This window comes from Pseudophryne corroboree, chromosome 6 (assembly GCF_028390025.1).
Source record: "Pseudophryne corroboree isolate aPseCor3 chromosome 6, aPseCor3.hap2, whole genome shotgun sequence".
In the NCBI taxonomy this organism is placed as follows: Eukaryota; Metazoa; Chordata; class Amphibia; order Anura; family Myobatrachidae; genus Pseudophryne; species Pseudophryne corroboree.
In genome coordinates this window covers 15,505,205-15,577,293 of record NC_086449.1, presented here as the reverse complement: position 1 = coordinate 15,577,293, position 72,089 = coordinate 15,505,205, and positions in this window count along the sequence as shown.

Genomic DNA, 72,089 nt, shown 5'->3' with positions numbered 1-72,089 from the left:
TGGAGACTCCCCAGGACAAAAATTACATATTCTCCCAATCTATTCTTGAGTTATGCTTCCTTAACCAAGGGAACCCTAATACAATCTTATGTGTAGCTTTGTGTAAATCTAAAAAATTAACCATCTCTTTATGGAGAGCTCCTATACATAATTGGACAGGGAAAGTCTGATGGGTGATTACACCACTGGATATCCGACTTCCATCCACAGCGGAGAGGGTTATCGGACGGTAAAGGTTGAACACAGGAATTTGCATTTTCTGAACTAGATCGGCTGTGATGAAGTTCTCAGCGGCCCCCGAATCGAAAAGATAAAAAAATGTTTTAACTCCTTGAGGCAAATCTACAGTAGGCTGACTTTTAGGAAAGGTTGAACTTGAAATGGAAACAAACTCAATACTCCTAACCTAGTGTCTCCACTGCTGGCTAGGAGATTTTGTTTCCCGGTCGTTGAGTTCAAGAAGCAACTAAATATCCTGAAGCCCCACAATATAGACACAAATTCTCCTTGCGTCTTCTCTGATGCTCATCTGAAATCAGATGGGCCCTGTTGATTTGGATTGGTTAATCATGAGATGCTTCTAAGGATACGCTCAGAGTTGGAGGGGGAGGATGGAACCTTGGTCACTCTGAACGATACCTCGCCGACTGGCATTATCTAAACCGCAGATCTACTTTATTACAAAGAAATATTAAGTCGTCCAATTTAGTTGGAAGATCACGGGTAGCTAGATCGTCCTTGATCCAGTCTGAGAGTCCATTTCAAAAAGTGGATACTAAAGCCTCCTAATTCCAACGAAGCTCAGAAGTGTAAGTCTGGAACTGCACTATGTACTGGCCTACTGTTCGATTCCCTTGGCTAAGACACATAATCTCAATAGATGGGCTCATCGAAGATTTTACGAAAAGTAGCCAGAAACTCAGGGTAATTATCCAATAGCGCATCAGCCATTTCCCAAAATGGTGAAACCCAGTCCAAGGCTGGACCAGCAAGTAGGAAAACTATGTAAGCGACCTTCGCCTTTTGAGTCGGGAAGTTAAAAGGTTGTAGAAAAAAGTGAACCTCGCACTGGTTCAGGAACCCTCGGCATAACTTTGAGTTTCCTTCAAATTTGGTGGGTGTGGGAAGACGTAAAGATGAAGGAGACGCCACCACAGGGACAGCTACAGGTTGTACTTGCTGAACCTTGGTACACTGACCCGCAGTAATGCTAGCGATGTTATCCTGCATCGAATCTTGACAGGATGACATCTCTTGAATAAATTGAGCCAGCTGATGCTGGAATGTCTCTAAACCCTCCAAACGGCTAGCTATATTCTGGAGAAGATCCATGCCGGAACCCTGGACACCCTCCGGATTCATTACGCCAGTGCAAACTGTCAGACTTGTTGAGAGTGATGAATCCAGAACAGTAACCTGGGAGTCATCATGTGCTGGTCTGGTAATGATTAGCTGGGCTGGTTGAATGAAAGTCTTGTTCATAAGTGTCTCAGGCAAATAGTCTTCAACAGAGAAATATATCAGCCGTCAGATAGGTAATGATGGTAGGAGGCTGATTATTGAGAGCCGGTTCCTCGACACCCCTTGGCGGATTGGAACAGCTGAATACAGGCGAAACCGGGCTTCTGAAGGAGACAGAAGGGGTTGGCATTGTTTGAGCAACGGGATCAGTCCGAAAATAGGCTGTGAGAAACTCGGTCCTGTGTGGAACTGAGAAGCTGGATGCTACGAAGACACAGATGAAAGGCACAGCATACTTTACACACAGCCACTGTACGTGTGTGTGCATGAGACGTTGCACTGGCGATCTATGCACCAGGAAAGCCTTACTTTATACCTGCAGGCTGGTTCCTAATTGGTTTCCTGCACCTGCTTTGCCATTGGTCAGAACAGTCACCTGACGAAGCAAGATGGTGGCGCCCATAATGGACCTCTGCAGCTGAAAACTGCCGACCTACCACCCTCCTCCAGAGCTGCCTACGATTAGCGCCCGCCTTTCAGGAGCCCCGACCTCTGCTGTAGGGACCCCGCCAGAGCATCCAGACAGGCAAGTACTGGCGCTCCTGGCGTTCGTGCTGCTGCACCGTGACAATGAGGAAAATTTATTTGTTTCAGCAGCACAGCTGTGAAAGGATCTTCAATGTGTGGTTGAGCTAGAGGCGGAGATCACTGATGTCACAGCAATCATGTAATGAGAATAACAATTAAAAGCTCTAACAAAAGGTCCTACAGCAGTATGACACAAAAATAACTATGGAAGGCAAATTCTGCCACATCCCTGTGTGGATAGCCATTGAAATGCACGTAGAATAAAATGTACAGTATATTAAAAAAACTGATGAAGTACTGTAACATAAACTTATCTAAATTTAAGGGCTAAGGCAGAAGAACTATCAGGACACTCCAGAGCCTAGGCAGGCAGCACTATAACTATAACTTTTGCTTCCCCCTGCCAAAGAAGTTTCTGATCCCCCACACACACACTAATGCCATTTTGGTAAAACAGACAGGACCTTTTTTACATAGTTACATAGTTACATAGTTGTTGAGGTTAAAAAAAGGCAGATGTCCATTGAGTTCAACCTGTATTATAAATGTTTTTTTTTTTATCTTAATTAAATGCTGTATCCTTGGATATTTTTTTCCACTAGGAATTTATCTAATCCATTTTTAAACTTATTGATTGAGTCCACCATTACTACCTTCTCTGGCAAGGAAATCCAAATCCTTACTGTTCTTACTGTGAAGAACTCTTTTCTCCATTGTGTATGGAGTTTTTTTTTTCTTCTAACCTCAGGGTGTGTCCTCGTGTCCTATGTAGTGTTTTTTTATAAACAAATTGTTTGATAAATCCTTGTATTATCCCTTAATGTATTTAAAAATATTAATAATGTCTCCTCTCAGTCGCCTCTTTTCCAGTGTAAACAAATCTAACCTTTTAAGTCTTTCATCATAATCCAGTGCCTCTAACCCCTTAATCAGTTTGGTGGCTCGCCTCTGAACTTTTTCGAGTTCCAAGATATTTTTTTTATAGTGAGTTGCCCAGAACTGTACACAATAGTCCAGGTGTGGCCGCACCAATGATTTATACAGTCGCAGGATTACACTCTCATCCCTTGTCTCCATTCCCTGTTTAATGCATGCTAACACCTTATTTGCTTTTGTTGCTGCATTTTGACATTGTGTACTGCTACCAAGTTTATTGTTGATGAGCACTCCCAAATCTTTTTCAACTACTGTTATCCCTACATTTAGACAATTTGGCTACCAGTGTGAACAGTTAAAAATGCGCCTCCATCTCATAGACATTTTAAATACAAAGAATTTGTGCACATTGTAGGAGTACTCCAAAAAAGGTGTGTTGCCTTGCTGCAAGGGCGTGTCCTCACTGCAAGGGGCATGGCATTGCAGGAAAAGACTACCATACACCCCAGTTTTGCAATTTGCATGCCCAGATATTGACCACCAAAGGAAAAAATAAATCCTGATTCATGCCGTTTACATTGTGTCTTAATTCCTCCTTATTGTAATGCCCCTTACACAATATGCCACACACCGTAATGCCAATTACACAATATTCCACACACTGTAATGTCCATTACACATTATACCACACCTTTTAATGCCCATTATGCAATATGCCACCTGATGTACTGCCCATTACACATTATACCATACACTGTAATGCCCATTCCACACTATTACACACACTGTAATGCCCATTACATATTAAACTACACCATAATCCCCATTACACAATATGCCACACTGTAATGCTCATCACACATTATGCCATACACTGTAATGCCCATTATACATTATGCCATATACAGTTATGCCCATGACACCATTTTATGCCTCACACACAATATTACCCCTTACGCATTATTCCCCACAGTAACGTTTCTAAATACTTTTAAATTACCTGCCCCTTTGTCAGTGGTTTCATACTTGTTGTCAAGGGTTTCATACTCTGGGTTCCATGCTCAGTGTCAGGGGTTTCATGCTCTGGGTTACATGCTCATTGCTGGAGGTTTCATGCTCATTGTCAGGGTTTCATAGGGGGAAATGCAGCTTCTGCCGGTGGTGCTAGTGTTCTGAGTACTTACAGGTAATGCTATACCACTGTGCAATCCTGACAGATGCTAGATGTTAAATACGACCTCTAGAATCCACTGTATCTCCTCCAAGGTGGTACCCATATTTGGAGGGACAATTTCAGCAAAATACATATGGATGGCTAGAAAACATGGAATCTGCAGAATTAGTAGTGGATGCATCAGTGATGGCACCCACAAGCCACCACGAGGTCTGCGGGGACTGATGCCACATCACTGGCAGGCAGCATGGGATCAGAATCAAAGGATAAGCCATACTCAAATACTAGGAAACAGTATGGGGCCCTACTAAAACCTAATGTGTTAAATGTGAAGGCATCTATTTAAAGCTGGCTAACCAATGGAGCAAAGTTTGCATTCCAGACTACTACCAGTGAGGGGGACATCCTTTATCTTTGGAAACATATAGAGCTGTCTGTCTGTTTTTAATACAAGACAAATAGCATCTAGCTGAATCTCTGATTTCAGCTCAATCTTGATTTATCCTCCCCCTCCTTTTTTGAAGGGTATAAGTGACCACAGTGACTTGGATTTTGACAATTATTTAATGCTTTTCTTGGTTTGTCAGCATGGACACTTGTCGCTGAATCTAATGACTTCTCTGTAGGGGGTGGGGATTTGCACCCCCCTTACTCTTTGTTTGTTTGACTTCTCTGTAGTGCCATCAACATGAATCCCTGTTATAAATCCGTGGACGGTCAGGAAATGGTATTATAAAGGGCCCATAGGAACTTGAAGTGGAATCTTGTGTTCAGGAAAGGTAGACTAGGCTTACACTGAAACCTTACTATCCTGACATACAGACTACCACCAAAACATCTGAGGATTAAGTCTAGGGTCCCACCTCCTCCTCTTTATCAGTGGCACAGAATGAGGGGAAATGATCATTGGATTTGACATTTGTGTTTCCTGGATAGTATGTGATGACTAGATTAAATCAGTGAAAAAACAATTACCATCTCTACTGGCGATAATTCAAACAGTGTGCTATTTGAAGGTACAACATTTTTATTGTCTGTCAAGACTATCGAAGGGAATTTTGCTCCCTCTAACAGGTTTGGCCACTCCTGGATGGCAAGATTAAATCTCTACATGTTCATGTTCCCGCAGCATAATTCTTCTTTTGAGCAGAAAACATGTTGGAAAAGAATGAGGGCGGTGCATTTTCCCAGTTGTATAACTTTGTGAGAGGATAGCACCAACTTCAACTGAAGAGCCATCCACTTACTGTATAGGAAGAGAGGCTGGCCAGGATCTGGTTGCCTCAGAATGGCTGCTAAAGTAAAGTAAAAGCTGTTTATAAACAAGAAAACGTCAGGAAGCCAAACCTTGGTATTTTGTGATTTCCTGGTGAGTGCTCTCATGGGCGTCACTACAGATAAATAATTCTTGATAAACTACCTGTAAACATTGCAAAATACCAGGAAGGTTAGAGGGAGAGCAGCAAGCTTCTCAGGGTCCAGAGATAATGTAACCCAAGAATACAATCTCCTCCTGCTCAAAATTGCATTTCTACATTAATATAGATGGTATGCCTAAAAAAAGTCCAGACTTCACTCACGTTAGTGGTAGATCTTTACATTTTTTTAAATGTTCATGAAGTTGTCCAGGAAGACCACAACATATTTATACAGATTATCTTAGAATATGCTGTTCCTTTATTTTTAGACAACAGATGGCACATTACTTAACACTATTCAACACAAGTGTTCTTCCATTCATCTCTGGATCTGATTCTTATAAAATTGTAGGTCCCACAAAGATCTAATTTAGAGAAAACTTTAGCCTTTTTAATTTGATCAAAGAGCCAGCAGATTCAGTAGTAGGGGAATTCAATCCTTAATTATGATTGCATTTAGCCCCCATTAGTCAATGCAGGGCCGCAGACTCACATATTTCTTCTTAACAAATAATAACCCAGCTCTTAAAGATGACTTTGATTCCCTGATGAACCTTTGTTCGAATTTATCCCATACATATTTAGTTACCAGACAAATCACAGGGAATGACTTGGGGAACAATAAGTGTGGCAATTCCATTCTCAGTCAATAGATAGGGTATCTATAGCATTTTTGCTGAATACGTCATTACATACAGTAGCATACGCATTCACACAGAAAAGCCACAAAGTCATATTCAATATTCTATTTATATAGTGCATAATTTACACAGTCTCCACACACTTTTCCAGCAAGTTACATATACTCAAAAGATAGAACAACAGAGTTATTCAGGGTTACAGGATGTGAGGGGATGGAGCAAGGTTAGAACTTAATGTTTGGTATCAAGATGTGCAGTATTTTGAGAGCCACATTCCGGTCACTATTTGCAGTTTATCGCATGTTTCTGCACATAGATATGTGCAGAATTGTAATGTTCATAAACTTCTGTAAATACTGTACTCTTGATATCCGGCGGAACCCAGTGGCAAACACCTGCAAGTACACCTGGACCAAGCATCGCCCATTCATTTAAACCAACCTTTGACCTCTCATGTACTGTAAATGACCTGCCCCTTGACATATGAAAGAAGAGCTTACATCTCCCATTGTACTGTATTTGGACACATTGTATAAAGAGAGTCCTCCTGACCAGGCTCAGTCTATTCTCTGAAGGTCATCTTGCTAAGACTGACTGAGTCCTGGATCCGGGAGTGCTCGCGAACAAACGTATGTCCTAATGGTTGTAGCTCTTCTCTGCAATATTGTTGTATCTTTATCTGTATCTTTTGAGTAAATACTGTTGATGCGTTGGACCACAACATTACATTTAACTACTGGTGTCGCATTCCATTCTTGTTTGGAGATAAGGTGTATTCAGCCACACGTGTCGCTGCATTGTGCGCATAGCGTGTCAGCGTGTATATGTAACGTGCATACATATCTTAGCGGTTATTTGCTTATGTTTAACGGCCACAGCAGCCTGAACCACATTGTGATACGGTATTGCTTTTCCTTGTAAATTGATTGAACTTTACAGTTGGGGACTCTGTCCAGTTCACCTCATACTCACGGACTTCCAGTGCCTAACAGACTTTGGTCTAACAACAAAGGGTGGAGGATATGTCTAAAGTAAAACAATTTCCGGTGTTGTGTTAAAACTACCTAATGTTGTTAAACCATGTCTGTCTTGTATAGTCTCAGAGGTGCTGGAGCGAACTGAGGGACAGCAAGGAAAAGCTATTTCTTTGTGTTACTTTTGGTGCGAAAACGCACACAAGCGTACAGATATTTTGTGTATACTCTCATATATTGTTGCCATAGGTTGTAGTAGTCATTATAGATCTGCATAAAATCGGATAAGTTATTTGTTATACATTTATTGTAGAGATGAGCGGGTTCGGTTCATTGAGATCCGAACCCCCCCCCCCCAACTTCACCTATTTTACATGGGTCCGAGGCAGCTTCGGATCTTCCAGCCTTGCTCGGTTAACCCGAACCCGACCGAACGTCATCATCCCGCTGTCGGATTCTCGTGAGATTTATATTCTATATAAAGAGTTGTGCGTCGCCGCCATTTTCCACTCATGCATTGGTGATTGAACGGAGAGGATGTGGCTGCGTTCTCTCCCTGAAAAGCTCCGTAATCTGTGCTCAGTGTGCTGCAAATATCTGCTCAGTGTGCTGCATTGTGGGGACTGGGGACCACCAGTATATAATTATAGTAGTACAGTACAGTAGGCCATTGCTGTATCTTGCAGCTCTGTGTCAAGCATACTATCTCTGTGCTGCATTATTGTGAGCAGTATATAGTAGGACAGTGCAGCATTTTGGTGACCAGCAGTATACATATATAGTACAGTACAGTAGGCCATTGCTGTATCTTGCAGCGCTGTGTCAAGTATACTATCTCTGTGCTGCATTATTGTGAGTAGTATATAGTAGTACAGTGCAGCATTTTGATGACCAGCGGTATACATATAGTACAGTACAGAAGGCCATTGCTGTATCTTGCTGCTCTGTGTCAAGTATACTATCTCTGCGCTGCATTATTGTGAGCAGTATATAGTAGGACCGTGCAGCATTTTGGTGACCAGCAGTACACATATATAGTACAGTACAGTAGGCCATTGCTGTATCTTGCAGCTCTGTGTCACTTCTAGTATCCTGATCAGTGCTCAATATCTGCTGCATTGTTGTTGTGACCAGTATGTATACTGTACTGTGCGACATGTGTTATACACCTGGTGATTTTATACAGCCTGTAATCTGTACTGTGCGATGTGTGAGATACACCTGGGGATTATACACCCTGTATACTGTACTGTGCAATGTTTGTGATACACCTGGTGATTATACACCCTGTATACTGTACTGAGCGATGTGTGAGATACACCTTGGGATTATACACCCTATATACTGAACTGTGCGATGTGTGTTATACACCTGGTGATTATACATCCTGTAATCTGTACTGAGCGATGTGTGAGATACACCTGGGGATTATACACCCTATATTATTATTATTATTATCCTTTATTTATATGGTGCCACAAGGGTTCCGCAGTGCCCAATTACAGAGTACATAAATAATCAAACAGGAAAACAGCAACTTACAGTTGATGACAGTATAGGACAAATACAGGGTAAATAAACATAGTTACATCAGCAGATGACACTGGAATAAGTATCAGGTGGCAGAAGACTGCTGGATGTGGTACAGTTGAAGATTATTAAAGTAAGACAAAGGATAAGCACATGAGGGAAGAGTTCTCTGCTCGTTGGAGCTTAAAATCTAAAGGGGAGGGGTAGACAGACATGGGTGACACAGATGGGGTACATAGAGAACGTGGAACAGAGGGTTAGGATGAGATTTGGTTGGGTTTGGTGAAGAAGTGGACCCCCAGAAGGCACAAATCAATACTTAACATTGCAACATTTTACTGTGGCTATGCAGGAGAATAGGGGAAATAAAAAAAAAAAGAATCGATAACTTCCATACCATTGATTAGAACGAATAATTCCAGTGATTTTGTCATTTTCTTCCAGTGATTTGGACCAATAATACCATTGATTAGAACGAATAATTCCAGTGATTTTGTCATTTTCTTCCAGTGATTTGGACCAATAATACCATTGATTAGAACGAATAATTCCAGTGATTTTGTCATTTTCTTCCAGTGATTTGGACCAATAATACCATTGATTAGTACGAATAATTCCAGTGATTTTGTCATTTTCTTCCAGTGATTTGGACCAATAATACCATTGATTAGAACAAATAATTCCTGTGAAATTGAGGTGTTTGTGTCGCTTAGCTTAGCCGTCCAGCGACCGCAGTGCACCTCTTTTTCTCTTTTCTTTGCATCATGTGCTGTTTGGGCCAATTTTTTTAAGTGCCATCCTGTCTGACACTGCAGTGCCATTCCTAGATGGGCAAGGTGTTTGTGCCGTCCTCTTGGGTCGCTTTGCTTAGTCATCCAGCGACCTCGGTGCAAATTTTAGGACTAAAAATAGTATTGTGAGGTGTGAGGTGTTCAGAATAGACTGGAAATGAGTGGCAATTGTGGTTATTGAGGTTAATAATACTATAGGATCAAAATTACCCCCAAATTCTATGATTTAAGCTGTTTTTGAGGGTTTTTTGAAAAAAACACCCGAATCCAAAACACACCCAAATATGACAAAAAAATTTCAGGGAGGTTTTGTCAAAGGAAAGACCTCCTTGCAAATAAAAAAGGGCGCTGTCTGCACCAATCAAATGGAGACCACACAATTATGTCAATGGTAAAATTTCATAAAATTTATTTTAAAAAAAAAAGGAAAACCTCAATTTTCACATACATGTGCTGCAGCACAAAAAATACATATATATATTCAATCAAACAACCATGATTAATTAAACATCAGACCAATTCATAGCTCATATATCCCCTCTAATCTACAGACCATAACTGCTATAGGCCAGCAAACAATCAATTGAGATTTAATTAGTAGATATTTCCAACTAATGTTCACTGAATCGTATATTATGTGGTATGGGCTGATCTTCAAACACTAGGGGGTATATTTACTAACATTCTTAACTTTCGGAAAAAGGTCAAAGTTCAATCACGAATGACATCGAAAGTGTAAAACTGCAACTTTTTGAATTTATTACGACTAATTTACTAAGCTGTCGTATTCGGATTTTTCATTTGTTCCGATGTCGATGTAATTCGTGTTTTTTTTAACCTTTTTTACGGCAGTGATTAGCAAAACACTGCCGACTTTTTCAAAATGAATCTCGGCCGGATCTGTGTGATCCGTGCTGGGGTTTTTTTTTTTTTTTTAAATAAACACTGTAAAACGGAGAAAAAAAATGCGTGGGGTCCCCCCTCCTAAGCATAACCAGCCTCGGGCTCTTTGAGCCGATCCTGCTTGCAGAAATATGGGGAAAAAATTGACAGGGGTTCCCCCATATTTAAGCAACCAGCATCGGGCTCTGCGCCTGGTCCTGGTTCCAAAAATACGGGGGACAAAAAGAGTAGGGGTCCCCCGTATTTTTAAAACCAGCACCGGGCTCCACTAGCTGGACAGATAATGCCACAGCCGGGGGTCACTTTTATATAGTGCCCTGCGGCCGGGGCATCAAATATCCAACTAGTCACCCCTGGCCGGGGTACCCTGGGGGAGTGGGGACCCCTTCAATCAAGGGGTCCCCCCCAGCCACCCAAGGGCCAGGGGTGAAGCCCGAGGCTGTCCCCCCCATCCAATTGGCTGCGGATGGGGGGCTGATAGCCTTTTGTGAAAATGAAAAGATATTGTTTTTAGTAGCAGTACTACAAGGCCCAGCAAGCCTCCCCCGCATGCTGGTACTAGGAGAACCACAAGTACCAGCATGCGGCGGAAAAACGGGCCCGCTGGTACCTGTAGTACTACTACTAAAAAAATACCCAAAAAAAGACAAGACACACACACCTTGAAAGTAAAGATTTATTACATACATCCACACAAACATACAAACATACTTACCTATGGCCCCACGCAGGTCGGTCCTCTTCTCCAGTAGAATCCAAGGGGTACCTGTTGAATAAATTATACTCACCAGCTCCAGGGTCCCAGGCTCCTCGTAGCATCCATTTGTAATCCACGTACTTGAATAAAATAAAAAAACGGACACCCGAGCCACGCACTGAAAGGGGACCCATGTTTGCACATGGGTCCCCTTTCCCCGACTGCCAGAAACCCACTCTGACTTCTGTCTAAGTGGGTTTCTTCAGCCAATCAGGGAGCGCCACGTTGTAGCACCCTCCTGATCGGCTGTGTGCTCCTGTACTGACTGACAGGCGGCACACGGCAGTGTTACAATGTAGCGCCTATGCGCTCCTTTGTAACCAATGGTGGGAACTTTCTGCTCAGCGGTGAGGTCACTTTCGGTCAACCGCAGGGCAGAAAGTTCCCACCATTGGTTACAATGGAGCGCATAGGCGCTACATTGTAACACTGCCGTGTGCCGCCTGTCAGTCAGTACAGGAGCACACAGCCGATCCGGAGGGTGCTACAACGTGGCGCTCCCTGATTGGCTGAAGAAACCCACTTAGACAGAAGTCAGAGTGGGTTTCTGGCAGTCGGGGAAAGGGGACCCATGTGCAAACATGGGTCCCCTTTCAGTGCGTGGCTCGGGTGTCCGTTTTTTTATTTTATTCAAGTACGTGGATTACAAATGGATGCTACGAGGAGCCTGGGACCCTGGAGCTGGTGAGTATAATTTATTCAACAGGTACCCCTTGGATTCTACTGGAGAAGAGGACCGACCTGCGTGGGGCCATAGGTAAGTATGTTTGTATGTTTGTGTGGATGTATGTAATAAATCTTTACTTTCAAGGTGTGTGTGTCTTGTCTTTTTTTGGGTATTTTTTTAGTAGTAGTACTACAGGTACCAGCGGGCCCGTTTTTCCACCGCATGCTGGTACTTGTGGTTCTCCAAGTACCAGCATGCGGGGGAGGCTTGCTGGGCCTTGTAGTACTGCTACTAAAAACAATATCTTTTCATTTTCACAAAAGGCTATCAGCCCCCCATCCGCAGCCAATTGGATGGGGGGGACAGCCTCGGGCTTCACCCCTGGCCCTTGGGTGGCTGGGGGGGACCCCTTGATTGAAGGGGTCCCCACTCCCCCAGGGTACCCCGGCCAGGGGTGACTAGTTGGATATTTGATGCCACGGCCGCAGGGCACTATATAAAAGTGACCCCCGGCTGTGGCATTATCTGTCCAGCTAGTGGAGCCCGGTGCTGGTTTTAAAAATACGGGGGACCCCTACTCTTTTTGTCCCCCGTATTTTTGGAACCAGGACCAGGCGCAGAGCCCGATGCTGGTTGCTTAAATATGGGGGAACCCCTGTCAATTTTTTCCCCATATTTCTGCAACCAGGATCGTCTCAAAGAGCCCGATGCTGGTTATGCTTAGGAGGGGGGACCCCACGCAATTTTTTTTTAGAAAATAACCACTTTCCCACCCCTTCCCACTGATATACATGCACGGATCTCATGGATCCCTGCATGCCTATACAATCACGGATTAAAAAAGCAGGTCTGTTTTTTTTTAGCACTTTTTTACGAGTTGTAATTTTTCACGGCAGTGTTTTATTTTTTTTTTGCTTTGCACTTCTTAGTAAATGACCGAGATTCATACTTAAACAGCCGCGTTTTGACCGATGGTGTATTCATTCGTAATTATTTTCATGGACTACCCAAATAATACGAATGCCCTCATCACTGCCGTGATTTGAGTTTAGTAAATTACCGAGATGACACTTTGAAGAAAAAACGGCATCTCGGTCAAAATCGGGACCTTAGTAAATATACCCCACGGTGTTCATGTGTCCTCAAAAATGACGTAGGATATTACTTAAGATTGTGTGCACACACTGATTGATATATTTGAATATTGCTATGTTCCTCAGGTACTGAGGAAGCCGCTGAGGTGCTAGAAGGCGGAGAAACGCGTTTTCGAGTTGACTGTGTCAGGTTGTATCACCTTCCTACATCATTTATTTGGAATCCAGCTTAAGATCCACGGCACAATCATCAGTGTACCTGCCATTACGGCTAACCACCAGCAGAGGGAGCCGGAGCACTGTGGATGCCTATGAAAAGATTTATACTCCAGATAGTCTGCAATTAAACGGAACAAGCACCAGCAGAGGGAGTAGAATCATGGATCAATATAAAGGTTGAAACCAGTTGGAGGTGATAAAACATACATAGCAATATTCAAATATATCAATCAGTGTGTGCACACAATCTTAAGTAATATCCTACGTCATTTTTGAGGACACATGAACACCTAGTGTTTGAAGATCAGCCCATACCACATAATATACGATTCAGTGGACATTAGTTGGAAATATCTACTAATTAAATCTCAATTGATTGTTCGCTGGCCTATAGCAGTTATGGTCTGTAGATTAGAGGGGATATATGAGCTATGAATTGGTCTGATGTTTAATTAATCATGGTTGTTTGATTGAATATATATATGTATTTTTTTGTGCTGCAGCACATGTATGTGAAAATTGAGGTTTTCCTTTTTTTTTTTTAATAAATTTTATGAAATTTTACCATTGACATAATTGTGTGGTCTCCATTTGATTGGTGCAGACAGCGCCCTTTTTTATTTGCAAGGAGGTCTCTCCTATGCAAATTATTAGGTTGTCTGTGTAATATAAGGAATACAATTATCCTTATAAATTGGGGCAGCAGCCTGCACCATCAATTAACTTCCATTTCTCGATCACTATCAGCGCTGGGGAGTGTGCACACTTGTTCACGCATTAGGTGTGGACAACGGTGCACACATTTGAGGTTTTGTCAAAACGTGTCCGAATCCAAAACACGGCTGCGGAACCGAATCCAAAACCAAAACACAAAACCCGAAAAATTTCCGGTGCACATCTCTAATTTATTGTATTTTGTTTAGTGGGTATTTGTAAAAGCACATACAAAACGTATTCTGGCCTAAAAGTTTGGGCAGCACTCAACGGAAGTTATCCACGTGGGTGACTTTCAGGGTGTGTAGGGAACAAAAGTGTGTTGTTTATTAATCGCAAAATATTTGCATTTCATAAGTGATGCTCCGTTCCTGCCTAAAAGTTTAGGTAGCACGTAGTGGAAGCTTTCCGGCAGGGGACTTCCGGTGCTCAAAGGGAACGTGGAAGCATTTATCTAACTGCTACAATACAAATAGTGTTTTTATTGTATTACTAGAGTTGGGTAAGAGATTGTGGCAAGCTTCGTGAAACAGTATGCAGCAACACACACTTGCGTACGCAAGTATACACGTGTCATAGTAAAATAATACGTAGATGCGTATATATAGCGACGCACAGGTACACATGTGGATGCGCAGGAGGCGGGAAATGTGAGTGCGTATTTACGCAAGCGGAAGTTAGCCGCATAATAGAAGTCAATTATAAGGTGGGATAAAATAATTATATTTAAACATTATCAAGTATCTATCCGATTTTAGACAGATTACTGAAAATCTTATTATAGGTGTAGTACCTCTGGGGCAAGCTACCAATCAAAGGAAGTGATTTTTTTTATGTACAGAAAATTTAAAAGTGTGGGTTGTTGAAAAGTAAGTGTGAGTAGATTGAACCCCGTAAAGTGGGATCTCGTCGGTGAGGCACTGAGTTAGCAGAGGCTCGGTGGCATGAAGGTTAGCTACCTCACGTATTTATTGGTATTGAGGCACGTAGTATGTGTGTTTTTAAAGATATAACGTGTGGAGGAGCGTGATCTTTGGTGTTACGCTCTGGCTTTGGAGCGCAGCTTGTAAATTCAACTCCCGTGATTGTAGGGCGTATAGATAACAAGATGTACGATTGGACCGCACGAGTGTGTGATATGCATCGCAACGTGATACCATTTGCGTAATTTCATGCAATTGCGTCATCATGCGCGCTGTGTTAGCATACACAGATGTGATTTGTGTAAAGTAAAGGAATTTTTCGCTTACTCTCTCTCAGGAAAAATTCCTGCTGGACATTCATTTGGAAAGGTTGATCGATAAGGTGTTTCTCACCCAAGAAAATTCCAGTGGATAGAAACCAAAAAGATCAGGCTTTCAACCTCCACTAAAAAGGGTGGGGTATTAATTTATTGCTGTTAATACTTCATACTTCCAGTGCTGAGGGGTCTGGCAGGGGTCCTCACTGGGTACGCGGGGTGATCACTACTAGAGTGGACCGTGGTACTGTCCAGAGGAGACGGAGCGGGTGGAAAGCGCTCGGAGGAACTTTTCACCGTCGTCTCGCGTGAGTCATTTGGTGTTTGTGTTTAAAAAGTCGACACTGGGAGCCAAGTGGGCACGCGAGAGGTGTTCAGGAGCCAGGGTTCAGGCTGAGGAGCAGAGGCCAAGAGGGTCCACTCGGTATATTATGTGTAGGAAGTATGGTCCTTACACGGAGACATTTTGTGATGAATGGGTACGTATGACTGTTGAAGACAGGGCATCATTTCCTAGGGTTGGTAGTTTTGAACCAGAGGTACTGCAAAATGTTAGAAATAGAATATGTCTGATCAAATCCAAGAAACAAAGGATCAGACATAACGACTGTTTAAACATATGTCAACAAGAAGGAGAAATGCAAAGGGAACTTGCTTGTGTAACTAGGCCCATGGTGCAAGTGCACCACCACCGCCATATGTTGATGGAGAGAAGGCTGCTACAACCAATAGCATACCAGGAAATGATAGGGATGCACTTACAAATTGTATTAACCCTAACCCATGCAAATTGTACCCTGTCCTAAGTTCTTCCAAGGGTTATAGTTCAGAGGAGGAAGACGAGCCCAGCCTGATCTCAGCCCTCTCTCAGGCAGCCACCATGCATGAAACTTAGGTAGGCACAGTCCAACCGGTAAGAGCAGTGGCTGTGTCTTCCACTGGAGGGACGGGTGAGAAAATAACCACCAGTAAGTATGGGACTGTTCATTACACAGAGACAGTAGCTCCCTGCACTGAGACAAACAGGAATGAAGTGGTTGGGTTAAACCCTGTCCGGGTAATAGCAGTTCCCAATGGGAGAACTGATTACCAGGGAGTAACCCCCATCAGGAATATTGCAATGTATTGCCCGTGGTCCAGGTCGGAACTGCGGTCAATCATTTCAGAATTCCCCGATCCCAGGAAAGATTTAGCCAGATGCCAAAAGTTTATTAAGGATCTGGGTAATGGTGGTCATTCCGAGTTGCTCGCTCTGTAATTTTCTTCGCATCGCAGCGATTTTACGCTAATTGCGCATGCACAATGTTCGCACTGCGACTGCACCAAGTAAATTTGCTAAGAAGTTTGGTATTTTACTCACGGCATTACGAGGTTTTTTCTTCGTTCTGGTGATCGCAATGTGATTGACAGGAAGTGGGTGTTTCTGGGCGGAAACTGGCCGTTTTATGGGAGTGTGTGAAAAAACGCTGCAGTTTCTGGGAAAAACGCGGGAGTGGCTGGAGAAACGGGGGAGTGTCTGGGCGAACGCTGGGTGTGTTTGTGACGTCAAACCAGGAACGACAAGCACTGAACTGATCGCACTGGAAGAGTAAGTCTCGAGCTACTCAGAAACTGCACAGATAAATCTTTTCGCAATATTGCGTATCTTTCGTTCGCAATTTTGCTAAGTTACGATTCACTCCCAGTAGGCGGCGGCTTATCGTGTGCAATGCTGCTAAAAGCAGCTTGCGAGCGAACAACTCGGAATGACCACCTATTCCCATGAACCCACAAACAAAGATTGGCGGACAGTGTTAAGAGCATGCCTACCCCCTAATATTGACACCCACAAGTTTATAATGGATTGTAAGATAGAGGTAGACAGTCCTCTGACTGATGAATACAATCAGGAGAACGTGAAACAAATCAATATACAACTAGAATTGTATTTCCCCACAATTGTAAAATTGAATAAAATTTTCATTATCAAACAGAAAGAAAGTGAAATGGCATCCGAATATTTTCATAGAGCCTTACAAGATATGGCTAAATACACTGGGATAAGAGATATAAGGAATGATGTAAACCACAGGGAGGTAGCTGTCTCTGTGTTAATGGACGGACTCAAAGAGGCATTGAAAGTCATGGTACAGACTTCTTTGCCTAATTGGAGAGGGGTCACTGTAGATGCTCTGAGAGAGTCTGCTATTGAGCATGACAAGAATATCTTCAAACATAAAGAACAGCAGGGGGAAAGGTAGATGACAGTGAGTATACAGGCTATGGAAGGCCAAACTACACAACCTATCCCCCAGGTGATTGAATAACCGTGAAGAAGGGTAAGTAGGTGTTACACTTTTAGGAGAGAGGGACATTTTTTCAGGGACTGTACACTGAAAACACAACAAGCCCCTACATACGAGCCACGTATACAAAACTACCCAACACATAGACGGGACCAAGGGACATATAGAAGGGATTTTGAGCCACATAGAGTGGAGACACATATATTTTCCCCAAGGAGGGATGGGCAGGCCTCCAACTCATCACAATTACTTCCCTCACATATGATAGCTGTCAATGCAATTCGGGGAAACCAACAATACAGACAATAGGAAGGAGGTCATACCTGTATCTTACAGCCAGTGAGGTTGACTAATAGCCTCAGAGATGAACCTGTAGTCATGGTCAAGGTAGTTGGTACAAGACAACCTTTCCTCGTAGATACAGGGGTGGCCATATCTGTAATAACTCCTACAGGAATAATGACCACGGACAAAACTATTTCGGCAATGGGAGTAACGGGAAAAGTGCAACGGTATCCTTTGACTAGACCTGCAGAAGTTACGATAGGGCCCTTGCATACCAAACATTCATTCTTGTTGTCTGATTCGGCCCCGACTAACCTACTTAGCAGAGACTTATTATGTAAAATGTGGTGTGTTATATATTGTACCCCTGAGGGTGTGTTTTTAGATATCCCTAAAAGCCATGCACTGGAAGTACAAGATATGTTAGACACACCTCAAAGGCTAATGTTGCACTCTACCATTCTAGACACATGTCCATCACAGGAAGAGGAAATGATCTCACAAATACCGGGTTCCCTATGGACCAAAGATGGACAGGACACTGGATTGATGGCAAATGTAGCCCCAGTAGTAGTGCAAATAAAATATGGCAGGATAGCTCCAAATATCCCCCAGTATCCTCTGACACCAGAGGTGGAATTAGGAGTATACCCTGTCATAGAATGATTACTACAGCAGGGCATCCTAGTCAGGTCGTCCAGCACAGCCAATAGTCCCATCTTCCCTGTGAAAAAGAGTGGGGGGAGGGGTTAAAGGCTAGTGCAGGATTTAAGGGGGATAAACAAAATAGTCGAGAGACAATTCCCCAAAGTGCCCAATCCAGCTGTCATTCTGATGCAGATTCCCTCTACCTCTACTTACTTCACTGTGATTGACCTTTGCTCTGCTTTCTTTTCTGTTTCTCTTCACCCCGACAGCCAGTACCTCTTTGCCCTTAGTACACCTGGACCCGTCTCCCTCAAGGTGTCATTGACAGCCCAAGTATTTTCTCCCAAACCCTACATGACTGTTTACAATCCTTTCTGCCTGAGAATGGGTCGGTGCTGATACAATATGTTAAGGACTTGTTGTTATGCTCAAATTCATTTGAGTCGTCCCTGGAAGACACTAAACAGCTTCTGTTTCACCTCTCCCAGACAGTACACAAGGTTTCTAAGAATAAATTACAGTTATGTCGGACAAGGGTCAAATACTTGGGACACTGCTTGACACAAGGACTAAGACACCTGACCACAGACAGGATACAGGCCATCCGTGACATGACTCTGCCGCAAACCCAGCAACAAACTTGCACTTTTCTAGGAATGTGTGGGTATTGTCGGAATTGGATTCCGGGGTTCTCTATTCTGGCACTACCATTTCAAGTAATGGTCTCTTCAAGTAAACCAGAATGGGTTACTCATACTGAGGAGTCCGAACTGGCATTTGAGAAACTAAAAGAGTGCTTGTCTCAAGCACCAGCATTGGGGATGCCAAATTATGAGAAACCTTTTGAATGATATGGTCCCGAAAGTGCTGGGTGCGCGGCAGGGGTCCTAACACAGAAACATGGTGATGCAAGCAGACAGGTAGCCTACAACAATACACAGCTGGACACTGCAGCACGGTCTCTCCCCACTTGCCTACGAAGTGTTGCAGCTATAGCTTTGTTGGTAAGTAAGAGTGAAGACGTAGTGTTAGGGCATGACCTCATGCAGTAAAAGCCTTGCTAATCTCCGCCCAAACCAGACATGTCTCATTCGCTCGGTTTACAAAATGGGAACTATCACTGATGGCCGCTGTAAACATCACCATAAAAAGGTGTAGCACACTAAATCCTGCAAATTATTTGCCAAGTGTGCCTTATCATGCGCAAAGGGTAGAGGATGAAAATAATGGTGAAGGTGGATTTAGTACAGACACTGATACACACGATTGTATGGAATACTTGAACCAGACTTTCACTGTGAGACCTGACATCAGTGACAACCCACTAGAAGACGTAGACTTTACCTTTTACACTGACGGTAGTTGTCACAGACAGACGGACTCAGGAGACCTGTGCACCAGATATGCAGTTGTATATGACGAAGCTATTATAGAAGCTGAACCCCTTGGTCCACCTCACTCAGCACAAGTCATTGAGCTGGTAGCACTGACCAGAGCATGTGAGTTGGCAAAGGGTAAGTCAGCTAATATATACACGGACTCTAGATATGTTTTCGGAGTAGTGCATGATTTCGGGGCCCTGTGGCACCTCAGAAATTTCATGATGGCAGCTGGCATGCCTGTGGCGCATGCGTCCAGGGCCGGTGCTATGGTGTTTGACGCCCCCCTGCAAACTATAAATTTGTGCCCCCCTCCCACACTTTATAAAGAGAGTGTGTGCGCTGAAGGTGTGTGCCTCAAAAAGGTTATGTGGTCTATCAATGAAGAGGTTGTTAGGTGCCGGGGTACGCAATGTCCTCGCGGCCCGGCGCCTAGCTACTAGGGACGCCGGGCGGGCTAGCCGCCGGGTCCCTAGCAACGCTGGGACGCCGTGCACGCGTAGCCGCCGGCTCCCTAGCAACGCAGGGACGCCAGGCGTGCTGAGCCGCCCGGACCCTAGCAACGGGGACACCACCGGCGGACCGCGTTCCCCGTTGCAGGGTCAATCTAATCAATCACACACACACTTGTCTCTGCTCGTGCAGCCTGGCAGCTGCACGGCATGTTTGATAATATGGCTTGGAAACATCTGATTGGAGGACTCCTTGTTAAATACTTTCTCAGTGCTTCACACAGATGCCGGTAATAGCTTCCTGCATGCTGCTTTGGTTTGCTGAACGTCTGTTCCAGTCCTGCTGTGTCCGGTCTTTCCTGTCTTCAGAGTTCCTGAATCGTGGAGTAGTCATCTCATCCCAAGAAGTCTATTGTCGGCCACGGTTGCCAGAGAATCTCGTGTGGTGTTCGTGAGTTGCGGCTCTGCCGTGTGCTGCGGCTCAGCCCGCTTTATTGTTTTATTCTGTTTTCGGAGCATTTGCGGAGGGTTCCGCTTCCACAAGTCCTCTCCGGAACTCGGCGGTGCCGGGTAGGAGAGTGGACAAGTGGGTATTTTGGTTGTCCTTTTCCCTGGCGTTTTTTCCGCACATATTCTAGTTTAAGTTAGCTTGTAGCCCCTGGCCTTGTTGCTGAGTTAGAGGGCCCCTTGTTATCACCCTGTCTCGGATTTCCCTTTGTCTCCCATTAAGACCTGAGGGGGCATCGGAGTTGGGCAGACGTAATCCGCCCTTCAAACGCGGCTGCCATGGGCTCAAGCAACCATAGTCTTGCAAGGGATTTCTGACAGCACGGGCGAGACAACGGAGTTAGGGCGCAGGGGCTATTTTCCATTCCCGCTTCCTTTCCCAGCATTACGTTCCAGTGCTCAGGTCCTTGTTATAAAATCTTCTCAGACCAGAGTGCTGGAATCATAACATTATTACCGGCCCAAAAACAAAATTTCAAATTAAACGGGGTTTAATTTTTTTCTCATTCAGTTTTTGTGAGAGTTTATCGGCCTCATGAATCCGTCAGGTTTAGGGCCGAATCCCGGTCAGCTCTTAGTAAACCAGATACAAGAACTTACTCAGATGGTTCAGGATCTTTCTCTTCCGGTGAGATCGCAGGAAGATCTTTTGCGAGCCTCCCCGAAGGTAGTCCCTGAACCAAAGATGCATTTGCCCAACCATTTTTCCGGTGATAGAAAAGAATTTTTTAATTTTAAAGAATCCTGTAAACTTTATTTTCGTTTAAGACCAACATCCTCTGGTAATCAATCTCAGCGGGTTGGGATTATTATTTCTTTACTCCAGGGGGATCCTCAGACCTAGGCATTTGGTTTAAGAGCAGAGGATCATGCATTGTTATCTGTAGATGCCTTTTTTAAGTTTTTAGGGCTCTTGTATGATGACCCAGATAGAGAGGCGTCCGCTGAGAGTCAGCTGCGCGCTCTCAAACAAGGAAGAAATCCTGCGGAGGTTTATAGTACCGAATTTCGCCGTTGGTCCAACGACTGTGGCTGGAATGACCCTGCTCTGCGCAGTCAGTTTCGCCTCGGTTTATCTGAAGCTATAAAAGACAGCCTCCTCCAGTACCCCGCTCCTGAGACTCTCGATAAACTCATGGAGCATGCTATAAAGATTGATCGTCGTCTCCGAGAGCGGAGGGATGAAAGAGGAGCACTTGTAAGGTCTAGTCCTTGTGTATATTCCATTCCAGAGGACGTCGAGGAGCCCATGCAGATGGGTCTCTCCCGGTTGTCTCCTGAAGAAAAAACCAGAAGACAAAATTCCGGTCTTTGTTTATACTGTGGTTGTAAGGGACATTTTGCTCGTAATTGCCAGAACAAGTCGGGAAACGCTGTGACCAAGTGAATTGTGATGGGGTTCACTTAGGTCTGCAGCTTATCTCCTCAAACAACTCTCTCTTAGTTCCTGTTAAAGTTTCCTTTGGTTGGCAGCCTCAGTTCTTTGGTGTCGGCTTTTGTCGACAGTGGAGCTGCAGGAAACTTTATGGATTTAACTTGGGCTAAGGCCTTAGGCATTCCGCAGTTACCATTAGATAGATGTATCACCATGCACGGCTTAGATGGGGGTCCGCTTTCTAATGGGATAATTACTCACCGTACACCTCCAGTAGTACTTACCGTAGGAGCCTTACATTCCGAAAATATTGAATTTTACCTTACACATTGCCCGGCAGTTCCTGTTGTTCTGGGTCACCCTTGGCTGGCCTTTCATAATCCCACCATTGATTGGCGGTCCGGCTAGATTTCCCAATGGGGTACATTTTGTGCTAAGGAATGTATTTCGTATCCAGTCAGAGTTGCAGCAATCATTCCAGAGCTCATTCCTGTGGAATACCAAGAGTTTGCCGATGTCTTCTCTAAAGGCAATGCGGACATTCTGCCTCCCCATCGGCCTTATGATTGTACGATTGAGCTAGTTCCAGGTGCCACTTTGCCAAAGGGGAGATTATATGCTTTGTCCGGGCCAGAAACTACGGCCATGAATAATTATATTCAGGAAAGCCTAAAGAAGGGATTTATTAGACCATCAAAATCTCCTTTAAGTGCAGGTTTTTTCTTTGTGGAGAAAAAAGATGGCTCGCTTAGACCCTGCATTGATTTTAGAGCCCTGAATAAGATCTCCGTTAAAAACACCTATCCTTTGCCGTTGATTTCTGTACTTTTTGATCAATTACGTTCTGCTGTGATTTTTTCTAAAATTGACCTTAGAGGAGCTTACAACATCATCTGAATTAAATCTGGGGATGAGTGGAAGACGGCTTTCAGCACTCAGTCGGGTCACTATGAATACCTGGTGATGCCGTTCGGCCTGTCTAACGCTCCGGCAGTTTTTCAAGACCTTATTAACGATGTTCTCCGTGACTTCTTAGGGAAATTTGTGGTCGTTTATTTAGAAGACATCTTGATTTTTTCTGAATCAATAGAACAACATGTTACCCAGGTGCGTCTGGTTCTTCAAAAGTTACGTGAGAATCATTTATATGCCAAGCTGGAGAAGTGTGATTTTCACGTCACGGAAGTATCTTTTTTAGGGTACATAATTTCTCCTCAGAAATTTTCCATGGAACCAAAGAAGCTCCAGGCCATCCTTAATTGGGCGCAACCCACTAATTTAAAAGCAATTCAGCGTTTTTTAGGGTTTGCGAATTATTATAGGAGGTTTATTCATTCTTTTTCTGACCTGGTTGCTCCCATAGTAGCTCTGACAAAAAAGGGGCGGATACTACCAACTGGTCGCATGAAGCCGAATTGTCCTTCCAGGCCTTGAAACAAGCCTTTGTCTCGGCTCCAGTCCTCAGACATCCTAATCCGGAATTGCCTTTTGTTGTGGAGGTTGATGCCTCAGAGGTTGGAGTGGGGGCTGTCCTTTCTCAAGAGGACCCGGAGTCTCTGGAGTTACATCCTTGTGCCTTTATGTACAGGAAATTCTCCTCCGCTGAATCCAACTATGACGTTGGTAATCGGGAGTTACTGGCGGTGAAATAAGCTTTTGAGGAGAGTAGGCATTGGCTGGAGGGAGCAGACATACAATTTTGGTTTTTACTGACCATAAGAACCTGCAATATATTGAGTCAGTTAAACGGCTTAATGCTCAGCAGGCACGTTGGGCATTATTTTTTACTCGTTTCAGGTTTATAATTACTTTCAGGCCTGGTTCCAAGAATACAAAAGCTGATGCCCTGTCACGTAGCTTTCTTCCGGTTCACAATAGCAATCCTGTTGTTACCTCCATACTTCCATCTTCGGTCATCCGGGCAGGCCTTACTCAGGATTTATTTACCCAGTTAAACCAGCTTCAACACCAAGCTCCTAGACTTACTCCTGCTGGTCGTCTTTATGTCCCTGAATTTTTGAGAGCCACTGTTTTAACTGAATTTCATGACAGCAAGGTCTCAGGGCATCCGGGAATCACTAAGACATTGGAGTTAGTCTCTCGTTCAGTGTGGTGGCCTAGTCTTTCTAAAGACGTTTGAGGAATTCGTTCATTCATGTCAGGTTTGTGCACAGCATAAGGTTCCTCGTTCGTTGCCTATCGGGCAACTCATGCCTTTAGCTGTTCCTCTCAGGCCATGGTCTCATATTTCCATGGATTTTGTGGTTGACCTTCCCCTTTCAGCCGGATTCCGAGTCATTTGGGTGGTAGTGGACCGTTTTAGTAAAATGGCTCATTTTGTTGCTCTTCTCCGATTGCCTTCTGCTCAAGGGTTAGCAGTTTTGTTCCTCCGCCATGTGTTCAGGCTTCATGGGTTGCCCACTGATATTTTTTCTGACCGGGGTCCACAATTCATCGCACAATTCTGGAAATTTTTGTGTGCCTCATTGAAGATGACACTATCGTTAACATCTGGTTACCACCCACAGTCTAACGGGCAAACTGAACGAGTCAACCAGTCATTAAAACAATATTTGCGTCTGTATTCAGCCAAACTCCAGAATGATTGGTATGAGTTTCTCCCTTTGGCTGAATTTGCTTACAATAACTCTTGTCATTCCTCCACCAAAGAGTCTCCGTTCTTTTCAGTTTTTGGTTTTCACCCCAGAGCCAATTCTTTTTTTCATCATTCTCCAGTCTCCTCGCTAACCTTGACCTCCCATCTCAGAGCAATTTGGAAAAAAGTGCACCTTGCTCTCAGGAAAGCGGCCTTCCGAGAGAAGAAATTTTCAGACAGGCTCCGACGTCCCTGCACTTTTAAGGTGGGAGATAAGGTGTGGTTGTCGACTCGCAACATCAGGCTTCGACAATCCTCGGCTAGACTGGGACCCAAATTTATTGGACCGTTTCTTATTATTAAGAAGGTCAACCCAATTGCCTTCCGGCTACGTTTACCAAGATCTCTTAAAATTGGAAATACTTTTCATTGTTCCCTGTTGAAACAATACGTTTCTTCCAGCAGATTTCCTCGGAGGATCTCTCAGGGTAGATCTCCAGTGGATGTACGGGGACAACAGGAATTCTTGGTAGAGAAAGTTCTTGACTCTAAATTGTCCCGGGGTCGGCTTTATTTTTTAGTTCACTGGAAAGGCTATGGTCCGGAGGAAAGGTCTTGGGTCCTGGATAAGGATCTTCATGCCCCTAGGCTCAAGAGGGCATTTTTTCGAGAATTTCCTCAGAAACCTGGCTTTAGGGGTTCCTTGACCCCTCCTCAAGGGGGGGTACTGTTAGGCGCCGGGGTCCGCGATGTCCTCGCAGCCCGGCGCCTAGCTACTAGGGACGCCGGGCGGGCTAGCCGCCGGGTCCCTAGCAATGCTGGGACGCCGTGCGCGCGTAGCCACCGGCTCCCTAGCAACGCAGGGACGCCAGGCGTGCTGAGCCGCCCGGACCCTAGCAACGGGGACACCACCGGCGGACCGCGTTCCCCGTTGCAGGGTCAATCTAATCAATCACACACACACTTGTCTCTGCTCGTGCAGCCTGGCAGCTGCACGGCATGTTTGATAATATGGCTTGGAAACATCTGATTGGAGGACTCCTTGTTAAATACTTTCTCAGTGCTTCACACAGACGCCGGTAATAGCTTCCTGCATGCTGCTTTGGTTTGCTGAACGTCTGTTCCAGTCCTGCTGTGTCCGGTCTTTCCTGTCTTCAGAGTTCCTGAATCGTGGAGTAGTCATCTCATCCCAAGAAGTCTATTGTCGGCCACGGTTGCCAGAGAATCTTGTGTGGTGTTCGTGAGTTGCGGCTCTGCCGTGTGCTGCGGCTCAGCCCGCTTTATTGTTTTATTCTGTTTTCGGAGCATTTGCGGAGGGTTCCGCTTCCACAAGTCCTCTCCGGAACTCGGCGGTGCCGGGTAGGAGAGTGGACAAGTGGGTATTTTGGTTGTCCTTTTCCCTGGCGTTTTTTCCGCACATATTCTAGTTTAAGTTAGCTTGTAGCCCCTGGCCTTGTTGCTGAGTTAGAGGGCCCCTTGTTATCACCCTGTCTCGGATTTCCCTTTGTCTCCCATTAAGACCTGAGGGGGCATCGGAGTTGGGCAGACGTAATCCGCCCTTCAAACGCGGCTGCCATGGGCTCAAGCAACCATAGTCTTGCAAGGGATTTCTGACAGCACGGGCGAGACAACGGAGTTAGGGCGCAGGGGCTATTTTCCATTCCCGCTTCCTTTCCCAGCATTACGTTCCAGTGCTCAGGTCCTTGTTATAAAATCTTCTCAGACCAGAGTGCTGGAATCATAACATTATTACCGGCCCAAAAACAAAATTTAAAATTAAACGGGGTTTAATTTTTTTCTCATTCAGTTTTTGTGAGAGTTTATCGGCCTCATGAATCCGTCAGGTTTAGGGCCGAATCCCGGTCAGCTCTTAGTAAACCAGATACAAGAACTTACTCAGATGGTTCAGGATCTTTCTCTTCCGGTGAGATCGCAGGAAGATCTTTTGCGAGCCTCCCCGAAGGTAGTCCCTGAACCAAAGATGCATTTGCCCAACCATTTTTCCGGTGATAGAAAAGAATTTTTTAATTTTAAAGAATCCTGTAAACTTTATTTTCGTTTAAGACCAACATCCTCTGGTAATCAATCTCAGCGGGTTTGGATTATTATTTCTTTACTCCAGGGGGATCCTCAGACCTAGGCATTTGGTTTAAGAGCAGAGGATCATGCATTGTTATCTGTAGATGCCTTTTTTAAGTTTTTAGGGCTCTTGTATGATGACCCAGATAGAGAGGCGTCCGCTGAGAGTCAGCTGCGCGCTCTCAAACAAGGAAGAAATCCTGCGGAGGTTTATAGTACCGAATTTCGCCGTTGGTCCAACGACTGTGGCTGGAATGACCCTGCTCTGCGCAGTCAGTTTCGCCTCGGTTTATCTGAAGCTATAAAAGACAGCCTCCTCCAGTACCCCGCTCCTGAGACTCTCGATAAACTCATGGAGCATGCTATAAAGATTGATCGTCATCTCCGAGAGCGGAGGGATGAAAGAGGAGCACTTGTAAGGTCTAGTCCTTGTGTATATTCCATTCCAGAGGACGTCAAGGAGCCCATGCAGATGGGTCTCTCCCGGTTGTCTCCTGAAGAAAAAACCAGAAGACAAAATTCCGGTCTTTGTTTATACTGTGGTTGTAAGGGACATTTTGCTCGTAATTGCCAGAACAAGTCGTGAAACGCTGTGACCAAGTGAATTGTGAGGGGGTTCACTTAGGTCTGCAGCTTATCTCCTCAAACAACTCTCTCTTAGTTCCTGTTAAAGTTTCCTTTGGTTGGCAGCCTCAGTTCTTTGGTGTCGGCTTTTGTCGACAGTGGAGCTGCAGGAAACTTTATGGATTTAACTTGGGCTAAGGCCTTAGGCATTCCGCAGTTACCATAAGATAGATGTATCACCATGCACGGCTTAGATGGGGGTCCGCTTTCTAATGGGATAATTACTCACCGTACACCTCCAGTAGTACTTACCGTAGGAGCCTTACATTCCGAAAATATTGAATTTTACCTTACACATTGCCCGGCAGTTCCTGTTGTTCTGGGTCACCCTTGGCTGGCCTTTCATAATCCCACCATTGATTGGCGGTCCGAGGAGATTTCCCAATGGGGTACATTTTGTGCTAAGGAATGTATTTCGTATCCAGTCAGAGTTGCAGCAATCATTCCAGAGCTCATTCCTGTGGAATACCAAGAGTTTGCCGATGTCTTCTCTAAAGGCAATGCGGACATTCTGCCTCCCCATCGGCCTTATGATTGTACGATTGAGCTAGTTCCAGGTGCCACTTTGCCAAAGGGGAGATTATATGCTTTGTCCGGGCCAGAAACTACGGCCATGAATAATTATATTCAGGAAAGCCTAAAGAAGGGATTTATTAGACCATCAAAATCTCCTTTAAGTGCAGGTTTTTTCTTTGTGGAGAAAAAAGATGGCTCGCTTAGACCCTGCATTGATTTTAGAGCCCTGAATAAGATCTCCGTTAAAAACACCTATCCTTTGCCGTTGATTTCTGTACTTTTTGATCAATTACGTTCTGCTGTGATTTTTTCTAAAATTGACCTTAGAGGAGCTTACAACATCATCTGAATTAAATCTGGGGATGAGTGGAAGACGGCTTTCAGCACTCAGTCGGGTCACTATGAATACCTGGTGATGCCGTTCGGCCTGTCTAACGCTCCGGCAGTTTTTCAAGACCTTATTAACGATGTTCTCCGTGACTTCTTAGGGAAATTCGTGGTCGTTTATTTAGAAGACATCTTGATTTTTTCTGAATCAATAGAACAACATGTTACCCAGGTGCGTCTGGTTCTTCAAAAGTTACGTGAGAATCATTTATATGCCAAGCTGGAGAAGTGTGATTTTCATGTCACGGAAGTATCTTTTTTAGGGTACATAATTTCTCCTCAGAAATTTTCCATGGAACCAAAGAAGCTCCAGGCCATCCTTAATTGGGCGCAACCCACTAATTTAAAAGCAATTCAGCGCTTTTTAGGGTTTGCGAATTATTATAGGAGGTTTATTCATTCTTTTTCTGACCTGGTTGCTCCCATAGTAGCTCTGACAAAAAAAGGGGCGGATCCTACCAACTGGTCGCATGAAGCCGAATTGTCCTTCCAGGCCTTGAAACAAGCCTTTGTCTCTGCTCCAGTCCTCAGACATCCTAATCCGGAATTGCCTTTTGTTGCGGAGGTTGATGCCTCAGAGGTTGGAGTGGGGGCTGTCCTTTCTCAAGAGGACCCGGAGTCTCTGGAGTTACATCCTTGTGCCTTTATGTCCAGGAAATTCTCCTCCGCTGAATCCAACTATGACGTTGGTAATCGGGAGTTACTGGCTGTGAAATAAGCTTTTGAGGAGAGTAGGCATTGGCTGGAGGGAGCTAAACATACAATTTTGGTTTTTACTGACCATAAGAACCTGCAATATATTGAGTCAGTTAAACGGCTTAATGCTCAGCAGGCACGTTGGGCATTATTTTTTACTCGTTTCAGGTTTATAATTACTTTCAGGCCTGGTTCCAAGAATACAAAAGCTGATGCCCTGTCACGTAGCTTTCTTCCGGTTCACAATAGCAATCCTGTTGTTACCTCCATACTTCCATCTTCGGTCATCCGGGCAGGCCTTACTCAGGATTTATTTACCCAGTTAAACCAGCTTCAACACCAAGCTCCTAGACTTACTCCTGCTGGTCGTCTTTATGTCCCTGAATTTTTGAGAGCCACTGTTTTAACTGAATTTCATGACAGCAAGGTCTCGGGGCATCCGGGAATCACTAAGACATTGGAGTTAGTCTCTCGTTCAGTGTGGTGGCCTAGTCTTTCTAAAGACGTTTGAGGAATTCGTTCATTCATGTCAGGTTTGTGCACAGCATAAGGTTCCTCGTTCGTTGCCTATCGGGCAACTCATGCCTTTAGCTGTTCCTCTCAGGCCATGGTCTCATATTTCCATGGATTTTGTGGTTGACCTTCCCCTTTCAGCCGGATTCCGAGTCATTTGGGTGGTAGTGGACCGTTTTAGTAAAATGGCTCATTTTGTTGCTCTTCTCCGATTGCCTTCTGCTCAAGGGTTAGCAGTTTTGTTCCTCCGCCATGTGTTCAGGCTTCATGGGTTGCCCACTGATATTTTTTCTGACCGGGGTCCACAATTCATCGCACAATTCTGGAAATTTTTGTGTGCCTCATTGAAGATGACACTATCGTTAACATCTGGTTACCACCCACAGTCTAACGGGCAAACTGAACGAGTCAACCAGTCATTAAAACAATATTTGCGTCTGTATTCAGCCAAACTCCAGAATGATTGGTATGAGTTTCTCCCTTTGGCTGAATTTGCTTACAATAACTCTTGTCATTCCTCCACCAAAGAGTCTCCGTTCTTTTCAGTTTTTGGTTTTCACCCCAGAGCCAATTCTTTTTTTCATCATTCTCCAGTCTCCTCGCTAACCTTGACCTCCCATCTCAGAGCAATTTGGAAAAAAGTGCACCTTGCTCTCAGGAAAGCGGCCTTCCGAGAGAAGAAATTTTCAGACAGGCTCCGACGTCCCTGCACTTTTAAGGTGGGAGATAAGGTGTGGTTGTCGACTCGCAACATCAGGCTTCGACAATCCTCGGCTAGACTGGGACCCAAATTTATTGGACCGTTTCTTATTATTAAGAAGGTCAACCCAATTGCCTTCCGGCTACGTTTACCAAGATCTCTTAAAATTGGAAATACTTTTCATTGTTCCCTGTTGAAACAATACGTTTCTTCCAGCAGATTTCCTCGGAGGATCTCTCAGGGTAGATCTCCAGTGGATGTACGGGGACAACAGGAATTCTTGGTAGAGAAAGTTCTTGACTCTAAATTGTCCCGGGGTCGGCTTTATTTTTTAGTTCACTGGAAAGGCTATGGTCCGGAGGAAAGGTCCTGGATAAGGATCTTCATGCCCCTAGGCTCAAGAGGGCATTTTTTTGAGAATTTCCTCAGAAACCTGGCTTTAGGGGTTCCTTGACCCCTCCTCAAGGGGGGGTACTGTTAGGCGCCGGGGTCCGCGATGTCCTCGCGGCCCGGCGCCTAGCTACTAGGGACGCCGGGCGGGCTAGCCGCCGGGTCCCTAGCAATGCTGGGACGCCGTGCGCGCGTAGCCACCGGCTCCCTAGCAACGCAGGGACGCCAGGCGTGCTGAGCCGCCCGGACCCTAGCAACGGGGACACCACCGGCGGACCGCGTTCCCCGTTGCAGGGTCAATCTAATCAATCACACACACACTTGTCTCTGCTCGTGCAGCCTGGCAGCTGCACGGCATGTTTGATAATATGGCTTGGAAACATCTGATTGGAGGACTCCTTGTTAAATACTTTCTCAGTGCTTCACACAGACGCCGGTTATAGCTTCCTGCATGCTGCTTTGGTTTGCTGAACGTCTGTTCCAGTCCTGCTGTGTCCGGTCTTTCCTGTCTTCAGAGTTCCTGAATCGTGGAGTAGTCATCTCATCCCAAGAAGTCTATTGTCGGCCACGGTTGCCAGAGAATCTCGTGTGGTGTTCGTGAGTTGCGGCTCTGCCGTGTGCTGCGGCTCAGCCCGCTTTATTGTTTTATTCTGTTTTCGGAGCATTTGCGGAGGGTTCCGCTTCCACAAGTCCTCTCCGGAACTCGGCGGTGCCGGGTAGGAGAGTGGACAAGTGGGTATTTTGGTTGTCCTTTTCCCTGGCGTTTTTTCCGCACATATTCTAGTTTAAGTTAGCTTGTAGCCCCTGGCCTTGTTGCTGAGTTAGAGGGCCCCTTGTTATCACCCTGTCTCGGATTTCCCTTTGTCTCCCATTAAGACCTGAGGGGGCATCGGAGTTGGGCAGACGTAATCCGCCCTTCAAACGCGGCTGCCATGGGCTCAAGCAACCATAGTCTCGCAAGGGATTTCTGACAGCACGGGCGAGACAACGGAGTTAGGGCGCCAGGGGCTATTTTCCATTCCCGCTTCCTTTCCCAGCATTATGTTCCAGTGCTCAGGTCCTTGTTATAAAATCTCCTCAGACCAGAGTGCTGGAATCATAACAGAGGTGTGAAGGGAGGGGTGGGGGCTGAAGACTGTAGTGTCTTCAGAGATAGAGTGGAGGGGAGTGGGTGCTAGGGCAATAATTAGACATTTTGGTGCCCTGTGCCAGAAAGAGTATTGGTCCCTCCCCCTTTTTTGGGGGGTGAAAAAAAGGCACAATTGGGAGCTCACTGGTGTTGTTTCTATGCCCCCTCTCAACTGTGCAATTGTTTGTACTGCGTAGAGGAGGTGGCAGCCAGGGAAGAAGAGGCAGGGTACAGTGTGGAGGAAGGAGCGGCAGTATGGGAAGGAGGAAGAGATGGCAGAACAGAGAACAGACACATGGGCAGAGCTGGATCAAGGTTTCGGGGGTCTGAGACACTAAACACACATGGGAGACTGGTCTTAAATTTGATATATTACTAATATTATTGAGAGTGTCATTTAAAAAGGACTTCTAATTAATAAAATGAGCCCAAATTTGCAGTAGTGAGAAAGTCACTTATTTCAACAATATTAAATACGTAGCATGCTACTCCTGCAGGGTGATCCAAGTACCCGATCGCTGCTGTGTTTTTGCACAGTGGACGGTTATCCATTGACTGCACATACGTATGCACCTCAATGTGCCCGCGCATCGCCAAACAACAACATGCATCGCCGAACATCTATAAGCTGGTGCAAAAATTTCAGTCACACAGCTTTTCGCAAGCTGATTGACAAGAAGAGCTCCTGGCAGTCAGAATCCCGTTGCCAGAATCCTGTCACTATCGGAATGCTAACACCGGCATCCTGAATATGCTCACCATCCCGGCACCAGAATCCTGACACCCAAGATACCAAACGACTACAATAAGGATGCAGGGCAGGTAAGCAGTAGTGGGGGGTGGGGATAAGTTTAGGCACCACCAATGAGGGTGAGGGATAGGCTGTTGGGGGTTAGGTTTAGACTGCAGGGAGGGAAGTTAGGGGCCCCTGTTGGTATTTAGATCATCGGGATGCTGTGGTCGGTATTCTGACCGCCGGCATCCAAAACACTGGCTAATCAATCCCAACCCATTTTAATTCCAGGTTACATATTGCATGGGCTCAATACAATCCATTTATTTAACCAGTCTTACACATTTAATAGAAATGTGGAGCATTTATTTAGTTTAAATTAACTACAACTCAGGAGGAAGAGAGTATACCCCTATTCTTATGGCTTCGTCTGCCAACTGTCTTTATATATGTACCTGGAATCAGTTGCCGCGGATTACTGCACTCTGAGGATCTCTGGTGGGTTGAGCTGTAAATCATTTCTGGAAGGTCTGAATCCTTCTCCAGAAGAACGGAATGTGAAGGGCTAGGTATGTCAGACAGCGTGAAAATGACTGGACAGTGACAGAAGTTTTGACCCCATCCAAACAGCGTCTGTGTTACAGAGACACAGACACTGATGCTGTACAGTGCTGCTTAATGAAGGAGGAATAGGGTCGATCAGGGGGCATGCATGTGCCTCCAGGCACAATGTAAAGTTGGTGGGCATTGAATTGAATGGGGGCAGTCCTGCTGTCTGAAGACAGAGTCTGCACACACAACAGTGAGGAGGAGCAGAGAGAGCATGGAAAGAAGGAGGAGGCGCCACATGGAGGAGGCAGATATGGGCTGGTGGTGAGTAGGATTTTCACAGCTGCAGGGTGGGGAGAGAGAGTCTGAAGAGCCACGCTTCCCACTGCCAGCGCGGCTGCCTTTCAGTGTGACAAGTGCAGCGGCAGCCGGCAGCAGCACACAGTGAACAGCAGGGATGCAAAGTAGAGAAAGCGCCTCTCCACTCCGGCGCCTCCCTGCTTTGCATCCCTTTGCTGAGTGGGTTGCGCCAGCTCTGCATGCGTCACACATCAAAAGGCTTCTGACAGCCATACAGGAACCTGACAGAGTGGCTGTTATCAAGTGTAAAGCACATACTTACAACCAAGACCAAATTTCACTTGGTAACAGCCGAGCGGACGAAGCTGCTAAACAGGCAGCAAGCACCACCACACAAAGTACCACCTCACAACTGATGACATTCATTTCAATAAATACACAACAGTTAAGTAAAATGCAGGATTTGTGTTCCCTACAGGAGAAGGCGGTCTGGAAGGCAAAGGGATATGGTCAGGAGTCTTCAGGACTCTGGAGAGATGGACAAGGTAAGCCCATGGTCCCCAGGGCATATCTCCCAAGCTTAGCTGAAGTGGCACATGGTCTGACTCACCTGGGCAAGGAAGGTATGTGCAAATTGGTAAGAGCTTACTGGAGTGCACCAGGGTTTTCTTCTCAGGCAAGCAAGAAAGCAATGACATGTCTTACTTGCTTAAGGAAGAATATTGGTAAGACAATACCGATGGAGCCATCCCATATCCCTCCTACAGACTGACCTTTCCAGGTAATACAAATCGACTGCATACAGCTACCACCCTGTAGGAATTTGAAAAATGTATTGGTATGCACTGATGTCTTCTCAAACTGGGTAGAGGCATTTCCTGCCACCACAAATACTGCTGTGTTTATCGCTAAGAAAATTGTGCAGGAATTTGTGTGTAGATATGGTATCCCTAGGATTATTGAGAGTTATAGGGGTACCCATTTTACAGGTGAAGTCTTTCAGGTTGTGTGCAAACTTATGGGTATTAATAGTAAGCTACATACTCCCTACCGACCACAGGCCAGTGCGAAGGTGGAGAGAATGAACAGCACTATTAAGAACAAGCTGAGCATAGTGATGGCTGAAACTGGACTGTTGTGGCCAGAGGCCCTGCCACTAGTATTGTACAGCATCAGAACCACTCCCAGGTCACCGCTTAACCTATCACCCTTTGAAATTCTTTTTGGACGACAGCCCCATGTAATGATAGATCCCGAGGATGATCTGAAAAGCAATAATGAAATTACCGTGCAATACTTGGTTAGGATGAGCCAGCAATTGAGAAACCAGCAAAGGAATTTGAAACTGGCGATTCCTGACCTACCAAACAGTAATTGTAATAAAATTGAACCTGGGGACTATGTGATGATTCAAAATTTTCTACGCTCAGGTTGCCTCATAGACAGGTGGGAAGGACTGTATCAAGTTTTGTTGACCAGCACAACATCACTGAAGGTTGCCGGGAGAGAGACTTGGGTCCACTCATCCCACTGCAAGTAGGTCGCTAACCCGGAGAAAGCTTGTGAGAAAGTGAAAGGTGAAGTAAACCTGATATCACTGGAGAATCTGTCCCGGGAAAGCTGAAAGGCAGGACGGTCGAAACTGCACCTGAGCATGGTGAAAAACAAAATCAAGGATTGTTATCATATTTTTTTTTTCTGCAAACACCCCCCTCTTCATTTCTTCCACCTTCCTCTCCTCGAAATGGATTTTGTTTAAGAGACTGTGTTCCGGATTTTTCTTGTGACTCTATGTTTGATCAGGACAATTTGTTTTTGCAAGGGCCCCCGAGAAGTCGAGTAAGGATCTGGTGGCTTACTCCGAGCTCTGAAGGGTTGTGTTACATAGGCAGAGTACTACCAGAAGTCATGACTATTGCACATGATAAAATGAAAGACATTCACCACAGTGCTCCGCCTCCTTATACTCACACCCACTATGAACACATTTTCAAGAGACACCTCATAGACAGGAGAGAGCTCGCAGCCTCTAATTTGATTCATGAATCCACCGTGATTCAGATTCTTCTTGCATTAGATATCACCCATACTGCCAGAGGAATGATAAATTATAGGTATATCCATGCGCTAGCGAACTTGATAGATAATATCACTGAGATGTATGATGACACCTTCAGGTATACGGGTTGGGAACTACAGGCCTACAAGTAGGAACTGGTCCAACACAGAATGGTCTTGAATTACGTCACGGCCATGACGGGTGGGTATTGTGTTACCTTGGTGACTCAATATGGTGTGAAGTGCTGCACGTATATTACGAACAGTACTGAGGACCCAACAGAGATCATTGATCAAAAGATGGACGAGATCTTGCATTCGAAATGGGAGTTTAGAAGGAAACATAATCTCACTTTAGCGGCTGTGGGTAATGAATTGACTGGATGGGCCTCATGGTTGAACCCAATCAAGTGGTTCTCTGGGTTAGGAGAGTGGGCACAAGGTATGATTGCAAATGTGGGGAAGTTTCTCCTCTGTATCCTGGGTGTTGTCATAATTATCGGACTGATATTTAAATGTGTTCGGATTTTGACGCGGCGAAAAAGGCATAATACAAATTTGATGAGTCTAAGGAGCAGGTGCGTTGTAAATGCGGCAGATCTGGTATACGATCCGACGATTGAGACAGAGCTGTGATAGGAATGTAAATAAATTTCATGGCCTGTTTCTTTCACCATCTTTTTGTGTTTTTCTCTCCTTCTACCCAGCAAAAATTCTACCAAATACGGACATCAGTGTGCAAAGACATAGGTACATGTATGTATGCAATGTTCGTTCAAATCAGACATCTTAGGCTATAGCACTGTTCCAGCATACTCTATAGGTTGAATGTTGTTCCACACACAACCAGTGGTCCCTTGACCACTGAGTGCATATAGAGGATGTCTCGTCCTCCTCCCTGTCTTCCCCAACAATAGTCAGTGTATGATTTGCGAAATAAGTACATACATGTGTCTAGGTCACCTGTTATGTGTTTTGAAATATTTTGTTAGTAATTTATAACAGTTATTGTTTACTGTCAAAGGGTGGACTGTCAAAGTCAAAAATATTACATACACACCACATGCAAACACCAGAGTGGCCTTTGTGCATGTGCGTTTTTGCCATGCGTACGCATACACGTACGCTACTTACACTGGTTCACGTTTGCGTATTGGCGCATGGTATGAGTAAATACGGTAGCATACGCATTCACACAGAAAAGCCACAAAGTCATATTCAATATTCTATTTATATAGTGCATAATTTACACAGTCTCCACACACTTTTCCAGCAAGTTACATAAACTCAAAAGATAGAACAACAGAGTTATTCAGGGTTACAGGATGTGAGGGTATGGAGCAAGGTTAGAATTTAATGTTTGGTATCCAGATGTGCAGTATTTTGAGAGCCACATTCCGGTTGTTATTTGCAGTTTATCGCATGTTTCTGCGCATAGATATGTGTAGAATTGTAATATTCATAAACTACTGTAAATACTGTACTCTTGATATTAGGCAGGAACCCAGTGGCGAACACCTGCAAGTACACCTGGACCAAGCATCGCCCATTAATTTAAACCAACCTATGACCCCACATGTACTGTAAATGACCTGCCCCTTGACCTATGAAAGAAGAGCTTACATTTCCCATTGTACTGTATTTGGACACATTGTATAAAGAGAGTCCTCCTGACTAGGCTGAGTCTATTCTCTGAAGGACATCTTGCTAAGACTGACTGAGTCCTGGATCCAGGAGCGCTCGCGAACAAACATATGTACTATTTGTTGTAGCTCTTCTCTGTAATATTGTTGTATCTTTTATCTGTATCTTTTGAGTAAATACTGTTAATGCACTGGACCACAACATTACATTTAACTACTGGTGTTGCATTCCTTTCTTGTTTGGGGATAAGGTGTATTCAGCCACACATGTTGCTGCATTGTGTACATAGCGTGTTGGCGTGTATACGCAACGTGCATACATGTCTTAGCAGTAATTTGCTTATGTTTAATGGCCACAGCGGCCCGAACCACAGTGTGATACGGTATTGCTTTTCCTTGTAAATTAATTGAACTTTACATAACTTACATAGGCTCTTCATGGTGCACAAGAAGAACGGAAAACTGAGGAACCAAATTGTAGTTGGAGTGATGAGACTGTCCTTGAGCTCTTTCCCTAGATCCACTTAAATGCAGAGGGTATTTAGATCATTCAAGAGGGACAGCAGCTCCCTTGATGTCAGCTCGTCTTTAACTCATTCTGATAAACCCTGCTGGAAAGTGACAACAAGGACTTAATTATTCAAATTGAGCTCAGAATATTAATTTCAATTTCAGGTGAAAAATATCAGAACCTGTAGATGTCACTCATGCAGGCTTAACAAATGTGTTCAATAAATTTGCACTACAGTGCACCAGAAGGTCATTACTTTCCCATAGAGGAAAAGTCCATGCCACAGCCTGCTCTGATATAGACCACCTTTTTTCTATCTGTAGGGAAGGTAGACTTTATTTCAAATTGTATTGAACACTGGTCCAAAAAATACTGTTAACAGTTGGAGTCTCCATCAATCTTTTGAGGGGTTTGGTATCCACATCTGAAATGAGACCCCTGCAGGTGGTGGCACATGCTGTGCCTGAAGAGGCTATATAGTGTCAACCCACTGCAGAAGGGTCTGCAGTGGGTTGATCTGCATGATATGGACCTGGTTATGCTCTTGTTTCTATGCTCTTTTAACCAGGTATTCAAAGAGTACCTTTTATGTTGAATTACACAACAGCATTCATGTTTAGCCAGATACTCTAATTAGAATGGTTTGGATACTGACTGTACACCTGGAGTTGGTGTAAACCTAGAAAAGAGGTGTGAAGTCTAACATATTCATGGCCTACACCAGGAACACTTGCAAGGGGGCTTGGGTTCTCAGCACCTGATATGCAGGTTATGGCCCTCTGACTGGGTTCCAATGTGTGGGTTAGTGGGTTTGAAGTAACTAAGGACTGTTAGTGAGAGAGATCTCCAGGAGGTATACTGTATGTTAGATGACAGGAATGGGTCAGAACCAGGGTAGCAGGCAGATAGTCAGATGAACTGGATCAAAATATTGGGAGTCACACTAGGAGTTCATTAGGGAACAGACACTGGAGTAAAGGAAAAGTATGAAGCCTAATACTCTGGCCTTGGTCACTGCCCAGAGGCTCATTTTTGTAGGAAAGGGATTAAAATTATGGTGTCAAACATGGCTTTCAATTTCAGGGAGAGCATTGTACGCACTCAACCACCCAGAATCTCACAGCCACAACAGCCAGTCAGAGAAGAGATGCCAAATAGTGTTGCTAGAGAGATATAGAGATGCTTGGGAGACCTTCAATATAGTTGGCGTTATCCAGCACTTGACTGCAATGGAACAATGGAATTAATGTCTAGCACTGAGAGGGCTAAATGATTAAACTTTGACTATAGATGAGATAGGTTATGTCTGTGACACATGAGCTGTAATTGAATGGTCCCTTACTCAAAACAGAGGAGAGTTTTTAGGTACAGTATGTCAAAGCAGTTCAATGAGCTTCACAGCAATTTACAGTGTACTGTTTAAAGACATGTTACTTTTGGAATGTGAGCTGTAATATGGAATAGGAAACACAAAATAATGTATAAATAATATAACTTGTTTATTCATTCAATAATGACATAATAATACTGTACATCAAATAATTGTAACTTAAAAATTATATATATGGTTTCACTAGTAGACAATAACTGTTATACAAATTGACCGATGACCTGCCAGGATAATCAGATGAGAGGAGACTGGGCGTAAGCACAGGGAAGTGGGAGGAGACTGGATGGGGATATAGGGAAGAAGGGATGGGATAGGGTGGGGACACAGGGAAGAAGGGAGAGGACAGGGCAGGGAGACAAGGAAAGCAAGTATTGGGACTGGGATGCAGAGGAGGACACTGGGAGAGGATATGACATAACATAGTAATTTAGTAAATGAGGTTGAAATTAGACAAATTGTCCATCGAGTTCATACTATAATTCTTATACTATTCTGTATGTAACTATAGTTTAACTATAATGACCCAATGAATTTATTATTATTATTATTATTATTATGATTATTATTATTATTATGATTATTTATAATTCGTGCTGTATCTAAAATTTTAAATGTATCTTAAATGTTATATCCTTGGATATCTTTTTCGTTTAGAAATTTATCTAATCCATTTTTAAACTTATTGACTGAGTCCACCATTACTACCTTCTCTAGTAGAGAATTCCAAATCCTTACTGCCCTTACTGTGAAGAACCGTTTCCTTCATTGGGTACAATATTTTCTCTCCTCTAACCTCAGAGGATGTCCGCGATTCCTGTGTAGTGATTTACAGTAAACATTTCACCTGATAGCTCCACGTAATGTCACTTTATATATTTGTAAATATTATTAATGTCTCCTTTTAGAGGCCTCTTTTCTAGATTAAACATATTTAAACTAGTAAGCCTTACCTCATAATCCTGTGCCTCTATCCCCTTAATCAAATTTGTGGCTCAACTCTGAACCCTTTCAAGTTTAAGATATCTTTTTAATAGTGTGGTGCCCAGAACTCCAGAATTGTACACAATATTCAAGGTGTGATTATACCAATGATTTGTACAGTGGCAGGAGTACATTCTCATCCCTTGTTTCAATACCCATTTGTATGCATGCTAACACCTTATTTGCCTTTGTTTCTGCACTTTGACATTGGGTACTGCTACGAAGTCTATTATCAATGAGCACCCCCAAATCTTTTTCGACTATCATTTTCCAAACATTTCCCCCATTTAATTTATAGGTAGCATGTTTATTTTTAGTCCCAAGGTTTATAAGTACATTTTTCTATGTTTAATTTCATTCTCTATTTATCTGCCCAATTTTCCAGTTTAAATAAGTCATTCTATAGAGACTCAACATCCATGTCTGAATTAATTACCGAAAACAGTTTAGTATCAACTGCAAAAATTGACATTGTGCTTTCCAGAGCTACTCCTAGGTCATTAATAAATATGTTGAACAGCAGTGACCCAAGTAAGTACCCTTGTGGTATTCCACTGTATACTGAGGCCCAGTTGGAAAACATCCCATTAACCATCACTCCCTGTTCCCTGTTTTCCAGCCATTTACTTACCCAATTACAAATAGTGTTTTCTAAACCAAGCTCTCATAATTTGAAAATGAGTCTCATGTGTGTTGCTGTGTTGTAGACTTTAGCAAAATCTAAATATACCACATCCACTGTTTTTCCCTGGTCAAGATTTATCACTCGCTGTCTCTTAGAAGGTAATTAAATTAGTTTGGCATGACCTGACAGTCACAAAACCATGCTGGTTCCTATTAATAACCTTATTGGTTTCCAAGTACTCCCTGTATGATATCTCTTATTATACCTTCCAATATTTACCCCACTATGGATGTCAAGCTTACTGGTCTATAGTTACCAGGATGAGTTATAATTCCCTTTTTAAATATTGGGACTACCTCTCCAATATGCCAGTTTTTGGTACTGTGCCTGATATAATGGAAGCATAGAAAATCAAATATAAAGGCCTTGCGAGTTCGGAGTTAAGAACCCTTGGGTGAAGTCCATCTGGACCAGGAGAATTATTTAGCTTAATTTTGCTTAGTCTCTCCTGGACTACTACCTCACTTAAACAAGTGCTCAGCAATGGGATGTTATCCTTGCTTTTGTTGTTCACTACTCCCACCATCTGGTCCTCTCTAGTAAACATTGATGAAAAAATTGTGTTCAATATTTCTGCTTTAATTTCACCATCATTAAACAAGACTCCAAACTTACCTTTAAGCGGTTCTATATTGTCTTTTTTAACCTTTTACCATTTATATACTAAAAAAAAAGTTTGGGGGGTTAGTTTTACTTTCCTTAGCGATTTCCTTTTTTATTTTCAATCTTAGCTGCCCTGATTTCTTTTTTGAATTTTTTGTTGTAGTACTGGAATGACTCCTCCTTCCCGTCTAATTTAAACACTTTGAAAGCACACCTCTTTTTAGAAATTTCTTTCATAACTTTGTTATTAAGCCACATCGGTTTGGATTTAATACTCCTGCGTTTACTGCTCCCGGGAATCAATTTATGAGTATACTTATCGAGCAACATTTTAAAAGTATCCCACATCTCAGCAGTGTTTTTACCATGAAACAAAGTTTCCCAATCTATATCCTTTAGTGATTGTTTCAGCATGTCGAAATTTGCTTTTCCAAAGTTAAAAGTCTTAGTTGAACCTTTGTAGTGATATTTTTGAAGACTAATGTCGAATGTGACCATATTATGATCGCTATTTCCCAAGGTCTCCTATACTTTAGTATTTGATATAATCTCCACATTGTTAGTTAGTACTAGGTCCAGTTTAGTCATAAATCTAGTTCGTTCCTCAATTACTTGAGACAAGTAGTGATGTTTTAGCATATTTAGTAATCTGTTTTCCCCAGCTGAACCACAAGATTCGTTATTCCAATTGATGTTCAGATAATTAAAGTCCCCCATGATAAGGACCTCCCCCTGTTCTGCTGCTTTTTCAATTTGCTGCAATAGTTGTAATTCTTCAGTCACGCTATCCAGTGGTTTGTAGCATGTCCCTATTAATAGCTTTTTTGTATCCCCCCCCATTTAAAATATCAACCCATAATGACTCCACGTTATCTCCAGTCTCCTCATAAATACCTTCCTTTAAATATGGCTTAAAAAATGGATTTACATAGAGACATACACCCTCTCCCCGTTTTTGTTGTCCTTGTCTCTCTTTAAGAGAGTGTATCCCTCCAAGTTTGCTGACCAATCACGAGAATCATAACACCATGGCTCTCATTCCGAATTGTTCGCTCGGTAATTTTCATTGCATCACAGCGATTTTCCGCTAATTGCGCATGCGCAATGTTCACACTGCGACTGCGCCAAGTAAATTTGCTAAGAAGTTTGGTATTTTACTCACGGCATTGCAAGGTTTTTTCTTCGTTCTGGTGATCGGAGTGTGATTGACAGGAAGTGGGTGTTTCTGGGTGGAAACTTGCCATTTTATGGGAGTGTGTGAAAAAACACTGCAGTTTCTGGGAAAAACGCGGGAGTGGCTGAAGAAACAGGGGAGTGTCTGGGCGAACACTGGGTGTGTTTGTGACGTCAAACCAGGTACGACAAGCACTGAACTGATCGCACTGGAAGAGTAAGTCTCGAGCTACTCAGAAACTGAACAGGAAAATCTTTTCGCAATATTGCGAATACTTCGTTTGCAATTCTGCTATGCTAAGAAACACTCCCAGAGGACGTCGGCTTAGCGTGTGTACTGCTGCGAAAAGCGGCTAGCGAGCGAACAACTCGGAATGAGGGCCCATGTGTCCATAATACCTATGATATTATGTTGATCATTTAGTGCAATCATTTCTAATTTCCCCATTTTGCTTTTAGACTTCTTGCATTTGTAAGCATACACTTTAGTTTAGTACTTCGTTGGGATGTATGTTTTGTTGTTGACATATTTCCCTTAGTTAATTGTGATTTTCCTGATTTTCTAATGCTGATTGTATTCCCCCCACCAACCCCATTATACTTTATACATCCCTCCTTTCTGCTCTCTCTGATCATCCCATCAATTTTATCTAAACCCTCCCCCAGACACCTTATATAAAATCTCCTCCAACCTCTAACCATCCTTCCCCCCAACACTGCTGCCCCCTCCTCATTCAGGTGCAATCAATTGCGACAAAAAAATGACGCCTGACTGAGAAGGCTGTCCAATTTTCTAGGAACACAAATCTTTCCTTCCTACACCAATCTCTTATCCACACATTTACCTCCCTAATCTCCCTCTATCTTCATGGGCTAGTGCATAGCACAGGTAATATTTTAGAGAATATTACCATAGATGTCCGTGCCCTAAGTTTTTGACCTAGGTCTCCGTAATCGTTTTTAAGGACAACCCATCTACCACAAACTTTGTCACTGGTGCCAACGTGCACCAAGACTGCCGGGTCATTTCCAGACCCTCCCAACAATCTGGCTACCTAATCCACAATGTGTCGTACCCGACACATGGAAGAAAGAAGATACAGGGTGGGAACTCCAGGCAGTGGTATAGCATTAGCCCCTGCAGACCCCCAGTGCCCACAAGCCACCCAGCTACTCCAATCCACCACGGGGTCGGCGTGGGGCTTTTGGCATACCACTGGCTGGTGGGGTGGCACCCAGCTGGACAGCACGATAATGTTGTGATATACTTAGATTTATTCTGATTTTCTTGCATTGTAGTTTATTTATATTATTGAGATTTTTTTTTATACCTTTTGGAACCTTGTGGAAAAGTTGTGGGCATCTCTAAAAAAACATGGCTAGTAATACACGCAAAAACGCATGTCATTGACAAGTCAGCGAAAGCAGCTGTGTACACATATGCACAGACACAGATATAGGAGACCACAGCCAGACAGAAAAATTGCACAGACAGTATTACAGCAAGTACAGATACTCAAAGTAGGTTTCCCAGTCCTTGCACATTAAGATGCTTGTACACAGGGGAAGGATTGTTACTAACATTTACATGAAGGCTCCTTTATCCTCTAATTGTCCACACTGTTTGATCCCCAAGCTGCATGGAAAGGGAGAAGTGCTTCCTATTCAGAATTATTCATTTTATAGCCTGCTAAAAATCTATTTTCCTTTAGCTACTCATGCAAGTTGAGAAGGAAGATGAAAAGTTAGGAGTTCTTCATACTGTATGCACTGAGCACATGGTGTAAATGGTTAGCATTGCTGCCTCACAACACTGAGTTCATGGGTTCTATTCCCACCACGGCCCTAACTGTGTATATTCTCCCAATGCTTGCATGGGTTTCTTCTGGGTACTCTGGCTTTCTCCCACAATCCTAAAATATTCAGGTAGGTTCATTGGCTCCCAACAAAATAAACCCTAACGTGTATGTGTGTGCGTGTAAATGTGGTAGGGAATATAGATTGTAAGCTCCAATGGGGCAGGTACTGATTTGACACAGTATAATACTGCCTAACAGCACATGGGTTAAAGGTAGAAGTGTATCCCTAAGACTGCACAATAACTTACAGTACGGTTTACACTGAGGTTGGGTATGAAATGCCCGCTAGTGGAATGCCAGCGGTCAGGAGACAGACAGCGGCATCCTGACAGTCAAAATCCTGACAAAGGGCGGTGAGTAGTCTAACCCTCCCTATATCCTAACCTTCCTTTTTAGATTCCTAACTCTATCTCCTTCCCCCCACAGCCTTGCCATAACCACCTGGGTGGTGCCTAAACATATCCCCCCTCCCGCAAACGAAACCTAACCATCTCACCCCTGCTGCCTAACCCTAGCCCCCCCCCCATTTAATGCATAACCCTTACCTTCCCTTCCAACACCATAAATCTAACCCCCTCCCACACCCTAACCCTAAGTCCCCCGGTGGTCGCCTAAACCTAACCCTGACCCCCCTATCCCCGGCATAATACTTACCTGCCTTGCTGTCTCGATGATCTGAATCCTGATGGTTGGGATTCTGGCATCATGTCCTGGCCCCTTTTAGGAGTCCGATGTCACCATTCCATCAAGTGTTGGGATTCGGGTGACAGTATCTCGTTTGCCAGGATCCCGACAATCGGGATTGTAACAGCATCCCGTTTACATTATATGTATTCTGCACATATGCTTAATCGTCTATTTTTGGAGCATAATATATATGATATGAGGAGCATGTCTAACACTCATGAGTATCCAATCAGCAATTGAAGAGAGTCTTCCTGATTTTGACTGCATTTGTGCATTTACTATACATGCTTGTGCTGGGTTATATGACTATCTGGAATAGGAAATCCAGATATGCAGAGTTGAATTATATCTATATGTGCTACTATATACTTCTTGATTAATGCATGCACATTGGAAAAAATGCATTTAAGAAATTACTTTATTTATCTGCATTTCCATGCCGTACACCTTCCACTTAGTGTTTTGGTACTATAGACCCTCTTCAGCATCAGTTGCAGTTTTGCTAGATTAGCAAAACTGCAACTGCTTGTGATCACATGCAGGGAACTGCAAAGCACAGGGCAAGACCACCCAGCATGCAAATGGCTGCTAGTGATGCAATCGCAAATTAATTGCATTTGCATTACTGTCCCCACAAACTAAGGGATGCCCCCTGTTTGCGCAGCCTGGCTGCAAAGACAGGCGCAGGTTGGCCATCTAACCTGTCGCAGTGGCCACGTGTGATGCCACAGGGTCACCCCAAAAACAGCCCAGGCCCGTCCCTTTTTTAGCATCACATCCCCACAATGCTGCCCAACGAACGCCAATGCCTATCATTTTGATACTATTGCATTGACCGGCCCACGCATGTACTAAACAGGCCTTACGTATGTTCACTGGGCTAAACAAAAGTTTTTGAAACCGCACTAGACCTGTGGAAAGTGGCCACAGTTAATTACAACTCACTATGAGTTACACAATGATGTCTGAACCAACATAAAGGCTCAATTAGTATGATACCTATGGCACTAGGTTGGTGGTGCTCCCGGGAAATTAATTCAACAAACTGGAATGGGTAGACCTACAAGTGAGCAGGACAAAAGAAGACTAAAATTATAACCCGGTTCACGCTTTATGTATCTATAGATTTAAAATTTAACTTTTATTGTTACTGATAAAACTGTGAGTTACACTAGATCACTAGACAATTGCATAGGACAATAATGATACATATATACTTAGCCGCAAGGCCATTCATGAAAATATATTAAAGAATAAATTCTAACTAATTTGGCAGACCTTTCTCTGCCATGAGCGAAAAATATTAATCGGTAATAATGCTCAAAGTTTTTATGTGGTAAAAGCGCCTACAACATAGTACAGTGATACCATATACAGGTGTGCTGGTTCACCACATAAATTAGCGAGCACTAATGTGTAAATTGTATACTCTTCCACGGTCTATAACCAAATTACCACAATAATGGGGAGAGTGTGCTTCACTGTGCGCGATTCCAAACCACCAGACTTAATTTCGAAAACATCCATATACAATTTGTGTATGCTACATGTCGTGAATGCAGATACATACACTGATAAGCCCACTCAGTAAAGGATATGTCCTACTTGAACAAAAAATGGTAAAATTGAAGTCAAACAATATCAGACCTATCCCGTCTGTATAGGGTTGTCATCATAATTTGTGTGGAGTTTATATGTACTTCAAACCTCCATTCAGAATTCATATCAATCTGCACCATATAAAATAAATAAATAGATAACACTACATATCATTCACAATTAATTTCATCACTGTGTGGGGTTTGTATGTGCTTCAAACCCCAATTGTGAATATGTAGAGCAGTAGGCCTCCTTCATGGAGAGTACAACTCAGCAATAAATAATGCACAATTTTTCATTTGTGTGGGGTTTATATGTACTTCAGACCACCATTCAGAATTCACATCAATCTGCACAACATAATATAAATAAATAGATAACACTGCATGTCATTCGCAATTAATTTAATCACTGTGTGGAGTTTGTATGTGCTTCAAACCACAATTGTGAATAAGTATAACAGTGGACCTCCTTCATGGAGAGTACAACTCAGCAAGAAATAATGCACAATTTTGAGTACCATATATCCATGCCTAGGGTTCAGCATTTGAAGTAATTCACAGAATCTTTGAATAAAACATCAAAGTCCCCTGACTGTATAAACTCACTTGAACACAGATGAAGAAATAGAAAATAATACCGGAGTATTTGGAAGGTACAGACCTTCTGCTGTCTGAGAGAGGCCTGTCCCCTTCACCACGGTATTGAATAAGAAACGTAGAGGTACCCACTTCTGCTTTTCCAATGTTGCTGCTCAGAGCTCTCTGTGGCTCAAAACATTGCAGAGTAGCCCGGCTGCTAGAATGAGAGAGTGCGTGCCTATATAAGTTGAAATACAGAAAGCTGTGTGAAATAGGATGTTACTGCAGGTCTCATTGTGTAGAAATGTAGGAATAGACTATACAACAATTTCTAAACCATGCAGGTGAATCCTGCTGAATATTGACCTGCAAACTGCTATATTGAACTGTGCTTACATAGAAATAATTCACAGAATTTTTGAATAAAGCATCATAGTCCTATGGCTGTATGAGCACATTTCAGAAAATTTAAAAGATAGAATTTAATACCGGAGTACTTGGAGGGTACAGACCTTCTGCTGTCCCAATATCTGCTTATAGCATTGAATATTAGGATGAGAGGGGCCTGTTCCCTTCACCTCGGTATGAAATAGGAAAAGTAGAGGTATGTTCACTGGGCGTTAGAATGGCATAATGGGATTGCATCGCAGATACAAGAGATGCTGAATAAGGCTCTATATACCTATATTTTACACATGTTCTAACATGGGTATCCACACAGGATCTTAGATTGAGATATTTACCCCTTTAATGAATATTTGTGATGATGTAGATACTTTTTTGTATAAATTTGAGCCTTTATTATTGAGGACATTTGCCTCTGACAAATTTTCTATAAATGTTTTTGTTTTTTAATATGTTGTATGAATTCATACAGTTGAACTTGATTTTAATTGTGGATTAAACATTAAGGGCCTATTTCAGACCTGATCGCAGCAACAAATATGTTAGCTAATGGGCAAAACCATGTGCACTGCAGGGAGGGGCAAATATAACATGTGCAGCGAGAGTTAGATTTGGGTGGGTTATATTGTTTCTGTGCAGGGTAAATATTGGCTGCTTTATTTTTACACTGCAATTTAGATTTCAGTTTGAACACACCCCACCCAAATCTAACTCTCTCTGCACATATTACATCTGCCCCACCTGCAGTGGAACATGGTTTTGCCCATTAGCTAACAAATACATTGGGCGATCTACTGCAAGACTTGCTGATCCCGGCCCCTTTTGGTCTGATGGTCCTCCACCTGCCAAAGATAGGGCGTGCTGACTAATCACCCGGCTCCAGCCAGCACACTAGCTGCACGCCTGGGACAGCTCCAGAGGAAGCAAATGCTTAGCTGCATATACTGGACCCTCTCCACAGAGCCAGGTCTACAGATAAATGGGCTAACAGGTTCTCCTGACTTCTGGCAACAGCCTTGTACCAAACATCCTCACAAGGCAGTAGCTTCACTCAACGCACTCCCAAAACCCTTGCACGTCACCTTATAAAACCTCTGCTTCTTGTATGAGATAGGGGATACCTCTACCTCTGGGACTGGTGGGATTTTTAATCCTAATATTTAAACATGTCCAGGGACACTAGTGGACCCCCTGTTGGGATGCTGCCAGGTCATCTGCTGAAAGGCCATCCAGAACAAAATGCACTAATTATGGAGGTAAGAAGGTTCGCTGCTCTGAGGCCATAACCGGAGTTGATTTTAACCCCTTGTAGTCATGTGTGAGGTCAGAGGCCATTCAGCAGAACAGGGCTTCCTGTGAGGATGTAGAGAGAGGGGAGCTGCATGGTGTGTCAGCTTGGACTTCCTGTAGAGCTTACAGCCAGATGTCCTAGTACAGCTTACCTGGCTGGGCACATGCTTGAAAACAAGCCCTTACCCCCATTAGTGCAATACAGTACAATAACATGTATATATGTCATAGGCATTTTGTAGGAAACATATCAGCAGAAGAAATACATTCCCTGACAGGCACAAACACTTATATAGCATGAAGGAGTCACCAGGCTTTACTGTACATACAATATATGGTCCTGTTAATGTCCACATTAGTATGGGACACAACTCCATTGAGAATGCAGGCAGTGGACCGTAGGGGTAAAATTCAGTTATATCCTGCATCCTGAACTTACATACAAAATGCAGAAACAAGCTGGCAAAAAGTACTCCCTGGCACAGCGTCTGGTGCTGAGTCGTGACAGATGCATCTATATGTTCTGTTGTGGATTCATGCTCCAGCCTTTCTTGAACACCAAAGTGTTATGCAGTATAGGAGACTTTTCCCACATTTATTGTTTTTAGGTAAGCAATTAATAACATATAAAAAGGCCTGGAAAGTATTAAGTTACTATTCTGTAGCTTCTGTACTATTCTGTAGAAAATATGAAGCTGTTTGATTATTTACAGTAAACATCACTTATACATAACATATAATAATAATGAGCACTTTCTAGAGCACAAACCAGCAACCTAGAATTGTCCACTTCATACTGTAACATGGAAACCAGATGTGTGTCTCTTGGTGCTTCCAGGGCTCAAGCCTTGAAGAATATTAATTATTGTAGGTTACCAGATGCAAGATGTAGGCAGAGGTATTTCAAGATTATATATGAAGTATGTAAAGTAGTTATGTTGGTGAGGGCTTTGTAGTTGAGGATTAGATATATTAATTACTATCCAGATGATATACAGTATAGTTAGCCAGTGTGGAGAGTTGCAGAAAGTCACGGTGTATTTGGAGCCATACTGTATGATTGGAAGATTAATCTTGCTAAAGCAAATAATATGAAATGATGCATGATAGATGAAGATGGGAGTGAAAGAGAGGAGGCTGCTGGATTAGTTTAGGTGGGAAAGGATGACAGAATATATATGTAATAGTTAAATCTTGTATTAAACATTGTGTATTCTAGACATATTTCAAAGGTGGAGGCAACATGACTAGGAGAAAACATGAGTTTGAGGAATAAGAAAAGGTGGAGTTACAGTAAGTTTCATACCAATGCTGTTATATTTGATGGTTGGTGAACTGTTATTGATGGTATGGGAGAATTTGGTAGGTGGTGATTCTTGGGAAGATCATAAGCTCTCATTTGGACATTGTGATATTTAGTTTATTTTGATACATCCATTTAGCAAAAGCAGAAGAGAGAAAGTTGGTTAAACTAGATAGTAAATTAAAGAGAAAGACTAAGGGCCAAATTTGAATTTGCTTGCAAAAGCAACATCTTCCTCTAATTGGTAAAACCATGTGCACTGCAAGGGGGGGGGGGGGGGCAGATATAATGTGCAGAGAGAGTTAGATTTGGGTGGGTTATTTTGTTTCTGTGCAGGGTAATTACTGTCTGCTTTATTTTTACACTGCAATTTAGATTTCAGTTTGAACACACCCCACCCAAATCTAACTCTCCCTGCAGATGTTATATCTTCCTCACCTGCAGTTCACATGGTTTTGCCCATTAGAAAAAGATTTTACTTTTGCAACAAACCTTGAATTAGGCCCCAAGGGAGAAGACATGGATGTGGAAGTCTTCATTATAGAGACATTATTGGAGGCTGAATAAGCAACATAGATCATTGAGGGAAGAGGCTTACAATGATAAAAGCAGAGGTTTGAAAACAGAGTTTTCAAGAACCACAACAGATAGTGGGAGTGGAGAAAATAATATCTCAGAGATAGAGACACTGAAGGAGGGTTTCAAAACTTAGAAACTTAAATGGGAGTAAAATGTGTTGCCTAGGACAGAAGAGTTGATCAGTAGCATAAAATGACCATAAAGACCAAGGAGAATGAGTAGATAAAAGTAACTCATAGATTTCATTGTAGGTAGAATAAATATTGATTACTGTACTTTTGTGAAGACAGACTCATAGGAATGTTGACAGGTCTGAGATAATCATGTAGTTTGAAAGTCAACTAGGAAGAAAAAACAAGGGCAGTTGCTGGAGATACAGGAAGGGTTAAGGGGAAGTACAGTAAGGTTGCAAGTTCTCATGTAGGCAATGTTCAATAGAAAAATTGAAAAAAATGCATTCCAAGTTGTTTTTCCTATGGACAAAATGATATTGGCCTGGAAAAGCCAGGACACATATTGGCAATGGGCCCAGTACTCTATATATTACATATTAAACAACAATTTATTAATGTATTTCAAGAAATAACTTTTCATATTATAATTTCTTAGCATTTCTTCCTGAATCTTTTTTGTTACATCTAGGTTTACACCATGGACTTGTTATAATCACACAGGAGAATAACACTGGACTCTTCAGAGTATTGATTTCTTCAGGGCTTTTTCTACTAGTGTATAAATTGATTTGTACAGTAGAACTCTGCTTTATTTCAAATTGTGAAGTGCAAACATGTAAGTAGATTATTTTATTTATTTATTTATTTATGTATTTCCTTTCTTAAAACATAATTTACTTCAACAGCCTAAATCATTAAGTATAGGAACAATTTATCTAAAAAAGTCTATCGTAAGTAAACTTATTTTTAAAGCCATGTGTATCATGTGTAGATTACTGTATTATTAAAAACCAAAGGCTCTATAGCTAGATTTAACAAAATGAGTTATTTTCTATTTTTAACATTTTGTATAATAATTATTATTTGACCTTTTCTTTCGCTTTATTATGTCATTTGTTCTAAAAATTAATTTGCAAACTCATTTTTAAACTACTATATTATGATCACAGCTTTGGAAACTTGCAAAAGCATAAACTTATCTATAAAACATATCAAAAGTAAACTTATTTTAAATGTGATGTGTATCATCTAGATCAGGCCTGGCCAACCTGTGGCTCTCCAGCTGTTGTAAAACTACAAGTCCCATCATGCTTTGCCACAGTTTTGCTATTAGGGAATGCTAAAACGGTATCAAGGCATGCTGGGATGTGTAGTTTCACAACATCTGGAGAGCCGCAGGTTGGCCAGGCCTGATCTAGATATTGGTTTTGTTTTTAATTATTACCAATGGTTTTATAACTGAAGACTCAACAAACTTATATTATTAGATTTAGGGGGAAAAAAACAGTTTTTTAATTTTTTTTTATCTTTAACTTTGTAATATAATTTGTTTAAAAAAATGTAACCTTTCACATGCAGACAAGACTTTTTTTTTACATTTTTATATCTGATAGCTTAACTTTGAAACATGTACAAATTTAAACTTTATTGACATTTTTTCTTCTGAGGTAATTAATCATTTTTTATCTGATTGTATTGTTATAGAATGATGCCTTACATTTATTTATGAGAGACAACATTTCTAAAGTTCTAAAACAGATAATTTTACAGTAGTAGTGATGCTTGTGAGTAAAACATAAAATAAAATTATAATGATACATTAATAAATTAGTGTTAACGAAAATATGAAACAATGAATTAATGGACACTAAACCTTTTTTTTTGTTTCTTAATATTTTGTTATCTCTATCTTTGAAATATAATTTGTTTTCAGATTTTTTTTTTTACAAATTTCGTCTTACATTTTTTACTGATGTCTTTGAAACATGCTAAAATGTCATCTTTACTGAAAAATGTTTCTACTCAGGTAAATAATAATTTACCACCTTATTCTATTCCTATAGTATGTTGCCTTTTATTTATTTATGAGAAACAACTTTTCTAAAGTGTGCAAAAAATAATTTTACAGTAGCAGTGATGCTCACAAGTGAAATGATATTGATACACTAATAAATTAGTGTAAAGCATATATTAAACAATACATGAAATGAACACTGAAACAGTATAACTATCTCTGTCTCTCATTCAAACATGTAAATAAACAAAAAACTCAAGCTTAGGGGTTTAGTTACTAATGTGTGAGTTTACAGACGTGGAAATGTTGCCCCTACCAATCAATTAGACACACATAAAAAAATATTGGCATATATGAATGCCACTATTTGGGTCTATAAACAACATGATAATGGCACAATAATAAATATTATTTAGCTCATATAGAGCTTGAATATAAGGTAAATTTTACCCAGCTGTAAGTGGAGAAGCTGGGTAAAAGGCAAGGTATCCCAGATAGAATAATTTTTGTGTGTACAGTTGAATCTGTGATTTATCACACTGGAGACATCAAAATAGTGCCAATTCTATGTGCCCATTGCATACAGTATGTTTCTTAAACATATATATTCATCCAATTATTTATTTATATGCACCTGTGTTACAGTATGTGTTCTTATAGAATAAATTGTTAACCTTTAATTACCCTTGAAGGTGTAGACATTTTTTAACACTTAGCGTCAGCTGTCACTGCCAGCACTGACAAAATATTTCCACCTTTAACGTGACCTTGCAAATTGGCAAACAATTTTAGAAGAAATCAATAAAATACAAAATCTACTATTTTGAATGCATAATTTGGTACAGCCCTTCAATATGTGATTATGTAGCTAACAAATCACATTAAAAAACATGGCACAAAGGTAAATAACATACATCTGACTGCTAGTACAAATAATTAACCCCAAATACAAATAAGCTTTTTTATTAGGATTTACTATACTTGCAATTTTCTGGCTTGTAAACAACTATGATAACCATTGTCTGCAAGGAGTTTTCAAAACATCTACAAGATCTCATATTGTTAAAGGCATCAATCAGAAGTGGAGCATCAAATAATTTTAAGAATATTACCATGGGCCTGTTATTTGACTATTATCAATTAGTTTGCTGACTAATATCAACTATTATCAAGTTGTAGGACAATATTGACATTGGCTACTTCAGGACTCCCCTGCAAAGCTGTTGTCAAGACAAGGATAAAATCCATCTTTGAAACTACCAAGAGGCCTACCTTCAACATTAGAGTATATGCAGGTTCAATAGTAGACATTAGAGGACCTGCAGGGCCTACAGTAAACATTAGAGGATCTGCAGTGATTTCTGGCAATAATGCTGGTCACCCCTTACACACAACAAATCTCTCCCATATTCTGCTCATATTTTGGCTTTAGGGTTGGCTGGAAGGTTGGTAAGATAGAATCCATTTCAGACAAAGAGATCACCCAAAAATCAACCATAACAATAACTCAATGCAAACATCAAAGTTAGTCAAAAGTTACTTCAGAAAATGAACAGCAGTTCTACAAACAGACTAATTACAGTGATCCCAGATGTTGGTACTATTAAAAACCCATAGAATTTCCTAACTAGGGTTGAGAATAGAAGGTCACTTTGCAATTTAATTGACATTGAACATTTTTTCAGGGAAGAATATTATAGAATTGCTAAATTGATAGAGACATAACCCCCCCCCCCCCACACACACACACACACTGCTTTCCAAATTGTGTACATTTATGCAATTGCAATTTTTAATTTCACTTATTTCATTGTTAAATTTATTATGTATTCGTTATTTTGATGGTTGCGGGGTCACATAAAAAAGGTTATAACAGGTCTACAATATTTTATATTGATTTCAGATTTTACATAATAATTAAAAACTGCAAATTAACATGCATGTAGTTAATTAGACTTTCATAACCACTGCATGTAAGAATCAAAAATATATATTTGCTCTTAGTACTGTAGCTGACCCATTTCCAACAGTTTAAAATATTAAGTAGCTTAAATGGTCCTACTGTATTTATGAGATTAAGACTTCTTATGAAAATTTATGTTGAATTATATTTTAGAACTATATAATATTTAAACATGATTTTTTAGCATTAAAGAAAATAGAAGTTGCACATGGATTTTAATTATTATTGTGGTGGTGGCGGTGGTGATTACTATTATTATTATTATTATTATTATTATTATTATTATATGTAATACCTGTACTTAGTACTATGGACGATGACTGTACCTTGACTTCCCCTTCTTTCTCTTCTAGAGGTGCTCAAATATTCCAATTTTTCTCAGGGCGATGCATGGAATTTCCGATAGAATAATATACAGAAGATTGCTACCGCATAAAAGCTTTATTAGCTGTTGTTACGTCTCTTTAACTTGCTACCTTAGTGACTTGCGTCTTGCCACAGTAACGTAGTATTAACACACAGTTATAATGTCATAATGTAACAATGTTATACCAATAGAAATAATAATACCATTTTTATTATACTGGAACACCTTGTCCGTCTTCTCTTTTACACCATTGTTAGCCCAACCTAGGTAAAGAAGATTAGTGCAACAAATCCTATTCCTACTTTGAATAGTCTAAAATATAACAATGTTATCGGTATTGTCTATATCACTTTACTAACGCTAAGGTGAGGTCAGTGGCGTCACAAGGCGGGTGCGGGGGGTGCGGCCCGCACCCGGGTGTGACGCCTGGAGGAGGGTGACACAAAATGTCAGCTCCTCCGCACTGACAGGAATCAGGTGCTGCAGTGAGAAAGTCTCCTACAGCACCCGCTCCTGTCACAGAACAGGAGCCGACAGCGGACGGAGACTGGCTCTGGGGGAAGCCCAGCATCTCCGGAGATGCTGGGCACGCCCCCAGAGTGACGATTCCAAGATCCCCGCGAAACCACGCCCCTAAGTACAAGACCACGCCCCTTTTGCCACTATCGCTGCAGGAGATCAGGGGCGCGCACCAGGTGTCACCACACCCGGTGACGCCTCTGGGTGAGGTACTAAATACACACTTCGATATTAGCATTACAGTCGTTCTGAGTACTCTGGTTGTCTCGTTGGTGCACATGTGAAGGAGTATTTGCAGTACCGCTGAACCGGGGTTAAGCCTTGGATAAAAGAATACTGTGTCCAACTGATCTAGACTGTCTCCCGAGGATTTTAATAATACAGCTGGACTTTCCTTTCCAGTTTCCGTTGTACGCAATGTTTAATTCCCTTGTACTATGGTTTCACAATTGTAGCAATACCACAACTTTAATTCGCTCGTTTTCTGCCTATCCTCTGAGATAGCTTAAGGAGGAGTGTAGTTGGTAGGGTCCCTATCAGACAGTAATAATTGCAGTTTCTAACAAATGTATCCGAGGGTTAATGAAACGATGACAGAAGCTCAGATGCTGCAGGAATTTATACTAATAATCCTCTCTATATGAGAATAACTGTGAGCACAGGGTTTCTTATGAGTTCAGTGATGACTATGACAGTTTTTGTTTGCTTTCGGACTAACGCTTGTGAGAGCTGGCTGAGCGTAATTCCTTTCTAATGAAATCAATGTTTCCAACTTTCAGGCCAGATATCTATCCTTCCATCACACAGAGTGTATCTCAGACTTCAATGTGCAGGATGCCGTCATTAAGGTGTGCTTACTCAGAATAGCAATGTGTTAAGGCTGATTAGTGCCACTCTTACTGACTCCCAATTACCGTCTGTCGCTGCAGAGAACAGAGGGATATAGATACTTGGGCATTAATAAAGTCTATTCTGTCACAAAAATCCCAGGTCTAGTTATCTGTGTCTTGCTGTTACTAGTGTATGTGATGGTGGATTATGCCAGCTGCATATACCTTTTCCGTTGAACTTACTAGAGATGATTCAAGCAGCACACCATATTTGGTAATTCCAGTTCTGTCTCCCGGCCTGCCTGCTTCGTGTCTACCTGACGCGGTCTCTGAGATGTCCCCGCCCGCTGCTCTCACTAATGATTGGGGCCACCCCTCCGTGATGTCTTGACCAGAATAGCGCCTTCTCTTACCAGCCCATAGGGAGGTATCAGCGTTGAAGTCTCGCTGTCGCTGTCCGTCACCGCCTGGCCGACTACTGCTCAAACGTACCCGCCGGCACTCTGCTCTGCACCGGAGCTACCGCAATTGTTGATCGATCAAGACCACGGTATACAGGTTAATTAACTGTACCTAAGGCTCACGGACCCTGCCGGTGACATAGTCCAGCCCGAGGATAGAGTACAGTCTTCCCTAAAGTATCGTTGTCTCCTGCGCCACACACTAACCGCTCTCGGGTCCCACCAGATGCCCCCTGCATGCGCTGGCACCTCGCGCTGATACCTCGCGCTGGCACCTCACATTAACATCCCCTATGTTAGTCAGGTTATGGTATGTTCTCCAGTACAGTGTCCAGGCGGTCCATTTCAACTCCCCTCCGTGAGGGGGATCTTTACTGTAGATAACTGCTCTCTATATGATAGTGATCAAATTTAAACGCACATCTCCCTCGACAAGGGTTATCCATATACCATCAAATATAACAGATTTTTATTTATTTTTATAATTTATTTATACGTTTATTCATTTTCAAACATTAGCTCACATAGAACCAGTTCCTTACTATCTGTTATATTAGAGAGGGTATTACATATATTTTAGTTATAAAGTGTTTTGTGACAGCAAGTGAGTATAGTATTTACTACACACTCAAATATAGCAAAAGGAGGTGAGCAACCACAATAATAAAAAAAGAGAAAGTGTTGCTCACCTGTTGAGGATATATTACGAATACAGAGGATCATGGTCAGACAGTCCATAGTAAGGACACAGCAAGACACATAACAACAGTCAAGGATGAGGCAAAGATGTGGTCCAAACATCCATAACCAAGGTACGGTATTCATCATCAGCGCTTATTTCCTCCATCCATCAGGCTCTGACAATTGATATGACTGCTATAAGGCCTATCTGTGTCTCCTTGCCAGTCTGAATCAGTTTGCTAATACACTATTCCAACTTTTAAAATTTAAGGCGGCACAAGTATCAAAATTGAATATGGACAATGGGGTATGCTATATTTGTTTGCACGCACTGCAAACATTTGTGTCATTTATACTATGCATGTGGACACACAGATGTGTGCTCCTACCCCTATCCTAATTGCTCCATATGAGGAGAAATGCCTGACACAACTTAGACACTCTGCAATGGATAGCAATTCATGTGCTTAAGTAGTTTATGGTAAAATTTGCAACTTAATTTGCTAATAAGTAAATAATAGTGTAACTAAAGATTAGTTAATTTTGTTGTAAAGGAATGAACGTAGTAGAATAATAATAAGGATGCGATCATTGAGCCTTTGAGTAAGTAGAAGAGTCTGTGGTGCACCATATGGGGCTATTTGGCACAATTTAAGGATACTGTAGGTGCACATATGTGTCCACATCTTTTAATCCAAGTCAGCAGCAGCCTTTCAACATCTATTATAATTGGCTGTAAAAATTAGTCACCGGTTGGAGTACCTTGAGATTGTTTTTACTCTTACATCAGGGCCACAACTGTGTGTGTGTGGTGGCTAATGAATCATGTGCCCTGGGTACAGGATTTAAGGGGGGACTGAGACAGTCCTGTTTACCTACTACTCTTCGCATGCCCCCATGTAGCCCTACACCATCTTGATTGACAGGCTTTTGTTATTTGCTTTGCTATTACCTCTCCCGGCATAGTGGTTACCACTCTCAGCTTAATGAGTGTCAGTGGAGCGGTGGAGGATGGACCTTGCATGGAATATCAATAACAGAGATATGGTGTTTCCTAGGTGAGTTCTGGTGGAGTAGGTTATTGTAGGAGGACATTTTTCAGCTTGGTAGATGGAGGGGGACATCCATGGGATGTCCAGTGGGCCTGAGCTTCCCCTGCTGGAAGTCTTGCTTGCAAGTGGCTCTGGCACAGGGCAGACCCCCACAGTGTCTTCCATACAAGCCATTCCCATGCCCCCACAGCCCTGATAAATCAATTCTGCATTGTGACTTCTGCACATCTCATCATTTGTCCCATTCTGTGATTTATGTGCACCTCATTATTTTTCCAGCCTCTGTGATTTAGGTGCCACCCATTATTCACCCTCTGTGAATGAGTTGCACCCCATTTTTCTCCCTCCCCCTCTCATTTAGGAGCACCCTATTATCTCCAATGAGATGTAGATGCACACCGTTGTTGCCCTTTCACCTGTAATTTATGTGTAGGGGTTGGGGTGGGGGCAATATTACTGACTTGCCACGGGTGACAGATATCCTAGTTTTGGTGCTGAATACATCCATTTGAATGCTCTCTAATGCCTGTTCTGCTCAGGTCTCCCATATACATGCAGTTGTTCGATGTACCATGAGTGTTGTCACATCTACATTAGGGATTTCCAGCACTTTATTGAATATGGAGAAAATATATTTTTATAGAGCTATAAAAATATTGATATGTTCCATCTACAGTATATTCTCAATAGATTACTATCTTTTTAATTATGAACCCTTCTTTCTAGATGTAACATTAGACTGCCAGGAAGGACCTTTTTGTGTTTTATAATTCTGTCCTTCTCTTTTATTTCTAAATGCATTATAACAATTTCACAACCATAATATTTCTGGGATTTAATAATATTAACAATTTTAAAGCTCTACTCTTCTTATTATTCTTTTCAATTCACTGCGCAACAATATGTGGGAACCTCCTGATTATTATGTTGGTGTGTTACAACAAGAATCTCCACTCTCCCATGTACTACTTTCTCACCCAACTCTCCATATCTGACCTCATTTTGACCACAGATATTGTCCCCAGTCTTCTTCAAGTCATCCTTCTTGATGGGAGAACCATGTCCTTTATGGGATGTTTCACCCAATTTTATTTATTTGTTCTGTCTGAAACTCAAGAGTGCTTTCTCCTGACAGTGATGTCTTATGATCGATATCTGGCGATCTGTAACCCTCTGCAATATAACTCTATAATGAGCCCTTCATTCTGCATGAAGCTGATGATCATGCCTTGGATAGCTAGTTGTATTATTGCAGTAATTCAAACAGCACAAATGTGCAAACTGGACTTCTGTGGACCAAACATTATAGACCATTTCTTTTGTGATTTTGATCCTGTTCTTAAACTTTCCTGCTCCAGTGTTTTCACAATTCGATTGATAGCTAGTATTTTAGGTATTCCATTATTTTTATGTTCTTTCATATCAATTGCTTTATCCTACTCCTACATAATTTACAGCATTGTTAGAATGACTTCAATTGTAAGACAAAAGAAAGCTTTATCAACTTGCAGTTCCCATTTTGCGGTGGTATCTATATTTTATGGGACCCTTAATATTATGTATCTTATGCCAACTGAAGATAAATCAATGAACATGGGTAAAGCACTTTCTGTGCTGTATACAGTCATCACTCCATTTTTAAACCCTATAATCTACAGCTTGAGGAACAAAGACATTATAAAAGCATTCAATATATTAATAGAGCACAAAAGAATCAATATATAAGAGACACCAAGCATACTGCAAGTAAGAGTGTCCACCAGCTGTGCTTCCATGTTTAATTAAGATAACAATATCCCTTTGAAGTTAAGGGGATGTACTGTATAAAAGTCTGCTCTGCCGAGTTGCTTATAATTCTGTCTACAATGATCACATGAAGGTAGAAATCCGATATGGAGCCCTATGCTTTTGTCCTCATTTAGCTGTACTCCCGGAATGACATCATTTAGATAGTAGGATCTAGATGTTTGACGTCACCAGTAGCTGATACACTATACCTAGATTACCATCTCTGTCTCTGCATACATTGTGGCTTGCAGCCCATGGTTCTACCCTGGATGACTGCCTGCTTGTGATCCCATCTGCCCACCCTTCCCTGGTGGCTGTCAACACAGTTGCACCTTGGCAATGAGGGAGATTGATATCTATGCACATGACGTAACACCAGGAAAGTTGGTACTGTTATATAATGACTGTGGAGTAAAGCTTCGATAAAAGATTAAGACCAAAACCTTTTCCACATATTGTAACATATGAATGATTTATATATTTACTATGAGGGATTCCAGAGACTAGTCACCTACTTGTGCATACAGGGCTAACTCTAGTGAACCCAGGGATTCCCAAACTCTGTTCTAAAACTACCCTAAAAGTCCAAGCTTAAAAAATATCCACATACCACCCAAGTGTCCCTATTTCAGCGGGAACATCTGTCTATTCAGACACTGTACCTCCCACGGGCCACAGTGTCTCACGGGGTGGGTTGGGTGAGCCATTGATCACCGCTGCTCTGCAGAACAATACCTGAATAGATGCTGTGCACATGGCATCTGAACAGTGCAGGGTAGTGAGCCTGTGGCCTGCCCAGCTGCTCGGCTAGCACTAAGCCAGACCTCAAAATAATGAAATTTGGGACGTGATGCGAGACCATGGCCACTCACCTAAGGCCACATCTTAATCACTCAAGGTCAAAGCTTCACTGTGCGAAGGTTCTGCTTCCCAGTTCTTATAATTTGGGAGGTATGTGTCCATGATTGTGCGTAGATGGTATAATCAAACTGACTAATGTACTAATTAAGTCACCTGTGCTAAAGCATGGATGTCCTTAAAACCTTGACTGCTAGTGTGCATTGGGAACTGTGTTTCGCAACCACTAAATAAAATTAAAAAAGTTAGCCATATGTTTATTTGGAGGGTTATGGGAGGAAATTTCAGACAATTACAGTTTTTATAATTATTTAATGTTTGCCTTACTTGGCATGTCATGTGTTATAATACTAAATTGATATTGCAATTTTTAAAGCTGGCTATCTGAAATAACTGTATTTATACAGTAGACAGTGCATCTATTGTTTTTTTCTTCTTCCTTATTGTTCCTTAATATAAGGACCCACAAGCTCCTTATTTAGAGGCAGTACCCTAGTATATAACTTGAATATACAGTATATAGATTGTATTATTATTTTTATTCTATTGGTGTTGGATCTAGCACCAGATTATGAGTATTTGTTTAAAGCCATTCCAAATGTCTTTCTGAAGGATAGATATATGGGGACTAATCTTTAATTAATTATGGAGTCCTCAAAATAGTTCTTTAGAGTGTTTTCCTTCAGTGAATTGGAGAGTTTTGTTTGTGTAAAAGTCACTTCTAACGTGATCTTGAGACTGTGCGTCACGCGTGTGTGACTTCTACTTATATTGTAATTCTGTCCACTTTTAGGGGGGTATCCAATTATCCGTGGTCAAGATCCATTGGTAACTGTATTGCCATGGCTATCCTATTAGTCTCGATGTGGCACGCTCTTCCCCCCAATGCCGGCAATTATCAGGGATTATGCTTCGGGTGCCTCAGGATCCTGAAGCATAATCTGCAATAAGCGGGCTGCCGGAAAAGTGATAACACATGGGATTGAGGATTTATCCCCGATCCCATGTGTTATCGCACGATAGTGGGTCAATTTTCTGCCGATGAAAACAGCCCCTGATTGAATATCATGATAATGACCATCGGTCATTAATCACGATATCCAACTGCAGGCAATCAGGTCTAAACTGTGCATGCATATGCACCGCAATGTGCAGGCGCGTCGCACGGGTACAAAGTGGATCGCCGCTCAGCGATGGGTTTGTGCAAAAAATCCATTTGCACAGGCGATCACAAGGTGACTGACAGGAAGAGGGCATTTGTGGGTGGCAACAAACCATTTTCAGGGAGTTGTTGGAAAAACACAGGCATGTGCAAGCGTTTGCAGGGAGGGTGTCTGATGTCAATTCTGGTCCCGGACAGGCTGAAGTGATCGCAGCGGCTGACTAAGTTCTGGGCTGCGCAGAGACTGCACAAGATCTGTTTGAACAGTTTTGCTACACATTCGATCGCACACTTGCACAGCTAAAATACACTCCCCTGTAGGCGGTGACTATCTGATCACAGCAGTGGAAAAATCGCCTGCTAGCGATCATGTCTGAATTAGGCCCATTGTCTTTGTACAGATGGAGCCACTCTAATCGTGGCTCTATCTTTGCCTAGTCGTGTCCAGTGAGGTGGACCGCCGTGGGCAAACGGGGCGTGCATTGCAGATGCGCCACGAGCCAGAAGAGAAGAGCTCCTGAAGCCAGAAGAAGTCCTGGATGGGCGGCGGCTATGCAAAAGAGCTTAACAGCCGCCGCCCACCAGGTGAAGATGCCTAGAAGACCTGGGGAGGGGGCGGCCATGCAAAAGAGCTGCCCAAAGGCCTCTGCCCACCCAGGTAAAGACTGAAGATGCCTGGAAGCCCTCGGGAGGATTCAGCCATGCAAAAGAGCTGCCCAAAGGCCGATGCCCACCCAGGTGAAGACAGAAGTCTCTGGGAAGCCCTGGGGAGGCAGTGGCCATGCAAAAGAGCTGCCCAAAGGCTGCCGCCCACCAAGGTGAAGACAGATGACGCCAGGAAGCCCTAGGGTGGCGGCGGCCATGCAAAAGAGCTGCCCAAAGGCTGCTGCCCACCCAGGTGAAGACAGAAGATGCTGGGAAGCCCTGGGGAGGTGGCGGCCCCCTAGGTGAAGAAAGAAGACTTCAGAAGTCCTGAGAAGGTGGCGGCCATGCAAAAGAGCGGGCCAAAGACTGCTGCCCCCCCAGGTGAAGACCCTGTACAATAAAAATTTTGTAAAAAAATGTATTGTGTATTTATTTTAATATTTTATTTACATGAGGACTACAGCGGGCACTTTATGTCCGGGCATACCGGCACTTGTGGTTCTCCAAGTGCTGGCATGCTGGAGCATGTTTTTTGGGACCTGTAGGCTGCCTGTTAAGAACAATATTAGCAGGGCATGAACCCCGCACCCACTGCCACCAGGGGTGCAGGTCATAGCACTGGGCTTTCAGCCCAGTGCTGGTTGTTGCTAGGGAGGGGGGACCCCATTAAATTTTTCTGTGGTCCCCACTTTCTGAGGAATATCAACCCTGGGATGACTGGTTTGGGGGGAGTTTAATGTAAAGGCAGGGGGACCCCACACTGAATGTCTCCCCTGCTATGGCATTACTCCCCATGGCTGGTTCAGCCTGGTGCTGTTTTTTGTGAAATATGGGGAACCCTATATTTTTTTTTACCTCACCGCACGTCATTGCTAGGCATACAAGATAAGTAATTATATTGCAAAGTATTTAGTATAAAGTTTCTTAATATGAGACCATGCAAGCTATGTTGTGGGTCTCTCGTATTCCACCTCAGTTTTTAACTTTTTTTTATGCATAGAAGCTAGTTAGTGTTCAGGGAACCCCTGCATTATATGTTTGTTGCATAAGTAATGCAAATAAGATGTATATTTTGTTAAAAACTCTTTGATGGGATACTTGCCATGGCTAATTCATAAAGTCTGCTGGGCTATTTGACACATTTTGACTATAGGTCTATGTGGTCGCATCTGTATATACAAGTGCCATGGGGACATAGCTGCATCTGATTGGTGGTACAGATAAGCCTACCCTACAGTCAAAGACATCCAAAGAGGCATCCATTAATAACATTATGACAGTCTGGTTTTGTTTGTTAAAGCCTAATACTCATCTCCTTTATGTGTGTATATTATCTTGCAAATTATCAGGGCCGGCCAAACCATTGCTCAAAGTACACTGGTGCATAGAGAGCCAGCCAGCAGAGGATGCCGGTTGCTAGGAACACTTGCCCTTTGGTGTGAAAACGTTTCGGACTGCACTATATGCTGAGGCTAATGGTTGAAGCGTGCACTTACTGTAGTCTGCCGGCAGAAACCTTGTCCTTCCCTGTAAGCGCCGTGGTCATGATCAGAACACCCAGCTCCTGCTGCTGATTAGCGACCAGGGGGGAGGCAGCTGTCAGTCACACTGTGGTTGAATGTGTGTCCACCTGCCTTAGCTTTGAGTTTCATCAGAGTGCTACAGGGCGTGTCACTGTGCTGGACTGCCGGAGTGCACAATATGCCGGCTGTATAGCGCCGGTGGTGTATGCAAAAATAACATTAACATTGGAAGTCACTGCTGAGTCACTGATGTACAACAGCGTCAGAGCAGCATTACGGGCCGTGCACATAGACACAGTGACAGGATAACACATATGGACACTTGCCCTTTGTATGGGATGCGGTTAAGATGCCGGCTGTCAGGAACCTGGTAGCTGGCATACCGATGGCATAATCCTGACACCCATCAAAATGCTGACATCGGAATCCCAACAGCCGACATCACAACTGTAAGTATTGCGGGGGGTTAGGGGAGGGGGGTTAGGTTTAGGTGCTACCCGGGAGAATTATGGTTAGGCTGCCAGGGGGCTGGAAGGGGACCTGGAGAGGTTTGGCTTAGACACTAAGTGGGGTGGGGCTTAGGCTGCAGGAAGGGATGGTTAGGGAGTTGGGGAGAGGGAGGAACTAACTTACCTTGCACCTTTCAGGATTACTCAGATTGGGATTCCAGCATTGGTATTGTGACCACCAGCATCCAGTCCAGTGGTCTTTCATACTGAACCCCCTTGTATTTGGCCGTTGCAGTTTGGGAGTTGCTGTTCATGCTATACCTGTCCTCATGCATGTAGACGCTACATATTGTCAATCACAGATACACATGTAACAGTACCATTGCCCAAACAGAACATGAGATATGTAATGTGTCTGCATTGTGTGTGCAGCGTAGTGCCAGCTATTGTTCTGTTTGTCAGGCCGTGTACTGCGGCGCCCTATCACAGGATTACTGACAGCAAGCCTGTGTGTAGTAGCCCTGCTACATGGATTTAGTTAATGTCTGGTGATTGGGATCCCGAGAATGCTAACAGCTGCGGCAGGGATATTCCCACTTGTGGGTGTCCATGACACCCATAAAGTGGGAACAGAACCTGTGGTGAGTGCAGCGAGTCACTGAGCCCACAGTATGGTGAGTGCAGCAAGCCCACAAGGGGACTCCTAACACTCACCCGGCTGCCGGCATTCTGGTGGCCGGGATTATGACCGCTGGGATCCGTCATCGGTATGGGTGTGGTTCATCAAATCGACAGTATCTAGGTCGATAATGTTTTAGTCGACCACTATAGGTCGACAGTTACTAGGTCGACATGGATGGAAGGTCGACAGGGTTTCTAGCTCGACATGTGCTAGGTCGACAGGTCTAAAGGTCGACATGAGGATATATTTTTTTGGTGTCGTTTTCTTCGTAGAGTGACCGGGATCCCAAATTAGTGCACCGCATCCCCTCGCAAGGATCGCTTCGCTCGCCATGCTTCGGGCATGGTGTCTTCGCTCCACTACCGCTTCGCTCGGCACAGATTACCGTTCCAATCGTAGTCCACGTGGATCGTTAAGTATGAAAAAATTCAAAAAAAGAAAAAAAATGTGAAAAACTCATGTCGACCTTTAGACCTGTCGACCTGCACGCCAAGGGAATACTGGGTTAGTTAGTTCCCTACAAAAGTTACCCCTAGTGTGTGTATATGGGCAGACTGGATGGGCCAAGTCGTTCTTATCTGCCATCACATTCTTTGTTTCTGTGTAACACCGTGGCTGAGAAGGACATCACAAGCAGAAAACCACAACCATAGCTGCTATCCCAAAGATAGAAGAACAGCCAGGACCCGCTTGAGAACTCCCCATCCTCCCAGAAGAAGCAACCCTGTGGCCAGGAGTGGGATGGAGACACTCTAGTGAGCATCAAGACCCAGGTGAGTAAAACTTGAGACATAGTACCTGCTTTACTGATCCAAATTCACCAGTGTTGTGGATTATTATAACTAAAGCAGTTGGCCTCCACCTGGACCATCGCCAGGTTAATATTTCATACAGAAGCACGCACGGCTGTGGTTGATCTGGGTAGGCTTCTGTACAACTTGCACCTTGCAATGAAACTCACATCACAAGGTGCGAGTCTAAACACTAAAAAAGTGAACTGACTCGCACTTGTAATAGCCTTGAACTCAAAAATGTCCCAATGTGCCAGAAGGTGTGAGTTTAATCCCGTAAAAAAAACTTGCACACTGATACATTTAGCCCAATAGAGATGGAGCCATGCTCATACATCCTACACTCATACCTCCTACGACCAGCCGCCGGGTGCATCTCATTTGGCGGGATGCCACTGTGCACGTGCATCTAATTCACACCTGCAGCCATAGGTTTTTCATAGAGCTGATCATGGGTGCAGCTAGCTACAGCATTGTGAACTAAGTCCTATCCGTAACGAGTGTGGACATGCGGACATGCCGCAGGATGGATGAGCGTGGGTACATCTGTATACCGCAAGTATAAATTAATTGTCCATTATGATATTGTCTAGAAGATGGTGTACATCTGAGGTGGCTTTAATATATAAGGGAAGGCTAATAACATGTTGTAAATGATTGCCTAAATAGGCCTCCAGTATGTTAGATCATGTGTTTTGCTCTGGGTTCATGCCAATAATAGTTGTACAGGCAGTGAGACTTGCAACACCTTGTCTCTTTTAGAATATTTTCCATATCCCTGCATTTCTCATTATGAAAGAGTCATGGGTACTCTCTGGAGATTGGCATCTACGCTATGGATGAGGAAAGACACAGAGCACATAATGCTATTCCGTATTTTATGGAATGTTAATGTTTCTGGTTCCAAAAGATTGACTCCATGCTGATGCCACTTGAGTTACTTGTGTAGCACCCACCACTTGTATGCCATGAAGGGAAAAAAATTAAACTTGTAAAATGGAAAAAAGACTTCTAATCCAATGATAATCTGTTAGGATGATGTGCACGTGGACTACTCATATGACCTGCAAATAAAAGCAATCTTTGACATCCATATTGCCACAGCTACTATGGCCTAAAATGATTAGGAATGAGAATTGTTTTATTGATGCTCAATTGACATACCAAATGTACACACCATCATCAACATTGCAGATTTATAGCATGTAGAGCCTGAAATCAGTAAAAATAATAACATACCTTTATTTCACCTTTGAAATGACCTTGAAGCCAACAATCAAGAGAAAAACAAATAGACAATTTCAAACAGTCAGTAAAAATACAAAGCCTACAATTTCATGGTGACTACACTTTTACAACAGGAATATAGTTGTGTTCAGAGGTCCTGATTCAGGTTTGCAAGCAAAGCAAAAAATCACACAAATGGGCAAAACCGTGTTGCACTGCAGGTGGGGCATCATGTGTAAAGTTACATACCTCTGCCATGAACTAAAGTGATTGCAATTAACCTCACTTAAAGATCACATGCTCACATACTGTCGCATTTCCTTGCAATTTCATTAGTTGCATCCTATTAGGATAAACATGAAGCTTTCAATTCATCTATGACAGGAATTCCTAACCTCGGTCCTCAAGGCACACTAACAGTGGAGGGTTTAGTGATATCCAGGCTTCATCACAGATGGTTAAATCAAAATAACTGAGGTACTAATTAAGTCACCTGTGCTCAAGCATGGTGTCACTAAAACCTGGACTGTTATGGGGTAAATTTACTAAGGTGGGAGTTCTATTATCCTTTTTCCCCCACATTCAATCTGTCTCAAAATCATGCTACATACATCTAAGAAACATATCAAAATACGACCATATTTTACACAAGACACAGCAAAAACTCTAATCCATGCTCTCATTATCTCCTGCATTGAATATTGTAATAGTCTCCTGACTGGTCTTCACAAACATAGGCTCTCACCACTACAATCCATTTTGAATGCAGCTGCGAGGCTGATCTTCATCGCTAGACGTTCCTCGTCTGCAGATCCGCTCTGTAAGTCCCTCCATTGGTTACTGGTATTCTACCATATTAAATATAAAATACTTTTACTTGCATACAAGGCTATTAACCAAACTGCACCAACATACATCTCTTCAGGTATCTCAAAATATCTCCCTACCCAACTTCTCTGCTCTGCACAAGATCTGTCTCTCTCATCCACACATATTACTTGTTCCCACTCAAAATTACAGGACTTTATCCGGTCTTCACCCACTCTATGGGATGTTGTCCCAAACACACAATGACTCACCTCTAGTCTGCAAACCATTAAACATTCCCTGAAAACTCACCTCTTGAGACAAGCCTATCAAAATCCAGACCCACCCACATTACCTTCAGTGCTTCCCTATCTAATTACATCCTATCTGTACTGTACACATACCCTCACATATCTTATCTTTCTATACTCTCACACCCTCCTGACCCTTGGTCAACATTGCTGGGTGATCATATCATACAACCCATTAAGAACCTAGCAATCTGGTGGACCATTATGCAAACAGGTAGCATCTATCTTTGTGAATCAATGCCTATTTCCCTCTATATTGTAAGCTTGCAAGCAGGGCCTTCCTATCTCTAAGTTTGTTTGTTTTTGCCTAGTTTTGTTCTATTACTGTTGTTCTAATTGTAAAGTACAATGGAATATGCTGCGCTACTGTATATAAGAAACTGTTAATAAATAAATATTTAAGATGGGATGTTGCCCAAAATAACCAATCATATTCCAGGTATTATCTTCCAGACGGTGCTAGATAAATGAGAAGTATAATATGATTGGTTGCTATGGGCAACATCCCATCTAAATAGAACTCCCATATTAGTTAATTTACCCCTTAGTGTGCCTTGAGGACCGAGTTTGTGAATGCCTGATCTATGCGTTCTCATTGTTGTGCCCATCAGGATAGTGGTATCAAAATTTAAATACAGTATTTGTTCTATGGAACATTGTGAAATCTATCAATAAGTAGAGAAAATGTGGCACAATAAGACCAATCTAATAGTTGGAAAGTGACGGCAAATTTGACAACAGTACAAGGATAAATTGTTCTCTGTAAGTGGCAACAATCTCCCACGTCTGGGCTATGAGGTTTACTAATAAAGTGGAAACAATTTTTCCCTAATAAGAACATCCAAGATAATATAAATTGTGTAAATAATGTATTCAAACATCCCAACCGTGTATGTAAATATCTTATGGTCTAATGCAGTTGTGTTTGACTTTTTATCTTAGATCACTATTATTTATTTACACAGTATGGTGCTACAGAGGCTCTACAAGACTACTACAGGGGGTAAAACATACATTTTGTGCATATGTAAAAAATGATACAGACAAGAACATAACTTTACATATACAGATGTTTCCTCATACACTGTGGCTTTTATCGAACAATCATCTCCTCTCAGCTAACCAGGAACGGTGTCAACGGTGCCACTCGGACGTACAAAGCATTTTTTAATCAAAATGTGCTTAGGTGCACAAGCAAAACAACTGGAAGTGACAACACTAGTTTGCTATACTGCACTAATCAGTTTGATGTGCAACATTTGTACATCTTTGTGCTACTAGGTTTGAGTCCATGTACAAAGTGCTACAATGCAATAGGCCATGTCTTTTTCTCACGCCAAGTTCCATTGCAGTTTATCTGTGACTGGACATTTTTAAAACTAATTCCTGTGCAGTTAAAGTTGCAGCCCAGCATCAGTAATACACTGTGAGGGGTGTTTTCACTGCATCTGCGATACAAATAAGATGCAAAATGTAATAGAAATGACACTATGTTACTACTATTGCAGTCAAGTCATTGGCTACTGTAGTGGATGAGGTCACGTCTGGATATAGAATAACATATTTGCAGTGTTAAACTTATAATAACTTAGAGAGTACAGAGTAATTGTCCCCATACACTTACGCGACTTCTCCGAGGGGAGAAGTCGCAAAGGATTCCTTTGAGCTCCCCGGAAGCTTCCCGAGTGGCAGGATCACATACGATACATTTGGAAAGAAACAAGGTAGTCCCACACCAGACTTAATTTGATGGTAAGCAATAACTGTAGGGATATAGTCTCTAAATAGCTGTATATAATACAAGTGCAAAGCTATAGACTGGTGCTACCCACTGATCCTAAATCATGAACAAGAAATTATAAAGGAAAGGGATCAGTTTCTTCAGGTGCACTCACTCCCATTGACATCAAAAATTGTTGGTATTACATCCTTGTCATTAACCTTCTTTTATATATATGAGTTGACACTCAGTTAATAATATACACCAAAACCCATATGGAATGTATCAACTTTATTAGTATCCCACATGAAGTATTAAGACCTCTTATTAGGGCAGTAAATAGTGAAATATGAAAACAATAAAAGATAGACGTGAATCAGAAAAATGGACAAAAAAAGAAAAAAAGGTTTTATTTTGTCCTTGTGCCAAATAATAAAGAAAGTATTAAAAACAAAACCGTGTGCAGCCTATTCTTTCTTAATTAGGTGCATCTTATATAAGAATTATAGTCCACTCATGTATTACTTGGAAAATTATAGTTGGGATATATATGTATATTATTTATAATTAATACAACAATCCCTAGTTAATAATGTGTTCCTTCATAAACCTGTAACAACCTTGCTCAATTGGTACTGACAATGTTCTCTCCTAATTGGATTTGAGCATTGTATTGCTTAATGAGGACAGTGATTCCCAATCTTAATATTGCCTCTGTACTTCTGTTCTATCAAATGTGGCAGTCATTCCTAAGTGATACATATAATATCATATGGTATCTGACCGGATGTTGTAGTGGATACAATTGTTGCTTTACTAGACAAAGTGTCTTACTATATTGTAGCTGTACCACCACATCATTGGAGGTCTGCAGTCTCCCCAATGTATGATCCCTGGGAAAATACCAATTAGGCTGTATGTCACCTGTATTTAAATCAAATTTGATTCATGTAAATGGCAACACAATTCCCAGTTATGATAGAATCATAATAACTTCTTATCATGTACAGAAAGTACAGTGGTGGTCTTTCTTATATGTAGTCCTTCATATATATGTGATTACATGTAACATAATTCAATTGCAGTATATGCCCTTTAGGCTAATAATAATAATGCACGTTGGTCATAAATAAATCATTCAGAAAGGGTCAGATCACATCCCCTTACTTAGTTTATTATACATTTTTTGCCCATCGGTAAGGTAGTGTGTATATATCCAGCTGATATATTTTTCAAATGTATTTTTTTAAAGGTTCAAATAGTATAGGTCTAATAGTCCTTTGATTAAACATATAATATGCTCTTACTAATATTATGCTCCATACCACTCACACCTATACAAATTGTAAGGCAATCTGAAAGCTGTTATATTGGTGCAATAATATCATGGGACAAATATATATTCCTCTGTGAACTTTTAGTGCACTAATGGTAAAAATGAATCCTATGAGAATAGCGTATTGGCAGTACTAGCATGTATTGTACTGTGATTTCTCATAATACAGGTACAATCCTAGTCTATGCTGCCAAATGCCATGGACATCTGACAGGACAGCAAGTGTTGTTTGTGATGCGTGCTGCTAAGATTCTACAGCACCGCACTGCCCTCTGACGCATTTCGCTTCCAATTGAAGTTTCCTCATAGAGTCCTATGAAGCGAAACGCGTCAGCGAAAGTGCCCTATATGTGACCCAGTGGACACTGTCTGTTGGTCCGTATTGATGTGCAGTGTTGTCCGAGATTGACAA